Source organism: Pyrus communis, chromosome 15, assembly GCF_041283825.1.
Source record: "Pyrus communis isolate YQ-2024b chromosome 15, ASM4128382v1, whole genome shotgun sequence".
Taxonomy (NCBI): domain Eukaryota; kingdom Viridiplantae; phylum Streptophyta; class Magnoliopsida; order Rosales; family Rosaceae; genus Pyrus; species Pyrus communis.
The window spans coordinates 16,413,203-16,485,291 of NC_142579.1; the positions used below are offsets into that span (position 1 = coordinate 16,413,203).

Here is a 72,089-nt window from a genome sequence, read left to right on the forward strand (position 1 = left end):
TAAATCAAATTAGTTATAAGAATCTAAGCTCTAATCGCAACTTCTTGCTAATTAAGCATAATCACAACCCTATTTACTAAGCGCGACATTTGTATGTCAAGACCGACCACAATTAACATACGTGATGTACTTTTATAAAAGCTTTAATCTAGCGGCATGTTAATTAATTTGGAAGCCCCCTCCCCCTTAATATAGAGAATATCGTTTGTTAAAATAAAATAAAAAAAACAAAAAAAACAAGGCGGATTGGAATGGATTGGGGAACTATAACTGATAGGAGTATATTTATGAGATTTTGTTATCTTAATTTTTTGCATTTACTTAATTAATTTCCATTTATGATAGCAATTTAAGTTATTTTCATATTATTGTAGGTCCAGTTGGTACAGACGATAATAAATAGTCAAATGGAGCAATTTGGAGCAGTTTTGGACTTTGATTGGATAGCATGCGTGGACAGCATATGAGTTGGACGTTTTTGGTGTTTAAAAGGTGTTAAACATGTGCTAAAATATGGAGAAATTAAAGTTGAGGCTTAGAAGACAAAGACAAGAAAGAGGAATCCTAGTTGGAGAGAAACACTATCTTATCCTATCTTATCTCCAGCTGCAAGGAAGAATCCTAATCACATTCCAACACTCTCCACCTATTTCTTAGAGACCTAAAATAATTTAAAACGCCTAATCCCTTTCCTCCTTGGATTCAGCTGTGCCATATATATATATATATGAAGTGTCCTGCAACGTTTTAGAGGTGTGCCGCGCCTACCATTCATCCATTGAAGTTGCTGGAATTTTCAGAGTTCTTTCTCTCTTCGTTTTAAGTTTCAATGTTTATTTTAGATTGCTTTTTAGTTATGATGAACATGTGTAACTAAGTCTCTTTTTAGCTAGAGGTGAATTCGAAGCCATGATAATATGTTTTATATAAATTGATTATATCTAGTTATTGTTTCATAAAACATGAATGCGATTTACTTATCTGCTTTATAGAAACTTATTCTTGTATATTTATTAAGGATGCATACTTAGTTTGCATGTAGGGATTTGATACTAGAATATAAGGAAATTTCACCCAATCGTTATGAACTTATATTTGTAAGTAGTAAAAGTCACTAGTCATGATTGAGTTAGGTAATTCTTAGCAGGAGTATCATGCTGTTTATAGTTACGATTGCCTTGCCAATGCTTATGATTTTCACATAATTTAATGATCTTGGAGATGTATCTCGATCATGCTTTTCATAGTTAGGGAACTTGAGAAGAATAATTTGGTTGCATTGTTGAGTCCAATTCAATGAACTTAGGAAAATCTGAGAGTTAATTAGTGATGTACACAATCAATTTGGGGCATTGTCATTCTTGGTTTATAGGAAGAATAACTAGAAATCAATTTTATGCATATGATTCATGTGTGGAGAATAATCCTTTAGCTATCCTTTCATCCATATTTCATTCACAACTTAATTTATTTGTTGCCATTTACTTTTGTTTTAATTAAATTCGTCCAAAATCCCCCCAGTCATTGTTTTGTTGTTAGTTTAACTTAGTTTTCAGTTTGTTAAGTTTAATTTGTGTTGGTTAGTATCCCTTCTAATCCCCGAAATAGAATGATCCCTACTTACTTGTACTATTACATAATTTATAGGGTTTAATTTGTGTTCTACCACATTAAATTTTGGCGCTGTTGCCGGGGATTAGCAAAATTGCTAATCTTCCCCTTTGTTGCTGTTTATGTCTTTTCTTTTGTTTCTAATTTTGTTTTGTTTTCTTTTGTTTTAGGCACTAGTTTATGTCTCAAAGTTCTCAACATGTTTGTGAGAATATATTAGAATTTGACGACGATTTTGAACGAATTTTGAGAAAGAAGGGGAAGGAGCCAGAATTCAATTCACCTAGTTCTAGTTCCGAATCCGAATTTGAAGTTGAAACTGAAATGGAACTGGAAGAGGAACAAGACATGGCGGTTAAAAATCGAACAATCAAGTAACTTTTAGCCTTTGGATTGGAAAATGTTGTTCCCCTTTGCATTCAATACCCTAAGGCAATTCAAGGAAAAACTGATGAGTTTGTTGCATCACATTCCTAAATATTATGGGCTGTCCATGGAAGATTCGAACAAGCATCTCAAGGAATTTGAAGTAGAGTGCTCGAGCATGACACCAATTAATGTGGATGGGAATATTTTAAAGATGAAGGACTTTCCATTCTTTCTTTTGGAAAAGGCTAAAGATTGGCTCTTTGAATTAGCACCTAGAACCGTCACTTCTTGGGAAAGCATGAAGAAAGCATTCTTAGAGAAATTCTTCCCATCTTTTAGAGTCATTCTTTTGAGGAAGAGAATTAGTGGAATTCAACAAGGCCCAGGAGAATCCTTTCCATCGTATAATGAGCGTTTCAAGACTTTAGTTGCATCTTGTCCACAACATCAAATGAAAGAGGAGATTTTAATATATTTCTATGAAGGACTACTTCCACTTGAGAGACAAATGCTTGATGCTGCAGCTGGAGGTGCTTTAGTTGACAAAACCCCAGTTGCTATGAAAATTTTAGCGAATCGAGCCTTGAATGCACAACAATATGAAGGAGTTGGAGAAAGAGAACATGCACACCCAACTCAAGTCAATGAGGTAAGTGCTATTTCAGAACTTCAATCTCAAATGGCTAATCTCTCTACTTTTATATCATAGGTTGTAGAAGGGTCCAAAGTGCAAAGTGTAGCTACATGTGGCGTGTGCTCTATGCAAGGACATCTTACTAATCAATATCCTCAATTAATAGAGAATGGGGGATGGGAAAGTGGCAATGCCATGGGTCACCAAGGCCAAAATTAACCAAGAGGTGACCCGTTTTCCAACACCTACAATTGGGGCTGAAGAGATCATCCAAATATGAAGTGGAGTGAACCTCAACAAACTCAACAACAAGGTGGATATAGACAGCCACCTCCAGGGCTCTATCAAAAGGCATTTGCACCACCACAGCCTCCCCCATAACCTTCCCAACCAAATTGAGGTTCGTCAATGGATTATGATAAAATTCTTCAAACACTAACTTCTTTGGCTCAGGGTTTACAAAACCAATCTAAAGAGATGGGAAACGTGAATAATTAAATTGGACAGAAATCAGAATTCGTGGGACAATTTAGAGAACAAGGCAAACTTCCTAGTTCAACCATTGTCAATCCAAAAGGAGGTTTTGAAACTACTAAAACTATCACTTTGAGAAGTGGTTAGGAGGTTGGAACTAAACCAAAAACATCCAAACAAAGTCAAAAAGAGGATGAACAGCTGCTGCCCAAAGAAGAGGAGGAAGACGAGGCCACGACAAGGAAGGAACAAACTTTGTTGCAGCCTTCTAAAGCCCTTGTGCCACCCAATTTAGGTGAGGTTGGTCCAAATTCTATTCTTTCTAACCCCACTCCACCAAATGTACCTTTTCCTCACAGGTTTATGCAATTTAAGAAAGAAAAAAGTGAAAAAGACATCTTAGAAACCTTTAGAAAGGTACAAGTTAATATCCCGCTTCTTGATGCAATAAAGCAAGTTCCAAAGTATGCTAAATTTTTGAAAGAGCTTTGTCGAAAATGGATCTTGAAAAAGGAAGTGGTATAGGTAAATAAGAATGTCTCTGTAGTTTTGCAAAGAAAGCTCCCACCTAAATGCGAAGATCCAGGTAGTTTCATTATCCCTTGTGTTATTGGTAATACTAAGTTTGAATGTGCTATGTTAGATTTAGGTGCTTCTATTAATGTCATGCTCTATGCCATTTATGCATCTATGAATCTAGGAGAGCTTAAAAACGATGGTGTTATTATTCAATTAGCCGATCGATCTAATGCAAACTCAAAATGAGTTTTGGAAGATGTTTTGGTGCAAGTTATCCACTTGATATTTCCAGCAGATTTTTATGTGCTTGAGATGGAGGATTTAGCTCACTCTTCACCATTGCCAATATTACTTGGAAGACCTTTCATGAAAACAGCTGAAACCAAGATAGATGTGTTCAAGAGGACGTTAACAATGGAATTTGGTGGTGATGTCATTGACTTTAATATTTTTGAAGCTATGAGGTATTCTATTGATGATCATTCTTGTTTTTCTATTGATGTATTTGATTCTTTGGCACATGAATACCTTGAATTCTTAAATAGGGATGCACTTGAGACAACCATTGTCGAAGGAATTGGACTAAAAACCAATATGGCTGAGACTAGTCATGTAGAAATTTTTAATATTGTGGCTACCCTTGAGTCTTTGCCACAACATATTGGTAAGCCTCATCTTCCAATTCCAATTTCCGTCTCTACTAGCAAGTTGTTACCTTTAGTGATTTAGGCACCCCCTCTTGAGCCTAAACCATTACTGAATCATTTGAAGTATGTTTTTTTTTGGAGACAAAAAGACTTTGCCAGTCATAGTCTCTTAACACTCATGGCATTAGAGGAGGAGAAACTGGTTAAGGTGTTGAAAGAGTACAAAATAGCCATTGGATGGACTTTGGCCGACATTAGGGGAATAAGTCCTACAACCTACATGCATCGCATACTTCTAGAAGAGGGGGCTAAACCAACTCGAGAGGCTCAACGCCGACTCAACCCTCCAATGATGGAAGTTGTGAAAAATGAGATCATTAAGCTTCTTGATTGTGGAGTCATTTATCCAATTTTGGATAATCGTTGGGTTTCATCGGTTTAAGTAGTACCAAAGAAATATGGAGTCACTGTGGTAAAGAATGCAGAGAATAAACTTGCGCCCACTTGTATCCAAACAGGTTGGAGAGTTTGCATTGACTATAGGAAGTTCAATGCCACCACAAGGAAAGACCACTTTCCTCAACCATTCATTGATCAAATGCTTGAAAGGTTAGGTGGTCATTCTTTTTATTTCTTTCTTGATGGTTATTCGGGATATAATTAGATTGTTATAGCTCTAGATGATCTAGAAAATACTACTTTTGCTTGTCCATTCTCTACTTTTGCTTATTGTCGAATGACATTTGGTTTATATAATACACCAGCCACATTTCAAAGATGTATGGTAAGTATCTTTTTTGTCACGAATATTATTAAAGTTTTCATGGGTGATTTTAGTGTCTTTGGTGATTCTTCTGATGATTGTCTAACTAATTTCACTTTGATGTTGAAATGTTGCATCAAAACTAACCTTGTTTTAAACTGGAAAAAGTGTCACTTTATGGTAAAACAAGGCATCGTTTTAGGTCATATAGTTTCAGGAAAGGGAATCAAAGTTGACAAATCTAAAATAGATCTTGTACGCTACTTACCCTCTCCTACTTCAGTGAGAGAGGTTCGTTCTTTTCTTGGACATGCAGGATTCTATAGACGATTTATCAAAGATTTCTCAAAGATTTCAACACCCTTATGCCAACTTTTACAAAAGGATGTGCTGTTTGTGTTTGATGATGAATGTGAAATGGCATTCAATCACCTCAAAGAGACGTTAACTTCAACCCCTGTCATTTTCCCACCAGACTGGAGTCTTCCATTCGAGATTATGTGCGATGCTTCAGATTATGCTTTAGGGGCTGTTTTGGGACAAACAAAGGACAAGAAGCCTCATGTCATCTATTACGCTTCTTGGAACCTAAATGATGCTTAATTGAATTACTCCACTGCTGAAAAAGAACTTCTTGCTGGTGTGTTTGCTTTAGATAAGTTTTGTCCTTATTTACTTGGAACTAAAGTTATAATTTACTCTGACCATGCAACATTGAAGTACTTACTTATGAAGAAAGAAGCCAAGCCAAGACTTATTCACTGGATGCTTATTCTCCAAGAGTTTGACATGGAAATTCGAGACAAAAAAGGAAGCGAGAATGTAGTAGCTAACCATTTGAGTCGTTTGATACATGAAGAAGACCCATTACCTATCCAAAGGCATTTCCAGATGAACAGCTGCTGACCATTACGGTAAGTGAGCCATGGTATGTTGATATTGTAAATTATAGTGTCTAAACAAGTTCTAAACACGATAAATAGGCACCAACGTGATAAACTTAAAAAAGAAGCACGTTTTATGTGTGGGATGACCCTTATTTGTGGAAATATTACCCTGATCAAATTATTCGTAGGTGTGTGCATGATTCTGAATTCAATTCAATTTTAACTTTCTGTCACACGTATGCTTGTAAAGGTCATTTTGGTACTCAAAGAACAACACTTAAAGTTCTAGAATGTGGATTGTATTGGCTTACTATATTTAAGGATGCTAGAATTTTTGCATGACCTATGATCGTTGTCAAAGAACATGCAATATTTTCCTTCTTCTCATGGTTTCATTTATATTTTACGTGTTGTAGATTATGTTTCGAAATGGGTGGAAGCAAAAGCCACCCGTACTAATGATTTCAAAGTGGTTGCAGATTTTGTCAAAGCTAACATATTTGCAAGGTTTGGAATGACGCAAGTACTTATAAGTGATGGGGGTTGTCACTTTTGCAATCGGACCACAGAGGCGATGCTCAAAAAGTACAATGTCACACATAAGGTTTTGACACCTTATCATCCTCAAACAAGTAGACAAGCTGAAGTTTCTAACCGGGAAATCAAGCAAATCTTGGAGAAGATAGTTGGACCAACTCGAAAGGATTGTAGCTTGCGTTTGAATGATGCATTGTGGGCATATCATATTGCCTACAAAACACCAATTGGAATGTCTCATTTTCGGCTCATTTATGGGAAACCATGTCATCTTCCAGTTGAGTTGGAGCATCGTGCACATTGGGCAGTCAAGACTTTCAACATGGACATTGGTGTTGCTGGCCCTCATAGGAAGTTACAATTAAATGAACTTGAGGAAATTTAGAATGAGGCTTATGAGAACGCTCGGATTTACAAGGAGAAAACAAAAGCTTTCCATGACAAGATGATCCGTAATAAGACATTTTTTGTTGGACAAAAAATGTTACTCTTCAACTATCACCTTCGATTGTTTCTAGGTAAGTTGCATTCTAAATGGATTGGTCATTTTGTTGTCACTAATATTTTTCCTCATGGTGCAACCCAAATTCAAAGTTTAAAGACTGGAAACAAATTCAAAGTGAATGGACATTGATTGAAGCCTTAATATGAGTGTTTTGAGGAGCATGTCGTGGAGGATGTACCCCTCCATGCTACAGGCCATAGTGATGATTAAATGGAGGTATCGTTCGACTGGAAAAAGATAAAGCAAGCGCTTCTTGGGAGGCAACCCATGTGTTCAAATAAAGAGACAATGAAATTTCCGGCTCATACAACCAGATTTGCTCTCTTTTACCCTTCTCTTTATTGTTTTTACTTTGCCATGATTTTCTTGTTTGCTAGTTATTTTTATTGCTTTCCTGTTTAAGTTTATTTTTGAAACATTGAGGACAATGTTTGGTTTAAGTGTGTGCGTGTGTGTGTGTGGGGGGGGGGGGGGGGAGGGGAGGGGAAGGGAAGGGGTAAACAGATTGCTTTTCATGATTTCTCTTCAAATTTCACCACCTATCACTACTAATGTTGTTATTTATTGTTTTAAAGTGTTTTATTGAGTGTCATAAAAAGAATTTGAAAAAAAAAAATCGAAAAAGCTTGAGAAAAAACCAAAAAAGAGTCGTTTTTGTTGCTTGTTTGTGTCTTAGGGTACCTTCCAACACAATTATAAAGATTTGGTTTTTAATTGTATGACTGTTAAAAAAAGTTACAAACTTGGGTGGAAGTTTGAACTGCTCTTTGGTTAAATACTTATTTGTAGTTGTCATTTACGAATTCACATGCAATCACAAAGAAAAAAAAAAAAAATCAGTTTTTGTAATATGCTTGAAGGAAGAAACTCAAACTAACACTACAACCCTGTGAGACTTGAGCTTATTCTTTGTTTGGAGAGTTTTTAATCTGATATTCTTGTTTTCTGAAGTCATTGCATGATCTCATTATTTCTTTGCTTGGTTGCTAGTTAGAATGCTTTTTCATCATTTTAGTTCCAAATAGTAGAACTCATGCCAGTTTCGTCGAAAACATAAAATTGATTGCATAACACATAACAAGATGAAGGTGTTTAGTTACCACTAGAGCCAAAAAGCCTTATTCCTTGCATTTGTATTGTAGGTTTAACCCATTTGAGCCTTATTTAGCCTATTTTCCTTGTTAACATGCATTATCCCTACCTACCCTAGTATAGGAATATCCATACCCTTGTTCTTAAAGAATAGTGAAGCATGACTCATTGGGAATTCCTTTTGATCTACAATTTGCAGGAAAACAAGTGTGGGGGAAAGATTTGTTCTTTTGAATCCAGTGAAGTAGTGTTTATGTTTTATGTTTCAAAGAAAGAAGAAGAAAAACGTTGAAAAAAAATGGAAACAAAACAGAAAAGAAAAGGAAAAAAAAATGTGTTGAAAAAGAAAAAAAAAGGTTGAAAAGAAATGAGAATGAGTTCATAAGTTTTGGTTGTTGAATAAGGGTCCAAAATGTGTATCTGATGCTAAAGTTGTGTGAATCTCCTCTTTGTGTTTATAGTTGGGTGTTGCAATCAAAAGTTGAATTCTAAGTGTTGATTTCATTACTTTGCTTATTAGCACTTTAAGAACCCTTATTTATTCTTAACCTTTCTTGGTTAGCCAATACCTTAGCGTTGTTACAACCCTTAGACTTTTATCTTGATTGTCATGTGATTCAATATGTGGAATCTGAAATTGGTATGAGCATATGGAATCCCTGGTTCTCGCTTCTAAGTAGTGGCATTCTGTTTATGAGATGATATACATGTTTGTATTAATAATTCCCGAAAGTGCCTTCTTTGTTATAACATATGTGAATGCTAGCCTACATATTTACATCAATCTTTTCACATATACTTACTATAGGGAGTGTAGTCAAAAAATCTGTGTGAAAATGGAGAGTATATCCAGTGAGGAATTGAGTGAATTCTCTAAAGCATTTTACTACTTTCAAATGTTGTTTTAATTGATTAAATGCAAGCTAGTGAGTGGTTACTGCGGTTAAGTATAAGCGCAAGAGTAAGGATGGCTAAAATCTATGTAAGTAGATTTTTAACATGTCATGTTTCATTAGAAATCCCTGAGGCATTTGTTGGAAGGTTTATGTTTTGTTTGTTTTGTTTGTTTTGCTTGGGGACTAGCAAAAGCTAAGTGTGGGGGAATTTGATAGGAGTATATTTATGCGACTTTGTTATCTTATTTCTTTGCATTTACTTAGTTAATCTCCATTTATTATAGTAATTTAAGTTATTTTCATATTATTGTAGGTCTAGTTGGTAAAGATGACAATGAATAGTCAAATGGAGCAATTTGGAGAAGTTTTGGACTTGGATTGGATAACATATGAGCTAGACGTTTTTGGTGTTTAAAAGGTGTTAAACATGTGCTAAAATCTGGAGAAATTAGAGTTGAGGCTTGGAAGGCAAGGAATTACAAATGAAAGAGGAATCCTAGTTGGAGAGAAACACTATCTTATCCTATCTTATCTCCAGCTGCAAGGAAGAATCCTAATCACATTCCAACACTCCACTTATTTCTTAGAGTCCTAAAATTATTCAAATCGCCTAATCCCTTTCCTCCTTGGATTAAGCCGTGCCCTATATTTATATATGAAGTGTCCTACAACGTTTTAGAGGTGTGCCGCGCCTACCATTCATCCATTGAAGTTGCTGGAATTTTTAGAGTTCTTTCTCTATTTGTTTTAAGTTTCAATGTTTATTTTGGATTGCTTTTCAGTTATGATGAACAATTGTAACTAAGTTTCTTTTTAGCTAGAGGTGAATTCAAAGCCATGATCATATGTTTTATATAAATTGATTACATCCAGTTATTGTTTCATAAAACATGAATGCGATTTACTTATCTATTTTATAGAAAACTTATTCTTGTATGTTTATTAAGGATGCATACTTAGTCTACATGCAGGGATTTAATACTAGAATATAAGGAAATTTCACCTAATCGTTAAGAACTTATATTTGTAAGTAGTAAAAGTCACTAGTCATGACTGAGTTAAGTAAATTCTTGGCAAGAGTATCATGCTTTTCATAGTTAGGGAACTTGAGAAGAATAATTTGGTTGCATTGCTGAGTCCAATTCAATGAACTTAGGAAAATCTGAGAGTTAATTAGTGTTATACACAGTTAATTTGGGGCATTATCATTCTTGGTTTATAGAAAGAATAACTGGAAATCAATTTGTATGCATATGATGTGTGGAGAAGAATCCTTTAACCATTCTTTCATCCATATTTCATTCACAACTTAATTTACTTGCTTCCACTTACTTTTGTTTTAATTAAATTCGCCCAAAATCCCCCGAGTCATTGTTTTGTTGTTAGTTTAACTTAGTTTTCAGTTTGTTAAGTTTAATTTGTATTGGTTAGCATCCCTTCTAATCCCCAGAATAGAACGATCCCTACTTAGTCGTACTACGATTGCATAATTTATAGGGTTGAATTTGTGTGTTAGTTTATACCACTTCAATAACCTATCCAACGATACAAGTAGAAATTATGACGGAGAAAGATGAGCTCGAAAATGAAGTTTGTTAGAGATGTAAAGTTAAATTTGAGTATAAAGGCACAAAGCGCCGACAATATATAGCATAGAAGGGTAAAGTAGGAAAAGTGAGAAGTTAGAATTGCATATTCCTAAGGTAAGTTACTGATTAATCAAGTAAGTTATTTGCACTACTACAAAAAACACTTTGTGCAAGGAAACACACAACGTTGCGCAAAGTCTTTAGAAAAATAAATAAAATAAAAAAATTATTATTTTTTAAATCTTAGCGCGACGTAATCCAAATATTTCATCGCCTAAACCAATTTATTTTCGTTTTTTATTATAAATTTTAAAATATAGTTATTTTCATAAGTTTTTATTATGAAGTTTTGGTTTGGTGCTAGAAAATTGTCGACAGACCAACCGTGTCGCGTAAATGTTGGGAAAAAAAAAACAATAAAAACCTTGATTTGGCGACAGAAAATTGCGTTACGGACCAGCCATGTCGCGCAAATGGCCTTTGTGTGACATTTTTGTTCACCGTTGTGCAAAAACTATTTGAATGGTATATATATTGATTAAGTAGTGAAGATAGCGATAATTATTATTGTAGTTCGGATGAGGATAAATATAAAGTTGTGAAATTGAATGGTATATATATTTATTAAGTAGCTTTAAATTTATTTTTTTTGTACTTATAACACTTAAGAAATTGAATGGTATATATATATATATTTATTAAGTAACTTTAAATTTATTATTGTAGTTCGGATCGGGTTTTTGTTAAACAAATATATTATTGTAGTTCCGATTGGGTTTTTGTTAGAAAACTATATTTTAAATTGACGATCGAATTAGTTTATTGTATTCATATAGGATCAAGGAGTGTAGCTGTAAAAAATCATCAAAATCGAAGTTAAAATAACCGTTAAATCGTGTATTTTCATTTATAACCGTCGAAAAATTTTGTCCCGTTACTTGATCTTTGAATGTTTGTTTTTTTTGTCTTTTAGCGTATGCGATCTTGAATTATATAAAAATAAGTTTGACGGTTGGATAATTGAAACTAGGTTCGTAGAATGCGTAGCCCATCAAAACAATAAATTCACTAACACTTATAGTTTATTTATACTTTTATTAAGTATAACATAAGATTTTGTGGTATCCACTAGTGAAATATTTTAAATTGAAGATTGAATTCAGGCATTGTATTCATATATGGTCAAGAAGTGTAGCTGTAAAAAAGCACCAAAATTGGAGTTAAAATAACAGTTAAATCGTGATTTTTCGTTATAACTGTGGAGAAGTTTTGTCCCGTCACTTGATCTCTGAATGTTTGTTTTTTGTGATTTTTGGTGTATGCGATCTCGAAGTATATACAAACAAGTTTAACGGTTGGATCGTTGAAACTAGTTTTGTAGAATGCATATCCCATCAAAATCACATTTTCAGTAAACTTTATAATAATTTTTTTTTTTAAATATAACTTGTGCGACTCCACAATGGGGCCGTTGTCCAAAACCAATAGCACGACGTCATAATGTATACATGCATTGCGCAAACCAATTTATTTTTGTTTTTTATTTAATTTTATATTATAAATTTTAAAATATAGTTATTTTCATTAGTTATTATTATTTTTTAAAAACTTTGCGTGATGAATATCAATATTTGGTCGCGTAACCCTTATTTACTTATTTTGTATTTTATTTTTATATTTATATTGTTAAACTAAATTATTTCTTTATTTTTTATTGTTTTCTTTGCGCGACCAATACACATTTGGTCGCCTAAACCTTATTTATTTTAATTGATTTATATTTTAAATTGTAAAATAAAATTATTTTCTTTTTATTATTTATAAAAAAAGTTATAAATTTTGCATGACGAACCAATATTTTGTCACGCAAAATCCTTAAATTTGGATAGGAGCCAAAGATGGGACACGGGAGTCTTAAAAAAATTTCTTTTTAAGATTTTGCACGACCAATTTTTCATCACGCCTCGCGCAAATCTCTAAAAGTTTGGGCGGGCACCAAAAATGGGATGCAAGAAATTAAAATTTTTTTTTTTTAAGACTTTGCGTGACCAATATTTTGTCACACAAAATCCTTAAATTTGGACGGGAGCCAAAAATGGGATGTGGGAATTTTTAAATATTTTTTTAAGACTTTGTGCAACCAATATTTTGTCGTGCATAACTTTGCGTGACCAACACTTTGTCACGCAAAACTCTAAAATTTTGGGCGGGCACCAAAAATGGGACACGGGAATTTTTTTTTAAAATTTTTTTTGGGACTTTGCGCGACCAATATTTCATTGCACAAACTCGTATGCTTCGTCGCGCAAAGTGATACAGTTTTTAAAACCAAAATAACTCCTCCACCACTTTCTCAATGTCTTTCTCTACTCTTACCTCTCCTCTCTCTTTCCCTCTCCCCAAATCCGACCCTCTCTCTCACACTCACTGCTCTCACTTAATCTCTCTTCTCTCTCTTCACTATCTCTCACTCTCACTCACTCTCTCGTCTCTCTCTCACTATCTCCTCTAATTCTCTCACACACACTCCTCCCTCTCATTCTCTCACTCTCAATCTTGCCAAAAGGTATATTCTCCCCAAATTTTAATTTTTTTTCATTAATATGTGGTTTTGGAGTTAGTTTTGATTTTGGTGCGGGGTTTGAGGTCGAGTATAGGGTGAGGAGTGGAGTTTGGGGTCGGGTTTGGGGTATACCAATTTTAGGGGAGATTATGCCAATTTTTTGGTATTATTTTATGTTATTTTTTTTTGTTATTTGACCATATTTGTTTTTTTGTTTTTAGGGAATCGTTGAGACTCTGATGGCTAAAGTTGAGGATTAGGATGCTATCGAAACATATCCCCCGCCACTACCACCACAATAGACTTGTATTTGCAAAATCTTGTGTTACCAAATATTTCACTGTGCAAATAATTAATATAAGAGAAATAATAAAACAAAAAATCAAAAACCTTGCGCGACAAAATATTTCGTTGCGCAAAATATTAAATTAATTAATTTTAATGAAAAAATTAAAAAAAAAAATCTTTGCGTTTGCACGACCAAGATTAATTTTTGTCACGCAAACCCTATCTTCACGAGCTTTGCGCAATGAACCATGCACAACCAAAATTTTGTTGCACAAAGTGTTTTTTGTAGTAGTGTTGGCTGTCAAGCACATTGCTGTATTGCTATTTCATGTACATATTTACCAACCGGAAATGAAAAACAACCAGATTGTTGTAGGGGAAGTCATTTCCCCACACACCCTTTTGATCTTCTGCACTTCTCTATTCAGTTATGTCCGTTGATTCACTTATCATTCATTCGACCCAATTGCCGAACAAAAATAAGATAAAAAAAAAGGTGTGCAAGAGGCCAAAAGCGGATGCAGAAATCACTCTCCTAAATCCTAAACTATGGCGGTACTCACAATCACATTATGTCATGCATTTCAACTTTTGACCTAGAGTTGGCACGTGCTTTTGCCTCTTTAATAAAAGTGACCAGAACAGTTTCAGCCATGAGAGAGCAGCCAAGCTAAGCAGTGAGGTCCTTCTCCAAACTTTCGGACTTAAAACCCTAGTCAAATTTAGATATTCAAGACAAAAGCTGTGGTCTCAGCAGCAAAATTTCTCTACATAGCAAACCAATCCAAAAGATTTGGCTGAGCATCTTTTATAAAGCCTACTTTTATAGTTGTACACAAATTAGGTACAAGCCATTCTTTCCAAGTGTTTCGATCACATAAGATAAGTATGTTTATTAATATGAATCGTCCCATGTTCCACAAAGGTAAATCTATATACATAAAATGTAAGGTAGAATGCTTAGGTGGGGCGATACCAACGCGGATGGGATCGATACATCTCCATTTAGCAAGCCAAGCGTAGAAAAAGAAGGCGCACCATTATATGTATGACTCTGAATTCCTGCCTCAGCTTGTATTTAACAAGGGAAGCTTAGTATCAGGAATTCGGGAGATGCAAGGATCTAATGGCGTGTTCTATCTATTTGCCCGGCAATGCTCTATTTCCCGAGTAGATACCAACAAAATTAATATCGTAGACAAGAGTAGCATTTCCAGGTATATTGCAGTCACCTATAAAAGATATACATATATTAGTTTTTGATAGTTTCCAAGACTTAAAACGACTGACTGTATGTTTAAATTACTTTAGTTTTTCACCTTAAGCTCTAGGAATAAATTAGCAAGCCTCAGATTTCGAGAAACTGTAGCATACATCATCATTATACCATCGATATAAGTAACTGTCCTTGACATCCAGTTTTTACTTTTCTAAGAAATTATGGTAGCCGATATCGACAAGAGTTTTGTACCGCAAAGTTAACTGATCGTATATACCTAGTATTTCCACATGTACACAGATAGTGAGGATGATAATGATTCAATAATGTCTTTTGTAAGATCATAGAAAGTTTCAAGTTTCTGATGATGATTTTGGTTGACAACAAGAGTCTGTTAGAATATGAACTATTTGATGGTGTATTTGCAGTAATTTAGCACAGAGAGAAAGAAGATTTAGAGAGAGAGAGAGAGAGAGAGAGAGAGAGAGAGAGAGAGAGAGAGAGTGCTCAGAATTTCAGAGAGAGCTAGAATGCTCTTCTGCGTGTGCTCATTTCATTACATCAGCATTTACATAACCGTTAGAGAGGGAGAGAATCTAGGAGAGCCTATGGGCTCATCCAACCATTCATTACAAGACCCTGTGAGATCTTGACACTTGCTCCATTTGAGCCTACTACAAATTGATCTAATCTCAGCCCTTGATCACTAACAACTCTAATTACTCAAACTAATATCTTGCTACAAATAATGAAATGACAGTTTAAACCTTAATCAACCAACACTCCCTTCTAACGTCTTGATTGAAATTACTCCAAGCCTGTCCCTCAAAGCACATAATTTGTCTTTTGCCAAAGCTTTGGTGAAGATGTCTGCCAATTGCTCCTCACTCATGCATAATTGTAAATCAGTTATTCCTTATTGGATTGCATCCCTGATGAAATGGAATTTCCTCTTGATATGTTTAGACCTCTGATGAAATACAGGGTTCTTTGACATTGCAATTGCAGATGTGTTGTCACACATCAAGAGGGTTGGTTCAATCAGTTCTTCACCAAAATCATGCAACACAAATCTCAGCATATGGCTTGAGTAGTAGCTTCAGAGGCACTCATATAATCGGCTTTTGCAGTTGAGAGTGCAACACTTTGTTGCTTTATAGAGGCCCAAGAGAAAGCACCACTACCAAAGCTAAAAGCATAGCCTAATGTGGATTTCATGTCATTTTCATCCCCACTCCAGTCACTATCACAGAAACCTATAAGCAAGGATGCATTTCCTTTCTTATACTTGATTCCATAATCCATAATTCCTTGCACATATCTCAGGATCCTCTTGGCAGTGCCAAGATGCTTGGTGAAGGGACAATGCATGTATCTGGCAAGTACACAGGCTGAGTACATGATATCAGGCCTTGTTGTAGCCAAATACAGAAGGCTGCCAACAATTCTTCTATACAATTCCTCATCTGCAACCTCACTTCCATCATATTTCCTTAGCTTATCAGTGGGAGGTAGAGGGATTGAGACAGATTTGCAATTCTTCAATCCAAACTTGTCAATCAAACTCAATGCATATTTCTTTTGATGAATGAATATGCTCCCTTCTTGTTGAATAACTCCAATTCCCAAAAATGATGCAACAGTCCTAAGTTTGTCATCTCATACTTACTCATCATGTCACATTTGAAATCTTCAATCATCTGTGAACAACTTATCGTGTAGACAATGTCATCCACATATATTGAAACAATTAAAGTTCCATGTCCTTCCTTATGCTTCACATATAGAGTAGATTCACTCTCATCATGTCACATTTGAAATCTTCAATCATTTGTGAACAACTTCTCGTGTAGACAATGTCATCCACATATATTGAAACAATTAAAGTTCCATATCCTTCCTTATGCTTCACATATAGAGTAGATTCACTTGGACTTTTTGTAAACCCACACTGCACCAAGTAGGTGTCAATGTTGTTATACCAAGCTCTGGGAGCTTGCTTCAGTCCATACAAGGCTTTCTTTATCTTGTATACCTTGTGTTCTTCTCCCTTGACAAGACACCCATCTAGTTGATCTATATACACTTCTTCTTCAAGGATCCCATTCAGAAAAGTAGACTTCACATCTAACTGGAACAATTTCTATCCATTCTGTGCTGCCAAAGCAATGAGAGTCCTCGTAGTGTCTAATCTAGCCACAGGTGCAAAAGTCTCATTAAAATCAATCTTAAGCTTTTGAGTGTACCCTTTGGCAACTAATCTTGCCATGTGTTTTTGTATAGTGCCATCTAGATTCAGCTTGGTTTTGAAAATCCACTTTACTCAAACAATTGGTTTGTTACTTGGCTTATTAACCAATTTCCAAGTACCATTCTTCTCAATCATAGTGATCTCATCATTCATTGCTTTCTTCTAAGCTTCATCTTGAGAGGCTTCATTGTAGTTCTCACGGTCAATGACACTGAGTATACACTTAGCAAACACTTCACTCAAGTTTCTCCACTTCTTTGGTGTATTGTCATAAGTTTCTGGGAGTTGGATCTCACTCTCCACATTCACAGCATTAGAAACATTACTGTGTACACTAGTAATACACTCTTCACCTGTGGTTAAATCATTCGACTTAGAAGAATCAATATTAGATTCGTCATATACACCATTTTCAATCTCAGTTATGCTTACACCTTCATCAGCTTCTGAATAGGGCAGAGGGATATGCACTGTCTCCATATTCTCCCAATTGAGCACTGCATCTTCATAAAAAATGACACTTCTGGAAACAATGATCTTGTTGCTTTTTAGATCATACACTCTATAACCCGTCTCTTTTGTCCTATATCCAACAAATACACCTTTCTGTCCAGTTTCATCCAATTTTTGCCTTAACTGAGTTGGAACACGAGTGTAGCACACAAAACCAAAAATTCTCAAGTGCTTTACTCCTGGTTTTCTACCACAAAACTCTTCAAAGGGAGTCTTGTTTTCCAATGCTTTTGTAGGACACCTATTAAGTAGGTAGACAACAGTGTAAACTACTTCACCCCAGAACTGGAGTGGTAGCTTCTTTTTATAGAGCATGGTTCTTGCCATCTCTACAATGGTACGATTCTTCCTCTTAACAATGCCATTTTTCTGGGGAGATAAGCAACAATGAATTGCTTTTCAATACCAACATCTTCACAAAACTTGTCAAATTCCAGAGATGTATACTTTCTTCCCCTGTGACTTCTGAGCTTTTTTAACTTGTGACCAATTTGTAGTTCAACCATAGCCTTGAACATTTTAAAAATTCTGAATACCTCAGACTTATACTTCAAGAAATAGACCCAACACATCCTTGACTTGTCATTGATGAAGGTAAGGAAGTATCTGCTGCCACCAAGAATCTCACTCATGGGTCCACACACATCTGTGTGTACAAGTTCTAGTGGAAATGTTGCCCTCCGTCTCTGTTCTTTTTTGAAGGCCTCTTTATGAGCCTTTCCAGTGGCACACCCTTCATACACCTGATTGTGCTCTTGTAGGTGAGGCAGACCATACACCATGCACCTTTCTTGCATCATTCTCAAACTATCATAGTTCAGATGCTTAAATCTTCTCAGCCATTTCCATGTATATCTTTCAATAGTTGCTCTATTTGCTACAATGTGATTCATAGATTCAAACATTAGAGGAAAACATATATATTTCCCTTCATTTGCACAATAGCAACATGGTCTTGTAGTTCCCTATCACCAAATATGCAAGCCATGAAATCACCAAATATTAGCCATTACCTATGTTCTACCATTTGGCCTACACTGAGAAGGTTCTCATCTAAACCAGGTACAATCATGACTTCTGGTATGTACCTAGTTCCTCTCTTAGTCTCCACTACCAGTGTCCCTTTCCCAATTGAATCAACCAAGTCCCATGTGCCCATTTTCACATTACACCTTATACTCCTGTCAATGTTGATAAGCAATGATTCAGTACTAGTCATGTGGTTACTGCAAACACTGTCCAGATACCAAACACCACTATTTTCTTGCAGAGAGGCCTTATGGCAAGCATAGAACATCATTGCATTGTCCTGAACATGGTTCAAATAGTTTGCAGCATATGTTTTCTTAGGCTAATGACAATCCTTCACTACATGTCCAAATCTGTTGCGATTATGGTATTTAAGTTTTCCCTTAAACCAACACAATCCTTCACTATAGATTTTTCACTTTTGTTTAACGCCCTCAGTGATCTCACCTTGTCTCTCAGGCTGGTGAGTATTGTTTTCCCATTTCTTAGGCTTAGACTTCCAATTCTTCTTTCCCTTACTGTGATTTCCCTGTGTGAAAAAGCATGCTCTTAGCTTGCATCATCATCCCCATATCTACTCACCCTTGGAGTAGATCCCACGCACCCTTGGATGTCTCTTGGTTCACAATCCGAGGGAAGATCTCTTTAGAGACTACACTCTGAATGATTCCAATGCTTTAGCATCCTTCATTGGTTGATCCTCCATGAGTGCACTGAGCTCATCATCATCTCCTTCAACGTTGTCCAACTAGGATGAATCTTCCTTGCCATCCTCCTTCTTTGTTTTTTCCTTTTCTCCCTTCTTCTTCGATTCTGGAATAGTAATCCCCTTGTCTACCAATTTCCAAATCCCATACGATTTGAAAATGGTGACCATTCTCACCTTCCAGAACTCGAACTCCATTCCATAAAAAACGGGAGCTCGTAAATCGCTGCTTCCAGACCCAGCCATTTCAGCTTGAATCAGAAGGAAATTGAGAGTTTTCTCGTTGGATTCTTTCGCACAATTTCACAGAAATCAACGCCCAGTCCGAAATCGAACCTAGGCTCTTGATACCATGTTAGAATCTAAACTATTTGATGGTGTATTTGCAACAATTTAGCACAGAGAGAAAGAAGATTTAGAGAGAGAGAGTGAAAAGATAGAGAGAGAGAGAGTGCTCAAAATTTCAGAGAGAGCTAGAATGCTCTTCTGTGTGTGCTCATTTCATCACATCAGCATTTACATAACCGTTAGAGAGGGAGAGAATCTAGGAGAGCCTATGAGCTCATCCAACCATTCATTACAAGACCCTATGAGATCTTGACACTTGCTCACATTTGAGCCTACTACAAATTGATCTAATCTCAGCCCTTGATCACTAACAACTCTAATTACTCAAACTAACAGCTTGCTACAAATAATGAAATGACAGTTTAGACCATAATCAACCAACATAGTCGTATACGATAATCATGGAAGACTAAAGAATCATAATATTTTCAAATATAAAAGAAACTCACCTGAGAAGCATCCTGCAGGTTCTGGCCCATATGCTAAATGTGAAGGAATTTGAAGCTTCCGCTTTCCCCCTGTGTGATATTTGATGGGTTACAATTTGGTTTCTTCTTATTTTTTTCTTTCACAAATGGCAAGAAACATATAGAAACATAACCAGCTCTATCGTCTTACCTATTTGCATTGGAGGCACACCCTCACCCCCTAAAATACCTTGATCCAGTCCCCTAATAACCTGGACACCAGAATATAAAGATAAAGGTAAATGGGCATGAATAAATGAAGGTATGGAGGCGGACACTACTCCGAGAGAATCAAAAGAGAAGGAAAACTAAGCATATCTCAGGTCCACAATTTGATGTACTTCGTTTAGTTTCTTTATTCTACTCTGGTTTCTTAGAGCCTTTGGCTGCTTAGATTTTGACAAATGCAACACGAAAATTGTTTTTATTTAACGGGAGAAGCTTAGAATTAGTTTATTTTATTTAATTCTTAATTTTTGGACTTCGAATCAGGGGTTAATTCTCCATTTAGTATTATTGCTAATAATTTAGGATGAAAACCTTAAACAAGAAGCTAAGCAAGACTCTTCCTCTCCTATATATTCAAACCCACCATGATGAGCTTGAAAAACTAATGAATAATAAATACAATTAATATATGGATATTGCCATAGTAAAGTACAATGCTGATTAATACAAGAGGTGAAATATGTGATAAAATTTTGAAGTGTTTTGAAACCCGTTGCAACACATGCATGTGGAAATTGGAAAACACCAAGAAATCAACCACTTTACTGAGCTTTTCATGAAAACTCTCTCCAGTCTCTCCACTGTATGACTTTATCAATTTAGAGCACTGTTCTAAAAATCTCCGTCTGGCGCCACCTAGATGTTAGGCGTCTGGGCACGTTTCGATTCGTCCCTAGGTATTTGAAAATTAAGATAGTGCGCTTAGACCTGCTTAGGCATCCGCCTAGGCACCTGCTTAGGTCTCGACTCTCACTTAGACCAAAAAGCGATAACTTTTGTTTTGCATCTTAGTTTTTCAATAAAATGTGAGATGTGGAGCGAAAAATAATTGAGACAACTATGGAGGCGACACGTGGATTCTTTGGTAAAAATAACAAAATTACCCTCGAGGCACACCAGAACTCTTACACGCAAACAGTGGACAATCATAACTCAATCAATAAAATAGGTATTTATTCAAATCTTATTTCATCCATCCTCATCAAATCCTCCCTACAAGGTAATGTTCAATTATTCATTCAAAATAGGATTAATACCTAAATTAATTGATTAATTTCCTAATTAATTTTCTAATTAATTTCCTAATTGATTGCAAGATATTATTTTGACATAATACCTTGCAATTACACCAAAAAATCACCATAAGTGGCCAGACCCCTTTTCTCCAAATAGGGGCCGGCCACACCCCTATAAATAGCTCTCATTTCTCCCAAAAACGTAATTCGAACTCTCTTGCAAAATTCTCCCAATTTCTCTAAACACTTTTCCCTCAAATTCTAACTTTGGCATTGGAGGTTCTTTGGCCAAAACCCCTCCATTCATCGTGGGTGCGTGAAGCTCTTGGCCTTTTCCTAAGGTGTTAATTATTTTGCAGGTGCATTTTCATCCAAGAAGAACAATGCTGAAATTTGCATCCACATAAGAGACTTTTGAATACTTGGATTAACACTCATTATATGTTTATTCCCCATGTTTTCAAGATGTTCTAATACTTTATAATTTATACATCATTTTATTTTGCAATTTAGGTATCCCAATATAATTATGTGTGTTGTTTTTTAAGCATAAATGACACTTATTTATACAATATATAATAAATTTACTTGAATCCGCCTAGGCCCTACCTAGCCGCCTAGGGGATAGGCTTCAACCTGCCCCCCGACTAGCGCCTAGCGTCTTTTAGAACCTTGATTTAGAGATATCTGAAAAGAAAATGTTTCGTTTGATTCTGATACTGCTTTAAATTGGAGAAAATGAGTGAACATCCAAGCTAGCCAATTATTGTTTTTACTTTGATATTACAAAAGGTCATGCCGAGTTTTCTTCGACGAGGCTACAATATTGATGGAGGCATCAGGAAACCTTTATCAGCTATTGATAATATCATTCATGATCAGTTTGATTGTGGCCGGAAACATTGCAAACCTTAATAATTAGTTTATTCCAACAATGGGAGAATGATAACAAAGAAAAAAAATCGAATACACCTTTAGTTAAGACTTCAGAGAATGATTAAAATGCATCTAAGTACGTAAAAGAGGAACAGCCACAGAACAGAGAATCGGCAATTCATAGAAAGCACATGCAGAAATTAAGTGTAAGATGACTATCTGGAAAGAATTTTCACTAGTTCTTGTGGCTTTTATGCTGATTACGCAGTATGATTCTCGATTTAAAAGCTTCACGCATAATTAAAGTCATCATATAAGAAATAAAAGAGATAATGTTCTCATCTAATTGATACTACAAAATTTTCATACCTTGCCAACACCAATACGCAAAGTTAGAGGTCTGCCTCGTTTGTAGCTACTGTCAAAGACTGTTCCATCAGCGAATCTTGCGGTGTAGTGAATCTGTGTTCGTTAAAACAGACTATTGTATTATTAAGTTGTGTTTGATAGACATATCTCCTAATAACTTCACTTTTAGAAAAAGGAGAAATGACTCGGTACCAAGATAAGGTTGTTTATCAATTCATTCAATCATCGAAATCTTGGTATGCCAATTTTGGTCATCTATTTCCTAAATGTGTGCTGCCAAGTTCTGTTTAGTTCTTGCAGCCCTAGTGACCTACACACAAGGGAGAAAGTTGGCGAGCATTTGACGTTGTGCCTTATTGCAATCGTCAAATTTCTGTCTGAACAATTTTGAGTTTTTGGAATCAATCATTTAATTGACAGACCAAGAAAACGGTATCACAAAACTAGTTGAGTAGACCAAAACTGATGCTGCTTGTGTATTTGGTATTTTGGTGCAAATGAGTTGGAATACCTGTGTCTGCCAAGTAATGTGGAGAGAATTTCTCCCTGGAAGGTGAGAATAACTTCATTACAAATTTGGCTGGGGATAATAAGCTTCGTTTCAACTTCTTCACAAGTGGGAAGAAATGCGAGTATAATCTAATGCTTTGAAGTAAATTCTGTTCCAAACAGAGCGTACCTGATCTGTTTTGGGTAGATTCACACTAGACCATTAATTTGGTAAGCCATTGGCCCAAAACCAAAGGTACATCAATGGTCACTATATTGAAACAACCAACTTCACTTCTATCTTTCCCAATGTTTTAATCACATATATATGCATGTGTTTCGCAAGACGATATTCTACATTATCCTAAGCAGTGAGGAAAAGGGGATTCGAACTTGTGTGCAATTCGTAATCATATTGTATTTGACATCCATTAACAAGAAGCAAAACTTGTAATTCGAAAGTATGCAACAATAAAAAATAAACAGAAAAACCAAAAATTTTGTATGCTTTCTCTTTTGTTGAAATAAAAGACATAACATAGCGCTGAAGACAGCAGAAACTGGGAACTCACATTGATGAGCTCACCGCGAGGAGCTTCGACGCCGGGGCCAACTGAAACATCACAGAAACCAAGCCCAGAACGAACAAAGTTCAAGTCGCAGAGAGGCTCCCCCACGGTGGCGTAGTACTCAATTCTCGTGGCGTCAGCTTCCAAAGGAGACAATGCCATTATTGAAGATGCTAACAGCCCCATACCCACATCCATTACGGACTTCTTGCTCAAAATATTTGAAAATTTCCAGGAAGATTTGTTTGCATTGTTTGCAGTTGCTGAGAATGAAGAAGATGAACAAGAACAAGTGGAAGTGGGTTTGGAGGAGGAGAGTGAGGTTGTAGGAGGAGGATTAGGGCGTTGAATTTGGACTAGGGGCTTTGGAGTTGTAAGGATTAGAGTAGAAACCGCCATTTTTATTTATCTTAATTTGATTTTTGTAACTCTATCTGTTCTTGGTCTGGAGGTTTGAGAGCTGAATGACTGCTAACGACTCTTTTCATGAGAGGGAAAGAAGAGTGGATACGATGGGACCTGATTAGGGAACATATTGGCCGTAAATTTGGATAAGACCCCATCTTGCCTTTTTATTCAGCGAACAGAGTTCTTTGTTTCTTGTTTTTTTTTTTGAACAAAAGGTATTATTTACGTTAAGGGGAATGGGTGGGCTTAGACTCACAATGAATTAACAATAATGTGGTTCAAATTCGTCATTGGCAAGAACCGAACCTAAGACCTCTCACTTACAAGTGAAAGGAAAACACTACTAGACCGTAGCATTAAATCGCTTCAGTGAACAGAGTTAAGAGAACATTTCCAATGAGTGAGTTTTGCTTTCTGAGGGGCCTCTAGGTGCCGTCTCGTTAAAAGTACACGGCTGAATCATAAAAATAAATACATGGTACGAGCGGGTTCAAAGTGACTCGCATGGCTAGAACGATGTCAATATTGGTCATATATGATTGGCATATTTACAAAGTTTTTGATGTAGTTGTGGAGCAAAAAATAATCCAAAAAATTTAGAATAAGTCACCCTCATTAAATGGGCAGACCCACAAGTATTCTCACGCGCAGTTCAACATTTCTGGAGGATTGAGTAGCTAATTACAACATCTCCAAGCTTCCTTGCTCATGATTTGGAAAGTCAAAAGCATTTAAAATAGAATTAATTACCAAATTTTATCTTTAATATATTCATAATTGAAGATCAACTCAAACAAGTAAGGAATCCTTATCATAATCAATCTAGGATAATTATATGATAATTCTAAGATATTATCTCCCATTTAATACTTAGGGATAATTTTTTTCTCATTCATCCTACGGATGACAGACCTTGGTCAATGGGAAGCCGCCACATGTAGGATAAAAGCCTACTATGGTCGGCCACCTCCCTATAAATAGTCCATCTACACCATTTTCTGATAAGCATGTTGTTGCCCATACAAGCCCTAAACACTCACTCTTTTTAGAGATACTGAATTAGGCTTTGGAGATCCATTAGTCAACCCCCTTCCCAACCTCGTGGGCGCATGTGGCTTTGGTCCTTAGTCAAATGTGTTTATTGTTTTATAGGTACAAATTCATTAAGACTGAAGACGGTAGATTTTTTCTAACATAAATTGGTGTTTTCATTGAGACCCTGATTTAGTACACTCGAAGAAGACTCTCGAATTTGCTTTCAGATTTTTCTATTACATTTGATTTTTCACATGTATTATCATTGAATGTTTCCTATAACTACAACGAACAGAAGACCCTAGTTCGAAGGATGCGAACCAGAGGATAGAGATGAAGATGTGGCCCGTGCTAACGTTCTTCAAGGCTTAACGTGACGGCAAAAGGAACCCTGCCGCCACAGAGTACCACCACTGTTGTGGCCGCCACCTAGTAGCTAATGGCCAGGACCAATGCACCAGTAGCCTAGGTTGAGGCCCACTCCAAAAATGGCACAGCACTAAACCAAGGCCAAGAGGCCTAAGCACTAGTAGCCTAAGCTATTGTTCCAGCCCAGAAACCCCAAGCCCAGACAACTTATGCGTTAGCAGGCCTATAAACCAAAACGTCCAGGCCTTACAGGCCCAAAGTCATGCCAACCCAACATACACAGCAAAAGCCCAAGGACAAGCAGGCTGACCTGGCTCCGCACTTCAGCTCATGGCCGACCGGATCTTAGGTCCTAAATCAGTTGAACAGACTTGGCTCCAAGTCACCGAATTGTCTCTAGCTCAGGCTGACTGACCAAATTGATTTTTGGATCGGCGACTGAACTAAGTTCTTCAGCCAAAAGCGCCCCCCCCCCCCCCCCAAATTCATCGTAGGCGCGTGAGGCTCTTGGCCTTGATCAAAGGTGTTGATTGTTTTGTAGGTGCAATTTTGTCAAAGAAGGAAAAGGTGAAAATTTGCATCCACAAAATCCAACCAGTCTTACCAAGAATTGGTATCCAAGGCCAACACCTCTGGATATTCAATTTGAAGAAAGAAATTTCTAAAGTCAATTTTGATCAATGTCGGCAAATAAACTCTATGAATGGAATATAGATGGTTTATCCGAACAAGAAATTCAAAACAAATTACAACATGTATCTATGGTTGCTAATAGTTATGTTACCAATAATAATCTTGAAATTTTGATATGTATAGTACTATAGATAATGTTTCCTTTTTAATAGTACTATAATTACTTTAAGCTGAATTCCAGACTCTTGAATGGAAACGAACAATTTGTTCAGGAGAACCGAGATGAGTTGATTGTTTAAGAATACCTCTGTAACCAATTTCAGAGGGATCCAACAATTTTGAATGAATTGACTGTAGGAATACCAAGACAGGGTAATGTCATGAGACTTGATTTGTTTGACTATGGAAGTATGAGTAGGAGACCAAGATGGGGGATTAGTCTTGAGCCTGTCAAATAATGGTTTGCATTGTTCTCTCAATTTTGGGTAGAATTCTGCAACATAATTTAATGATCCTAGAACTCTCTGGAGTTGAGTTTTGTCAATGATTTCATCTAAGAATTTATCTGCAAACTAGATGACTCTGTTTATGAGTTGGATTGTTGACTAATAAAGCTATTCGAATCAACAAGTCAAGCCATGTGAACGCAGCCAGTTACCATGTGAAGAATTCAATCATCATTTCAAGACACCATATGAAGCATTCAGACATTATTCGCATAGTAAAAGCAAGGAATCAATAAGTCAACAGGAATCACTCAGCACGTTCTACAGTAAAAGCAACAATTATTCCGACAAGTTCACTATTCATCAACAGTAAAAACAAGTCATCTTCCATCTCGTGCTTCAACAGTATAGAACTCAATCATTCAAGTCTCCTTTTCTAAGTCTATAAGAAGAAGACTCCGAAGACAATATATAGTTTCCACTGATTAGTTTTGACGAATGCTTTTATACCATGCCACACTTTTACTTATGATTATAAGTATTTATTGAGGCTGTTGAGATTTATGGGACTATTATAGCATGGTTATACATATTTTTATATGGTCATCATTCATGCTTACACCGGTGATTATAGTACTTGTCCGAGCCAAGGCTAGCTTCACGTGTATGTTTATATTGCATCGTTACGCTCATTATGGATCATTGAAGGTGCTAGCCTATACTAGTTTGCAATAGGCAACTAGGACTCATATGTGATGTGCTTAGTGCCAACTTTATATGTATGTAATACTTAACCGTAGATTATTAAACCTAGCTTGATCCATGTAGCTACATTCTGCATCGCGTTGTGTGTCTGTATAATTGTGATGAGCATGCTATTTTATATAGTTGAGATGTTATGGTTTACTATACATTTAAAAATTGAAATTTTACAATAATTGATTTTCATACTATTACACAGTATGACATGAGCCGAGCATATTATTTTATATTACTGAGGTATTGTGGTTTACCGTATACTTGGAGTTAATTGTTTTATACGGTATTTGATTTTTATACTTATATGTATTATGATTTTGGAAACTATGTGGGTTTTACAGCGAAGAGATATTGTGTTAAGAAAAACAAGGTTTTATTAAACCCTTATTTTTGCCCACTCACACTTTCTGTTTTGCATCCCTCTAAGAGTTCGTAGCTGGATTTATATGGTCGGCAAGGGTTCATTGGTGGTTCTGACATCCAAGCCAATAACTGTAGGAAGTTTTAATTCTGGTAGTTGTGTAATATCCATCTTACCAAGATGAGAATATTCTTACTTTTACTCCACTATTGCTATGCTTTGATGATTACATAATTTGTCATATAGGTATATTTGCAATGTGCACTCCCAGATATTGGCCATCACACTTTGATTTTGGTGTCGACCTAGATATCCAAGTTGAGGTGTGTCAAATTTTCCTTTAATAAAAATGAAGTGTGAACATTGATAAGTCAAGTTATAGGTAACATGGATTCACTTTTCAAAAGAAGAAGCTTTCTACACACCCTTTTGTTTTTTTTCCCTTAATTTTCATTATTTGTTAAATATAATGGATAAAACAAAAACAAAAAAAATACTTTGCGGGAAGTGAACTAAAAGTAGTTCAGAAATCATTTCCTTTCAAAACAAGCTGTAAAGATTTACATATAGGTACAAATACAATACAGTTGAAAATTTTGGGACATTTCATCCCTAAGCTGGATTTTTACAATAAAAATGTATATTTGTTTCTTAATTATCTCCCCCTTTCCTTATAACCTCTTTGTTTGTGATATTTACCGGATCACCCAAATCAAATGTTCTAATGACTATGGCCGGACTCCTCTGGTTTCACCACAGCCCATAATGGAGGAAGGCAGTTTTCCCACCTTATCGATGCCTGATTCAAACACCACACCCATTCCCATGTAGAAATGAGACTCTATGTGGCAATGAAACGCCCACGCCCCTGGATTGTCTGCCTTGAACCTCAATGCTGTCCATCCGTAAAGATGAACCGGCACCGTGTTCTTCATGATTGGATTCACCAAATTGTACTTTTTTGGGTCATTGAACATGTCAAACTTTCCCTCTCCGTGTCCGAGCACCCAAAAATCGTGCCCGTGAAGATGCCATGGATGCGTCTCGCTGTTGTTTGGGTTCCTGGTGTTTGCATTTTGCAGTATTATGTCCACTGTTGTATTGAACTTGAGCCTGTAAATTCCATTGCTTGTGGTTCCATTTGTGTTGTTTTGTACTTTGTAAATGTCGTAATTTACAAAGTCATACCCATCGGGTGGAGGTGTTTGATCAAATGCGTCGGTTAAATTCTCTTTGAGGGCAATCAGATAAGGCGTGTGAGGGTGATTGAAGGACACATTGTTCACCGACCACCGGACAACGCCGTTTACGGTGTTTTGTGTGTTGAGAAGCACAATCACTCTGTCTGAAGTTGCAGGAGGCGTGTGGATGAAGCCTTGGCGTGCCTTAATGGCAAGACTTTGATCCAGTCGAGCGCGAACGTTATTCCAAGCAGGGCCTGCTGGTGGCACGGATGGAGGAGACCTCCGAGGATGGTTTGGATAGTAATTGAAAATGCCCAAACCTGGTGGCGTGGTGGCATTGCGGCTAACCACATTGGTTGTGATCCAATAGTTTCTTGAAGGGTCTTGGTCTGCTTTTACTAGCACAGAGTATGTCTCACCGGAATATAAGAAGAGGTTCTTTACGACAAATGGCTCAACGTTATGCCCGTCCGCTTCCACCACCGTCATGTTATGGCCCTGCATTATGGAGACGAGAATTAAAGTTAATTTAGGACATGCTAGTAATTAAGGCCACAATTAATTCACGTACTTATATGTATCAAGGTTGATTAAACTACCTCTATTTCGAAACTGAGGGCTGATAGAGCAGTCAAGCTAGCAATTCTGAGTCGGTAAGTTTTGCCGGGGACCATTGTCATTGCATAAGGAGAGCATTCGGGGTTGCTTGCGTTACAAACACTGGGATCCAAGCTTGGAGTGGTCAGGGAAGAGCAGTTGAATCTTCCTTTACCTTGTATCAGAAGCGACTGAAATTTTATACAGATCGAAAAGGAAAAATCATTAGCGTTTGTTACCAAAATAAAAGTGAATGTATATGGTTGTAGAGGAATGCAGTAACGTAATTACCTGAGGTTCCCCAACAAAGGCAAACTTAGAATTGGGCGCGGACAGCCCAACGGCATGTTCGTAAGTGCTTTTGTGGTACCAGTCGTTGAGTATGATGCTTCGATCATAATCGTAAGCAAAGGGCTCGGATTCTCCATCTCGAAGTGCTACGCGGATTGAACCGTATATTCCAGCTTCTCTTTGCATTCCGTAATGGGCATGGTACAGGTATGTCCCAGGCTGCAAATTAATTGAAATTTATTAGTTATATATGTGAATCAGTCATTATTATATTCAAGTATAATATTTAATCCAATTCAAGAACAAGAAGCAACAGTCTATGGATAATATATAATATAATTAACTTTTATTTACCCTATCAACCACAAACTGATATTTGAAGGTATCTCCAGGCAGTATTGGACACTGAGTCACCCCTTCGGATCCATCATACCACGGTGTTCCAATCTGCAACATAAAACACAAATATACACAAACCAGTCACGTTGTTTTCTATTTCTTTCAAACGACACCTCGACGTCACGAGAGAAACTTACGGAGAAGCAAAGGAATTAACACCTAGACACGAAAAATCAAACAAAACCGATGATTGTGTGTGTGCTAGCTAGGTACGTACCTGCCGGATTCCATGCCAGTGTATGGCGGTATTTTCTGTCCCGAGACTGTTAGTAACCTCAACGATGATTGTGTCGCCCTGCTGGGCACGTATGGTCGGTCCAGGACTTAATCCATTGACGGTTATAACCAGTTTCTTGAAGCAGTCAGGGGACTTGTACTCGTACTTGAGCTCCCATTTGTAATGCCTAATTCTACCCTCCACAACTGGAACCTCAATAATCAAGCACAGAACACATACCAACAGAGCCACCGCCGATTTAAAAACGACACCGTGATTTCTCTGTAAATGCTCAGCCATTTCTGTCTTGGAACTGCAGACTAAATTTTTGAAGTTGATGAAATGTTGGTTTTGTTTGATTGCTTTCCGCTTCAGCTTCGTTATATAGTTTCTGAGCTTTTTTTGGTCAAATGTGCTAAATAAGACATAATCAAACTCGGGTGAACAAATTAAATTACTGGGCATCTTCCTTTCTCTCTCTCTCTCTCTCTCTCTCTCTGTCCTTAAATAATTCATATATCGAGTTCTATCTACTAACAGTTTGACATGTTCTTCATATTGGAAACAGCGTGGAAGGTAGGAAATTTTGTAGTCCTTGATCTTCTCCTTGACTTTAATTTTTCAACTACTCTTTTCTTTTTGTTTTATGAGTGATTACACTATTGTTACATTGAAATCACCGTGAGTCATTTGTGTAGAAACTAAACTTATAAATTCAATATATTAAACTAAAAAATAAGAATCAAACTCATTTCTAATCCAGTGTAAAAGACGTGATAGAGTCCCTTCCGAGTCCCTTCCCCTCTATATGTATATAATTCTTCGTCTCAGTTTCTAAGAAAATTGTGTGTACAATGTATAGTAGTATATAATAGTTGTGCTAATCATTGAATGTTATAAGTTCAGTCTTCCTCTTCTTTAGAGAATGTTGAAAGAGTAAGCTAGGAAGACTAAATATCTAATTCAAATTTTAGACTAACGTACGTACAACATTGTATCATAGTTACATAGCCTCCAATTTCTAATTGGTCAAATCATTTAATATTCTCCACGTTGAACTTTTCCTTTTCGACAGAGTTTGTGTTGCATTTGTATACGATATTGTTTATAATTTTTAACTGGATGTATATGATAAGCAAAAACAAATGAAATTGCTTACAATACAAGAATGAGGTGACAATTTCTATATTGACCATAATGATGCAAACGCATTTGATCAGATTTGTCCTCAAAGAGGAAGTATCTTCTTTTTGACAAAATCCCGTATCTTTACATGGGGAAATACAACAACAAAAAATAAATAAATAAAAAAAAAAAAAAGACAAAATAAAAAAATTAGAATTCAAAAGAAAAAACCAAAGTTTGGAACGAATTGGGTAAATGTTGAAATAATAGTGGGAAATGAATGCCCACATAGAAACTGAAGACATTGGGTAGATTTTTAATGCCCATAAAATTAATCTTGATTTGGGAGATGAAGAAAGATTATATTGTCAAAGATGTGCGCTTGGAGTTGCTCTATAAATAGAGCACTCCGTATGCTTTCAATAGAGAGCAAAGAAAAAAAAGAGAGGAAGAGGAGAGGAGAGAATACATAGAGTTATCTTTGTACTCTTGTTATTCCAAATTATAATGAAAGCATCGCTGCTGCCCGATAACGTACTCCAATCACACTGACTGTAGAGGAACCTCGTAAATTTTGTGTCTTGTTTTATTTATTCCACTGCACACACACCGTTGATTTTACAACAGTAAAGAGATTTAAAGACGAAAAATAAATTATAAGAGCATCTTCAAATGAGATATCAAATTGTTCACAAAAGCTATAACAGTAAAAAAAGACAGCCACTAATTGTTTCCAACCGAAATGCCAAATTCTCTGTGCCATGACATGAAATGACAACAAAAAGACTTGCTGTCAAATTTGACAGCAGCTTCAAATTTTTTTTTTACTAATTATTAAACTTCTTTTATTAATACTTTAATGTCATTTATTAGGGGCTTCCTCTCAACTTTCAATAAAGCCTGTCATCGTCCCAGAGATATCTTCCTCCTCTGTTTTCTCCTTCTCACTAACCTCTGCTTCTCTATATCTGCTGGGTCCCTTTAAGTCTTTCTGTAGGACCATCAAACCCAGCTGGCTTCGCCATTATTATACCTTCACCAAGTAGCAAAACCCCACCTTCACCAAGCAGCAAAACCCCCATATCTCAAACCCATCAAACCCCACTATCTCAACTATTTTCTCCACTTCACTCTATCTCTCTGCTCTCTCTCTCTCTCTCTCTCTATGCTCTTCTCAACTATTTCAAGGATTACCCAGATGGCTGATACGTTAGACGACCATGCGTTTTGGCTCCCCACCCAGATTCTCAACGAAGAAGACCCACCCGCCATGGAGCTTAACTTAAACACCATGAAAGGTGGGGGGTTCGAATTACGGTTCGACGCTGATGCTTTGAAGGCTCAGAAATTAATATGACTTTTATTATGAATTATTTATATGTAAAATTTAAAGTATAAGACAGAAATTAAGAAAAAAAAAATGTAATAAAATAATAGTTTAATTTGACATATCGGGTGGAGAGAAAAATATGAAAATATGTCAAAATGCCACATAAGCTGTCAAATTTAAATTTTAGGTTCAAAATTTGAAATCTCCTTTGGAGATGGTCTAACCCCATCTTCAAATAAGATGTTAAATTATAAGAGTCAAATTACAATATATAGTTGATGTGGCAATCTAAAGTCTTATGTCAAATTTTGTACTTTTCCAACCGAACTGTCAAATGTTATTTTATTATTTAAATAGAACTTTAAATGGTTGTAATTATTAAAAAAATGTTGAAACAAAAGTTTTAGTGGTTGAAATGTTAGTAGATTAAGGAACCCACCATTAAAATGAATTAAAAATAAATTTTACATTGATGCCAAAATGTATACATCAACTATAATAGTAAAAAAAAGACCACACTAATATTCTCCAACTGAAGTATCAAAACCTATGTAGCAATGACATGGATTGGCAGCACAAAAGGTTGTTGTCAAATTTGATAGTAGCTTCAAATATTTTTTTTATTAATTATTAAATGTATTTTATTAATTTTTAATTAGTTTAACCATTTATTATAATTAATGTTGAGTTGACCGATGCAATTATCCTACTTTTTTCTTCTTTTCAATTAAGGAAGGTGAATAGATTACTGATTAAACTTTAATTGTCCTTTATTAAATTTTAATTAGTTTAATAATTTCTTTTATAAAATAATAAAATAATAATTTAATTTGACATATTGGTTAGAGAAGAAAACTTTAAAAGATGTCAAAGTGTCACATAAGCTGTCAAAATTTAAATTTTATGTTCAAAATTCGACATATCCATCTCCTTTGGAGATGGTCTAAGACCATCACCAAATGAGATGTCAAAAATGCCACATATACATATAACAGTAACAAATGACATATCACTTACTCTAACCGAGATGTCAAAGTTGACATGAAAAAGAAGACTAAGCTGACATGGACAAAGAGATGTCAAATTTGAAGCTGCCTTTAAATATGATTTTTGCTATTTCCAAATGCATTCTACTTACCTTACCTTAAATGTTAGCATATTTAAGAATATTTTATTATTTTTAAACCAATAACAACCCAACTTTTATTATTTTTGTTAAAAAAAATATATATAAATGAATCAATAAATTTTGGCTAAATTTTGCCAAGTTAGCCATTAAATTAAAATTTGATGTTTTGAATTTGACATTTCTTTTGGAGATGCTCTAAGCCTTCAAATCCAGTAAGTAAATAACACTTCGGTTGGAGAGAGTTTTGATCTCAAATATGCACAGTGGCATTCCGCCTAGGATTTTGACATTTCCTTTGGAGATGCTTTAAGGGAACCCAATTTCCCAGAACTTCAATGATTGACATTGATGTCCCCATCAGTATTAAGTGTTGGGCTTGAAGGGGAGGAGAATCGGGGAAATTTAGGGTGCTTGGGGAACGGAAGTGATGGGCAATAGAGTCAAGGGAGGGGGTGTGGTTGGGCTTAGAGTTGGTAGGTGCCGATGTGTAGTTGTTGAAGGAGACCTGGTTGAGTATGTCATTGATTTGTAATTTTTTTCAAATGGGTAATGTTAGGGAGACTAAATGTTGTGAACTAAATGACATGGAAGCTAATGATTTGATTATTATTTAAGTGTTGGTTAGCGTTCTTATTTTTTATTGGTGAAATTATACGAGGAATGCTAAGGAGACTAAATTTTGTAAACTAAATGATATGAAAATTGATAATTGAATTATTACTTAAGCGTTGATATACGTGTTTAGTTCCATCAGTGACACATAATTTAGTTTGCAAATTTAGTCTCCCTAGCATTACCTCATCAAATTAGTTCTCACCCGTCATTTTACTTTTTAATGAATTGACAAACTATTTGCACCATTATTTATACTATCTTTCTAATAGAGTTGGGACCCACATGTGTTGATAAATTCTACTCTTATTAGAGAGATAATACAAATAATAGGACAAACTAAATTCCTAAAGTGAAAGCTTTTAACACTAAGCGATGGAACATTGACTGAAGCATGTGCAAGAGAGCTTCTTAGACATTGGCTACATTTTTTCTTAGGGTTCATAAAGTAATTGAAACCAAACAATGAAAAACTTGCATGAATCAATTGCATGAATCAATTCACAAACGATTTAATCTACACTAAGGGGGAGTGGGTGGGATTAGGCTCACAATGGGCTAGCAATAATATGGTTCAAATTTGTCTTTGGTGAAAATCGAATCCAAGACTTCTCACTTACAAGTGAATAGAAATGCTACTAGATCGTAGTATTAAGTGGCTCATACCTTAATTGGAGGATCCAAAACTTCAAAATTAGCATCCATCCGTCAAGAAGAGCTTGTTTTTCTCTAAGAAAGCATCTTATGATTTTTGTTAGAATAGAACATAGAAGAAAGACTACATGATAGTTAGGTTTGATTATTGGGTATGGGCTTATGGATAAATACTTTTCATTGTTAATCATCTTGTTGGGTGTGGGTTTATTGATAAACATTTTTTATTGTTGGTTTCATCTTGTACTTGATGGTAATTGTACAAAAAGGTAATAAAGACATTGCAAATTAAAAATTTACGTTGGGTGTAGAACGAGATTACAAGGTTTCAAATAAAATTTTCATAGTATTTTTAATGGATTTCACACACATACTCCATATGGACTCCTTCAATCCAGTGCCGACCCTGGCCTAGGGCAAGCTGGGCGATCGTCCAAGGTCTTAAAAATTGGGAGCACACAAATTATTAAGGTGGTATATTCATATATATATATATATATATATATATTTTTACATAAGCATATATTTTTACAGAATTTGGTTAAATCATCAAGAAATTTAACTAGAAGCAATAGTTTTTGTTGTTTATGTTGTAGGCGTAATTTACTGAACAATTATGGAGGCTAGAGAGAGAGGGGGTGTGGAACAGTAGAGAGAAAGAGAGAGATGTGTAATTGTGGGGTGTGTGTTATATCACCCCATTGTGTCTTTATTTATAGTAGTAGGGAAGGTAAATTCCTTACCCTAGTAGGATTACAACTCTAATAGGATAATATCTAGTCTAAGAGATATGATAGAATCCCATAAGGATATCCTAGATATGTTATGATTTACACAATCACATCCTTAATCTAATAGGACTGCAACACTCCCCCTTGAGTGTGTAAATACTCAACTAAATAGCGCATCAGGTCTTCAATGACGAAGTAAGTACAGTTGATGAAGTCGTCAGCACAATGAGCGAATGCGAGTCTTAAATCAACTGAAGAATGCATAAAAGGTAAAACTCACAAAGCCTCGCTATGGTAAAACCCAAGGTGGGATAAAAACCCATAGACTAAGGAGAAAAGTGTGAAGTTGCATTAAGTCAAAACTATACATCTTCTGGACATAAGTAGAATAGCTCTCAAGGGTATGACAAGCCCTGGATGGGTGCCTTGTCAAAACCTAGTTTGGTAGCAAAAACCCAGTGGGAAAAATGCTCCTAAGTATAAGGGAAAAAGTACATTAAGATCAAGTGAGTATACTTCTGGATACTCCCCTTGAATTTGACAGAACTTCCAAATGAGAACTATAAGCATTACATATGAATAGTTAAGCATAACAATTTCTCGAACAAGCTTTTAGAAGGTTGACTTCAGCACTGACATCATGTAAAGGTTGGCAAGGTTGTTTGGGATCAGCTTGCATAACTTCAATCTCTTGATGCTTTGCTGATGTGATGTAGATGCAATATGTCTTGGCGTTGACTTCGTTGATGTATCATGTCTTGGTCAAATGGATACATGTGGCATAATGTTCATGGATTGTCGTCGGGACTCAATAATGGATGAAAATAGCAAGTACTTCGAATATGCTCAACAAGAGCTCTCAACCATGTCTCACATGTGGCGAAGTGAAGTGAGGTGAGTCTTGGAACGGTTCGAAGATTTCGTAACGAAGGTCACATCATGGACCTCCAAGATATTGCAATATCCCTCATAGTAAAGACATAACCATTTGATGATGTGTTTTGTGCTGGTTTGATAAGTAACTATCGTTAACATAATAAACAAGGTAATCATCATTCCCAAGATCAAGGGGTTCAGATCCGCTTGGGATGCATTGTAATTAGCCGAAATCCATAGTACCTTCGGAGTAGTCAGAAACGTTTTAATACCAATTCAATGGATGCGTGTAGGCATGATGCTGCATCTTTACTAATAGATCAACATCGAAGGAGATGTCCTATCTAATACAATGAGCTAAGTACAACAAAGCGCAGAGTCGAACTCAAATATGGAACTTCGGATTCCTTAACCTCTTCAAGCTCATTTGCATATAGCGTATGAAGATCATATGTATACTTAAAAGGTAACACCTTCGAGGTGTAGTTCGACTAGTAGATCAAAGTACCGTAAGAACAAAACTTGAAATTTAGGTCAAGGCATAAACAAGTTTTCCCAAGATCCTTCATCTCAAATTCCGTCTTCAGGTGCAAGGCAAGCTCTTCTAGAGTCTTTGTGAGATTTATATCATTTGACATAAACTATAACTCTAACAATTTAGAATAAGACTTCATAGTTTAACACACAAGGGCATAATTTATATCCCTAACTGATCAAATAATCACTCAGACGGGTATACCACATCCGTCGGATTGCTTCAATTCGTAAGTGAACACCTCAAACGAGTTGAGAAGGTGTTCTGTCGTTTGGAACTATTTGAACCAGTCCATGTAATTCTTCAAGAACTTACATGTAGATCTCTGTATCAATATCCTTATGGAGAAACACTAACCACACTTCATAATGCTGCAATTAATCATAAAACGCTTGAGAGAAACCTTGCGCCATAAGGCGTGCATTATATTGCAATATTTAATTCATCTCATTACGTAACACAACAGGGTTACCTTGGTTAGTATAGGAACTATGGGTCCAAACACACTTTGGCTTAACCTAGATTGTAATTTTGGTTATCCAATCAGTTCTACGTTGTCACTAATCAACGGTGATGATTTGATATCGTCACTTTTTATTTAAGTCGGTAGCTACCATACAAATGAGATGATAATCTCATTCCAATTCCATTATCTCATCCAAATTAGTATACTGAACTAAGAACTTTAAGTCTCGGGAGTAATCCGAATTAATCTCATGAGATGGAAATGATTTGAGACAAGGATCAAGTATGGATTCATTATGTGTCATAACCTTCCTCTTCTAGGAAAGTAAATCTTATGGACCGAGTGATTTGTCGTGCATATATAAATCTTCCAGCCGAAGGCCCTACATCACCCGCTCGAAGGCATATGTAAATCTTCCACCCATAGGCCCTACATCACCCGCACGAAGGCATATATAAATATTCTGCTTGTAGGCCCTACATCGCTTCCCTGAAGGCATATATAAGTATCATTCGTCCGAAGGCCCTACATCACCCGCCCGAAGGCATATATAAATTAATATCCACTAAGTAAGCATAAAATCATAAATTCAATAAAGCATGATATTTCAAGAAGCGTACATTTGATTTACTCATCAACATTTCATAAAACGTAGTCATAAAAATCATGTTTTTCATGTATGCATTTCTAGTAATTAAATCATGCATTTTGGAAGGGGTCCACTCACGGATACTCCGTCGTCGAAGAGCCAAGCAAACTAGAGAGGATGGGGTCGTCCCAACAAACAAACCTAAGCACATAAAGGGACCAATTAATAAAACTTTACTAAAACGATTGAATTTGGGAAAATAGACGCCATAATTCAGGATGTCAAAAAACCTAAGAGGTGGGTTCCCCCATACGCCACCACAGGGCGGCGGCCCGAGAGGCCACACGCCATAGCATGTGCCGCCAAGTGCTGAGATGTGTTGTTAGAAAAGTTGGTTGGAAAGTCGCTGGTACCACCGTGGACGGCTGCGGAGCATAGTACCTTCAACGGAGGCATGTGTGCTCCATGTGCTAGCCATGACAGCCCTCCACACGCGACCCACGCGTTGACCATCAAAATCTGGGAATCAGGTCCGGGTCGGGTAGGATCTGGGTTTTGGGTTGTTGGGTTGGGCCGGTTGCTAGGTTTTGGATTGCGGGTCGAGTCGACCTAGTTTTCAGGCTGTGGGTCGTCCAAAATCTAGGCAAAGGTTTTAGAGCTCTGTTCGAGCTCATTTCTTCACCATTTTCTATGTTTTAGCTATGAAAATGAAGCTTAGAATGAGAAGAAGAGGTTTGCACCAATTTGGAGATTTGTCGTGGCCATAATTGGTTGAAAAATGGTCTGCAAGTCATGGTATCCCTTGCCAGCATCTGGGTTCATTACCCCCGAGCTGGTTCTATGTCCAACAAAAACGAAAACTCAAAAAGGTCCCAAACTCACTCATAAACACGATCTACAAAGATCTAGATGGTTTTCAAGACTTACCAATGTGAAAAATGATGAGAACTCGCTGAAATCTGTCGGGGATGAAATGTGAATAGTGGCAGCCACTATCGAGTGCTATGGCCTTGGCCTGGGTTCAAGATCATGACTGGAAGGCCTTAAGGTGGTGGTGGTTGGCTAAGGTGCTTGCTAGAATGGTAAGTTGTGGTGGTTCTCGGAGAGGGAGGGAAGGTGAGTGAGAGAGAGAGTTAACAGAAGGAGAGATGAGAAAGACCTAAGGGAAGAAAGTCACAGGGAGTGAGAAGAAAAGAAGAGGGCTGGGAGACCAAAAATATGGGTGGGCCCTACTGGCACACCAATAAGATCCACCAAAGACAAAATTTAAAATAAATATCCTAACTAAAGTGAAATTACAAAATTACCTTCGACGTTCCGTGTTTCGTAAGAATCCAAGAAGGGTCTTTATAATCTACCCTTGTGAAGAAAATTTTGGCCCTAAAATTTGAAATAACTTGCTATACATAAATAGTCGAAGATAGGAAGAAGAATATATATAAAGAAGAAATCAAGTAAGAGCGGTTGCATAAAAAAGAATGTCACTCTGTCGCAATTGGATTGCAATGATTCCTCTTTTATGCCTCCAAGCTCATACTTTCTTCCCCCATCCGTATAATAGTAGTATCATAACTATATAAAAATATAAAGTCGAAAATATATAATAACGTAAGGTCAAAAATATGTATGCGTAATAAGATAATGTCAAAATAGATATGTATAAACATAGAAGCCGAAAAATTGTACTGATTTAAAAAACTGAAAATGGAAATGACTCACCTTAACATTCATAATGTCGAAGTATATATATATATATGTAATCATGATAAGGTAAGTTAAAATGCTTGCACTGAAAATTAAAACCGCAAATGAAAATGGATCTCCCCTAAACATTCGTAACATCACGTACTCCGAAAAATAGGTGTGTTTGTCTTTGGGTCAAGCCCAAACAATAATTAATTAGTAACTACTATCACAGATGAGTGTACTTGCCCACTTGCTTAACGAACCCATCGAATAAGCCATCGATATTACTGTCTGCAGCCCGCAATATTGACAACACATTTTTGCCTTGATAAACAAGTAATAACTTCCCAAGGGTGCAAAATTACCATTTTGTCTAACTCCAAGGCTACATCATCTGAAGCACACAATTTCCCGTAACGTAATTTTGATCCTTTGAATACCAGTTCGCAATACTCTTCTGTCTAACAAGTGTTGCCCATAGAATCTCTTATACCATGTCTCAAATAGTGCCATACCTAAATTGAAAATAATAAATGTTGTAAACAACTCCAATAGAAATCGGTGCAATTTCTAATCATGCTGAAACCACAAAACAGATGAACACAACACGTCCTCCAAGGTCTGAATAGTTCGTTCAAACTAGCCAACCGTTTGAGAATGAAATGTGGTACAGGACAACAACTTACTACCTATAGTCTTCAAGAAGGTTTCACAATACTTGGAAGTGAAACATGCATCATGATGATGTATAATAGTGATGGCACACCCTAGAACCGAACAATGTGATTCACAAAGCCTAAGCGAGCTAATTTATTGAAAAAATTCTCTTGAATTTAGTGAAAGGCTATGCCGAGAAGCCTAAAAGAACACTCAAGAATTTAAGGGTCAAAATAAGTCCATCAAATCTAGAGTACAAAATAACTGGATTAAATGTGTAACTTTGATGCAAGAACACATGTGAGTACCTAACTTGATTATGTGGTGGCAAGTCGAGATGGTTGAATGCGAAATCGACTTGATTGGTAGTCTAAAGTAATTTGACAGGCAGGAACTTAGACTTTTTCCCATTCCAATATTCACAACAACTTGTTACAACGATAACCTTAGGGAGATTCAATCACTTGTGGTAATGATTCACTCGATAAGGTGTTAATGGGTGATTGAATGACTAATGGTCTCAGCTAAAACTTTCGAACTTGAGTGGTTTTCCTAAATAGTCTATCTGCTTTAGAAATGATACGAAGTGTTGTAGGGTAAACACGAACCCAAAGTTAACTAGAATGCTGATGCGTGATTTATACGCACACAAACTAAACCCTATTTGTGACAATTGTAGTAATGATGTAAGTAGGGATCGTTCTAACCGGGGATTAACTAGGGATGCTAAATACTTGACTCAAATAAATAAAACTAACTTTTAAAACACTAAGACAAACTAAAAGACTCAAAACAAGTTTAAAAGACTCCAAATACTCAAAAACATAAAATAAGACAAATCAAATGAATAAGACTTAACAAAATAAGGGGGGTGATTGTGGTTGGACGAGATTAAATTAAACGGACAGATTATAATTTAAAACAGATAGTAAAGACGAATGTGATGAAAATATGGATGATGGAATAGCTAAGGGGTTCTTCTCCACACATGTTACACTTGCATACAAGATTGATTTTCGGTTGGTCTTTCGATAAATTATGAAACTCAATGCTCCAAGTTAATTAGGTCCGCTTAAATTAACTTTTAGATTTCCCTAGATTCGTTGGATTGAATGGAATACGCATTACAACCAAATTATTCTTAATCAAAGTCCCTAACTATGGAATACGCATGATAGAGACATTCAACAAAGATCATTAAGTTCAACGGAAATCATAAACATCGACGAGGCATTCGTTACTATGGAATACGCATGAAACTTATGCCAAGAATTCGTTTAACGCGATTGTTTATAAGCAACCTCCACTACTTGTGAATATAAGTTCATTACGATTAGGTGAAATTCACTTATATTCTAGCGTCATATTTATGCATGAAAATTAAGCGCGCATTCTTAATAAACATTCATAAATAAGTTATCAATCAAACGGTTAAACAAATTGAATCCACAACTTATGAAATTCCAACCAAAAGTAATCAATTCATAATGCAAGCATAAACATGTATTTTGAATCACCCCCTAGCTAAAGGGGGTTTAGTTCCTCATAACTTTGAAATCAAAGAAACACCTAAACATTCCAACAACTCAAACTTGAATTGTATGAACGTTTAGGCACTCTTCTCTTCTTCGTTATTATGGCACAAGGTCTAAGGGATGTTGTTGGTGTGTTGAATGGATTGGGGAATTATGGAAATGGATGAGGAAAGATAGAAAATGGAAAGAAACCCACGGCAAGGAAGGGAATTTCAGGATGTGAAGATGGTGTGTGTTTGTGTTGTGGTGTGAGAAATGGAGAGATGTGAATTGAATGGGGAGTGAATGAATGACAAATGAATGAAGTGTGTGTGGTTTATATAGGGAGAGAATGGGTGAGAATGTGGCTGCAATGCATGTGAAAAACAGCTAGGAAAGTGGGTGGAAAGCTGGATTTGCAAAAGGGGAATGCTGGAAAGGCAAGGGAACCCACGGCATTGAAGGTTTTGGTGCATGTGTTTGGTGAAATTGTTTGTTGGGAAAAGCTTTGTGAATTAGGTGGATTGTAGGTGGGTTATGATGATGAAAGCATGTGGAATTGCAAGGAGGAAAGGTGCAGAAAATGGAAGGGAAAGGCACGGCAACAAGGAAGTGTTTGGTGATGTATGCAATGATGAAGAGTGAATAAAAAAATGCATGTAGGGTTAGCTAGGTTGGCTTTGTTTGGGTGCATGTGTTTGGTGGGAACAAAAGGGGAAGCACGGCTTTGATGGTGTTTTGTAATTGCATGTGTGTGAATGTGATAGCTAAGGTGAATTATATGTGGAATAAAGATGGAGAAGGTGGTGTAATGATGCATGGTTGTAGTTTAAGGTGTTGAATATGGATTTGCATGGCCTTGGGGTTGGTTTAAGAGAGAATGGGCTAGGCCCTTTGTTTTATGTCCAAAGTGAAAATAAGGCCTTCAAATTCGTCCAAACTTTGGCTCCATGGATAAGCTATCCAATTCATGCCCAAAAATGCTCCAAATAGCCTCAAAATGCACTTTCTTGCTCCCTAAGCCCTTAGAACCTGAAAACACACAAAAGAAGCATAAAGAACTAAAATAACTAAAGAAACATAACGTAAATGTACGAGAACAAGCCATTTAAGTCGCATGAATATGCTCCTATCAAATGCCCTCTAGTACCAGGAGGTGAATATGGGATTACGGTCGAAACCGATGTTAATCGAGACGTCAGTCTAACGAAGTCTAAAATGAAGAATTATGCCAAGCGGTCTGAAGTATTAGTCCTCACGGACTGTTAGATAATATGCTGAGTGAGTTAATCAACAAATACCAAAACGTCATCATAGTCTCCACATGTACAAGGTGGTTTCTACAGGAAACCTATGGTGACATTCACCCATTTCCATTCACATCCCCAGTGGGTCATTGACAACCTAAAAAGGATAACCATGGAAATTTCTTCCCACCCCCAAACAGGAAAAGAATGAAATTGAGATAAGCTCGATGGCTTCTATCTCTCCGCTTCCATTTATTAGTAAATCAGACATTTCCTCACATATTCAGTGATATCCTATTCATACCATACTAGTAATAAAATGGACGAAAATAGTGGCACAATTTAGTACTGCCAGCATGCATGGCATACACTGAAATGTGAGCCTCATCAAGAATTTTCCTTTTTCACATCTTCATTACCCTTAGGCAAAAACAATTTATTTCCTATCAACGAAGTTCCAACTCCTCGGACTTTCAAATCCCGTCTCATGTCATCTGACACTTGCTCCTTCAAACTTGCACACCACTGATCAGACTTTTGGGCTTCCTACCTGAAATCTACCGATACAAGTTTGACCTAGAAGTGAGTTGACAATACCGTGGATCGGGCACCAAAGTAATTCCTCGAAGAGAAAACAATAGTGGGACATGGATTGCTGAGAGAGAGGTAAGCTGTCCATGAGATTTTAGACTAAAAGCATTAGTTACGACATTTTCCTGACCAAGACAATACTCAAAAGTACAATTAAAATCACCGATGAGTTCCATCCACCTCTTCTATCTCAGGCTCAACTCCTTCTGTAGGAAAACAATACAACTTCTTTGGTCAGAAAGGATGCAACACTTCTTGCTGTAGAGAAAACATCACCAGATTTTACAGCAAAGGAAATTATTACCAACTCTGGTCATCGATAGAATGGTTCACTTCATGCGGTTCTAACCGTTAAGAGGCACACGTGTTACTCGGTTATGCTACATCAGCATGCAAACAAACATTCAATAAAACATCACCGTAGAATTTGAAATTTATCGATGTCATCGAAAGGTGTAAGAACAACGATCAGGTGAAACAATACTTTAGTTGTTCATTTTCCACATCTCAAACAAAATTGACTTGTTTCTTAGCCAAAAAGGAAATAGGGCTATGCTCAAAGAATCGTTAAGAACTGCCAATAGAAATTGACAAAACCAAAGATATTTCATATTTCACAACACCTTGTGAGGATTTCAATTTTCAACAGTCTTAACCTTTTTTGTAAATTGATAAGAATAATGTCTACTACAAAAGAGTCTCCTAAGATAAGTATTTAATCTAAACAAAAACAACGTTTGAAGAATTTGGTGTAAAGCTAACTGTCGATGTTTAGTGAACTTGACCTTATTATTAGAGTAAGCAAGAATGTTGTCGATAAGATAATCACAGAGAAATCTCCTGAAGGTCCATAAGAATTCCCTCAGCGGCAACAACAAGTTTGAGAACATTGATTTGATCCTACCAAACTAACATTTGCTAAACTACGCTTACAACTTAGGCTTCCTCATTTTCTCCAACACGAACTTCAGATGTCTCAAGCAATCTCCATATAGATATGACTCTGCCCGCCATTCCTAGGGAATGCAAGTTGTAGAGTATCATTATCGATTTAGATATTGTGGTCTCATTAAAACTCTATCCCACTAAGATTTTTCTGTTTCACGTCACTTCAATGTAAATCCGACTACGCCCACTATTCCTAGGGAATGCATGTCGCAGAGTATCGGTCCGTTGTTGAATGTCATCCATTAATCAATTACATCGCCGATGAGGCACAATCTCGACATGAATTTTGTACTTCAGATAAGGATGTGGCAATTCAGACAGAACAAAGATCACACAACAGTGCCGAAAAAACACCAATAAACGAAAGCCGTGACATCTAAATGATATCACGGCCGATAAATTACTAGAGTAAGAGACGATCCTAAGTATGCTCTGAACAAACCATGCTCTAATACCAAATTGACACGCCAGACCTCAATATCCTCCAAACACTAGGGTAGGCACGTGCTAGCCAACACAGGAAGGTGATGAAGTCATATTAACATCTATGTAGGTTATGAAGAAAGAGCGAATGTAAATAAAAACACGTAAATTTAACTAATATGAATATGCAATTGTGGGAACGTGTTCAGAGCATACAACTAATCAAGAATAATGTGGAAGGAATATTATGAAAAGGCACGAACAAAGGAATTGGTCCTACACCGAGAGGACTCGAAGATACCAATGCGGGAGTGCCTTGATGCCAGGATTGTATGAGTCAATTCTAAGTCCTGAAGGGGGCGCAGAACAAAGCATGAGTAGACCAAGTTTATATATAAGTACTACTAAAACAATTATTCTTCAACGTACTAACCCCCAGTTTAGAAAACTCATTTAGCATAATAAGTAATAGGTTTTCCGAAAATCCTAGCATTCCATAAAACCTTCGTAAAACATATATCATATATAGTGTGCTTAGTAGTGGTATCATAATCGCCCGAAGGACTTACATCACCCACATAAAGGCATATATAAGTATCATTCACCTGAAGGCCCTACATCACCCGCCCGAAGGCATAAATAGATATTATTTGCTCAAAGGCCCTACATCACTCACCTGAAGGCATATATAAATCTTCTGCCCTAAGGCCCTACATCACCCATGCCAAAGGCATATATAAATCTTCCGCTCGTAGGCCCTACATCACTCGCCTGAAGGCATATATAAGTATCATGCACCCGAACGCCCTACATCACCCGCCCGAAGGCATATATAAATGAATATCCACTAAGTAAGCAAGCAAAACCATGAACATAATCTTTCCAAAATATATTTCCTCAGAGCTCAATAGCTTAAACATCATATCATAAATCATATTCATAAATATCTCAGTAAACATAAATTTGATAAAGCATGATATTTCATAAAGCGTAAATCTGATTTACTCATAAACATTTCATAAAATGTAGTCGTAAAAATCATGGTTTTCATGTATGCATTTCTAGTAATTAAATCATACATTTTGGAAGGGGTCCACTCACAGATACTCTGTCGTCAAAGAGCCATGCAAAATAGAGAAAACAGGGTCGTCACAACAAACTCACCTAAGCACATAAAGGGACCAATTAATAAGACTCTACTAAAATGATTGAATTTGGGAAAACAGACGTTGTAATCGGCTTTAGGACAGTGAAAACCCTAAGTGGGGACCTCAAATTCCCCCACACCCCACACGTCACGATGGGTCATTGAAAAAGTTGGTTGGAAAGTCATCCGGCAGAGGCGCGTGTACTCCACGCGTCAGCCATGACAGCCTTTCATGTGTGGTCTACATGCCAAATTTGGGTTGCTGAGTTGGGCTGGTTGCTGGGTTTTGGATCTGGTTTTGGGTTGCGAGTTGGGTCGACTTAGTTTCAAGCTGTGGGTCGGCCGAAATCCGGGCTGAGGTTATAGAGCTCCGTTTGAGCTAATTTCTTCACCATTTTCGATGTTATAACTATGAAACTGAAGCTTAGAATGAGAAGAAGAGGTTCGTACCAATTTGGAGATGTGTCATGGCTGGAGTTGGTCGAAAAATGGTTTGCAAGTCGCGTCATCCCTCGTCGGCAACTGGTTTCATTACCCCTGAGCTGTTTCTGTGTCCAACAGCCACTAAAACTACTCAAAAACATCCTAAACTCACTCATAAACACGATCTACAAAGATCTAGATGGTTTTCGAGACTTACCCAAGTGAAAAATGATGAGAACACATCGAAATCGATCGGGGAGGAAACGTGAACAGTGGTCGCCATTGTCAAGTGTTACGGTCTTGGCCTGAGTTCAAGTTCGTGACTGGAAGGCCTTAAGGTGGTGGTGGTTGGCAAAGGTGTTCACGAGAACGGTGAGTTATGTTGGTTCTTGGAGAGGGAGGGAAGGTGAGTAAGAGAGAGAGAAATAGAAAGTTAACAGAGGCAAAGAAGAGAGAGACCTGATGGAAGAGAGGCATGGGGAGAGAGAAGAAAAAAAAGGGCTGGGGGACTAAAACAAATGGGTGGGCCCCACTGGCACACCAAACACAATCCACCAAAGACAAAATTTAAAATAAATATCCTAACCAAAGTAAAATTACAAAATTGCCCTCGATATTCCGTGTTTCGTAAAAATCCGGGATGGTTCGTTACACTAAGTCCTGACCGAAAGCCTTGCTTTTATGGCTCGACCATGGCGTGATTGTACACTTCAGACGGTCTCTTTTGCCCCTAACGTCTCCATGGGTCGACGAGCCCTTTTCAATTTCTGCTTCAAGGATGCGATGTTCTTTAAGTGATCTTCCTATGCTTAGTAATCCTCCCTACAATTGTTTCAAGCTCATGCGGCTCAAACGAGACTATGTCTTCCATCCGGGGGAAAGGAGGGGGTTGAGCATAAGTGGGAATAGAAAGAAGAAGATTTTTGGGGGGAAGTGTGAGAGGACTAAGGGTGGGAACAGGAATATGAAGGTTTCATTGCTTAACTGTGGTATGGATTTCATTGCTAAAGGGATGAGAGAATGGGGTGTTTTGTGTTTCATACATACACCCAAAATCACTAAACTCACCAAAATCAAAGGACAACTAAATTAAAAAATTGAGGTGTCTCATACGTTTCCGAAAATTAAAAATGGGGCCCCAAATTTTGGCTATGGTTTGAATTTCCCACCTGTAAAAAATGTGAAAATATAGTATTTATAATTTTCGTGCACATTCTATGCACGTCCCATGCACAATACATATGAGTTTTCAATGCAAGTACCATGCACATAAAATGCACGTCCTAGGCACATAATATGTACATGGTATGCACATGATGTGCACAATACATGCATATTGTCCAGGTAGAATTTTGTATATTTTCTTAAGTTCTTTAGTTTTTGTCAAAAATTTCTTAACTTCGTTTAAGGATAACTGAAAGCATGGTACACTAAATGGAGAAAAACAAAAGTGGAAGTAGCCATTAATCCCATTTCACTACAACAAGCGGCAATGCATATTACATCAAAGTGATCAAAACTATTATCTTGATGCGCCATTGTCCTAATTTAAGAAGAAGGATAGTGGTGTAGCAAGTTGACGAGGTCTCTGTAAGTTTCAATTTTGGAAGACTACACAAAAAAGTGACCTTCGTAGTCTACAAAAAAGGATGACCAATACCATGCCTAGAAAAAATGCCTACGAAGGAGGCTGGGCTTGTTGGTCATGTCGACATCAAGCCAATCTTTGTTGGCCTTGGCACCGTTATGAAGATTGGCGTACACCCGGAGCAACTCAACTTCTCCCTCATAGGCCTTCTTCTTCTTTATCTCAAGTTCTTTAGAGACCTTGAACCGACTAACACTGTCCTCATACGAATACTGTTTCAGTTTGTGTTTCAGGCGTCTGACCTTGATGTGGTTCCTTCGAGCTTGGAGTCTGTGGCCATCCTCGATAGACTTCAATAGCTTAATTCTTGCCCTACATGCGAATTTTTCCTTTTGAATGTTGGCGATCCAAGTCTTGAAAAATGCGGCCTATTCCCTAGCCATGAGGTTTGCCGCATTGAAATCAAAGTTGTTAGTGACTTCGTTCTCGTGGTCAAATTTCCCAGTCGGTGTCATATAATCAGACATTATTGAACTATTTCAGGCGTGGAGGCTGATTTTGTGACGAAGTTTGCAATGTGTTAGTGTGTGTGTGTGTGTGTGTGCGCGCGGCACATGTGTGGAGTTAGTATTGTGAAATGTTGTGGTTAATAGGTGAACAAAGACATGATTGCCTATGAAAAAGGCAAAAAATGGCGCCAACAAATTGTTCTGGTTCCCTAAACAAAGGATGGATACATGGCGCCAAAAAATACCTTGGTGGGATACTTTCCCCAATTTTTTAACAGAAAATGTGTGTTAAGAGCAATGTAATGTACACTTTGGGATTCTCCTCAACAATTGGCGGCAAATAGGATGATACTTAGCCCATTATTTTAAGGTTTCTTTCATTAGAAAAGCCACCATCCTCATAGTTGTGTAAATCCCAAGCTAAAAAGTTGAAATTGGTTACAAAAAGTTGGGTTCCATGGTTTGTTTGCAAATGTATTGGTTGGCTTCATAACCTGATTGATAAGACATGGTAGATGAGTTGTACATGACCTCACCTCTATGTCTTGTCCTAACCTACTTGAGGTGTGCATTCCATGTAAATGTGTAAGATGTCCTTTCTTTTCATGTCAACTCATAAATGTTTAATAAGAAGACGTTATTAAAAAAAAAAAAAGTTTTAACTAGGGTTATATTTGGCCACTTAATTTGACCCAATGGGTTTTCACCCACATCATGGTAGACTTGTATAAATATCCTTTTTTCACATAGACCTCATCCATTCAATGTGGGTTATAAACATGACAACCGAATATCCTTTTTATTTGTAGAACAAATGCGCGACTAAATGGATGCATAATATACGCACCACTTATGCACAATGAGCTGTTTCTACCATTAAAAAAAAAAAACACTTTAATCCAAATATACGATGACATGCACATTACAGGGACACCCCATGCAAGGGAAACAGTCGTGTGGTGTTGGTGATATCAATAAGTTCCCTGTAAGTCCGTTGGTTATGGCCAAGCTTTTGGCAACGCTTGCATTTTCAAATATCTTCTCACCGAGACGAGATACGTTGCTTCTTGGGTCTCCTGGCCAGTACTTTCCCTATCGAAGGTAAGACTAACGTGCATTTGGCTGCACGTTTTGCGTTCCAATGCAGAGCAAGAAATACCAGGTATATAGAATCAAAATAGGCTGCCTCCCACGTTGTACAACTATAGTAGGTCGAAACCAACTCATAAAAGTTGCAGTTTACAAATAAGCAAGTTGTAATCGAGTGTTTGCAAGGCAACTTATCAAGATCAAATTTCTAACAAGTGCAAGTCTTGTTACGTATATTGACCACGGCATCACTATCCGCGTGGTAAGCATGAAACTTGGTGTCGCTTATTTTATGGACATGTATGTGCCTTACATCTTGTACCCTCTTTCTTTACCAAGGCGCTAGGGCACAATGTGGTTGTGGTTATATGCGCTATATTCCGCCTTTGACAAAACTAGTTTTGCAACACCGCCTTAATGAAATCAATCAAGTAAAGTATAGGCAGTAGCCTTGTAAAGCGCAACATTGCATTAATGCTCTCGACAATGTTAATGGTCATTACGTTGTACCTCTTCCCATTCATCTGAGCCTGCGACCACTTCTTTACACCTACATCATTTAGGTACTTTGCTACCAAGTCTCTCAACTTAACGAAGTGTGTGTCGAACTCGGCATGGGAATATAATTTAGCTGCCTTGTGGTAGTGGTAGAAAAAGTTGTCCTTCTTTTTTAGATGAAACTTAGCCTTAATATTCCCTTTCAAGTGATACATGCATAAACCATGTTGCACTTTTTTGAAAACCTTATTGACCATGTTTGCGATGCTTGCGTTGCAGTCCAAATTTATAACCAAATTGGTACATCCCCAATCACTCCATGGAGTTGCTTGAAAAACCATTCCTAGGAATCATCGTTCTCTGTGTCGCATATGCCGAAAGCTAAATGGTAGATGTTGCAGTTGCAGTTGCAGTTGAACGCTATTGCGATTAAGAGGAGAGCTCTGCACTTTAACTTCAAGTGAGATGCATCAACCGTAATAATTGGCCACATCCATGAAAAGAAACCCCTGATTGACGTACCAATTGCAAAGAAGAAGTACCGAAAATGATGATCTTCATCGGTTAGAATGACTGTCTTGCTACCCGGATTGAGCCTCTCAAATTCGGCACAATAGGTGGGAAGATTGGCATATAAGTCCTCAGGTAAACCGAATCTTGATGCCAATGCCAGTCCTCTAGCTCAAGATATTGACTTCTAGCTACCTGTGACCCCAAAGTGGTTTTAACGTCACCCATAACATCTTCGGGGCTATACACTGTTTTGGGATCATTGAACTATTCCCTCATCATGTGACCAATAAGCCGCGTGTTGACTTGCAGGTGTCTATCCTTCAACAAAGCCAAATCACACTGGTGGAAAACTTCATCTTTGGCAATCCTAAACGCCCCACCACCCTTCTGGTATGTGAAAATTCGAAGATGTATCAACCTTGTATTGAAAATTCCCTTTAATCGTTTTCAATTGAAGCTTTCCCGATAAATCTTGCTTATCAGCAAAAAGGTCACCCCTTTTCAAATACGGCTGCTAATCCGTGTTTCTCTCCATAGCTTAGGCTTTTTCAAAAATTGATGGTAAGATTCATTCATGTCTTCTGCAACTGTACTTTTCTTGCCCTTCCAATTTTCAACACGTACACCTCCATTTGTTTATACCTCCTTATTGTCAGCCATGGACATCACATTTTGAGTTGTAAAAATGGTCACGACAGTTAAATCAAATATGTACTGCCACGATTCAAAATCCACCATGGTAACCCAATCTATGTCATCGCCATCTTCAAAAGGCACCTCTGTAGTACCTAAAACCCTTTGTTTGCCAACTAAAGTACTTGTTACTTCAAACGTTTCATCCGACCATAGTGGGACTTTAGTGGGAGATTTGTTCATACTGCTTGAGATATGGAGCATGGATACATATATAGGTGTCACCCTCGTACCAATAACTACCAAGCTATACTCCAAAAAATACTGCATGTCACTATCGTCCCCAATGAACACAAGTTTGTTTTCATGGGAGCCCATTGGAATTGAGTAGCCAAGAGTAATCATGTTAGCACCACAACACGTGATCTTCGAAACATTCTCCAAAAGCTTTAGCAATTTTATAAATTTAGACACAACAACTCATTTCTCTTCACCGCCTACGTACTCCTTTTCCTTATCGGATGTAACCCGCATCCCACTATGACAAATCATTACAAGTACTTCCCCCATGTTTTGTTCCACAAACTTGAAATTACAATTAACATTGGTGCATCAAAACTAGTAAACAATCGCGATTGTGATATTAAAGTACAAACAAGCATGCCATATGCACAATATATGCCTAACCTATGCACATAATATGCTCAACATATACACACCATATGCACACCACGGAAAAAATGAAAAAAAAAAATCGTCAAATCTATGGAATACGACACTTCAAACAGAAATTGGAACATACCCACCATATCCATAAATTATTGATATAGAAACTTGGAAATAAACAACCTACCTTAGTACCCTAAAAAACTGAGCACAAATGTGCCTGCCGAACCTTCAGTCGTCGGAAGAGATAGAATTTCAGTTGGCAGAAGAATTTCTTGTGTTTGGCAATGGAAGAACTTCTTCTGCTAACACAAAAACAAGAGGGAGAAAAATGGGTAGAACAAGGAAACCTTGGAACAATGAGCTATGGGCCTAGGGATTATCTTAACCACCTCACCCTTATGTCTCGTCACCTTTATTGTCAACTCGGGTCTTTCCAAAACCGAAAAACCATGCACAAAGAGAGAAACCTGCAAAGGTCCCTCAATAATAATATAAAGGTAATGGGTTTTGTTTGGGTACTTAGTGATATGTTACCTTGTATATAAGGTAAAGAAGGGGAAGACTTTTTTCTTCCCACAAATTGGAAGCAACATTGAAGTTGGGACAAAAAAGCACTGCTACGAATTTCTACAGCATTTGATCCAAATCATGCTAAAAAGGCATTCCACTTCTCAGATAGCCAAAACAATTCACAACACATAATGTCCAAGTAGAGACATGAAATTGAGGTTTTTAACGCCGAGTTAAAACCGTGGTACAACCTCGTTTTGCTAACTATTATATGGTGATAACCGTATTGTGGAATGCATTTGCTAAATATTATACGATAATAAACAATAAGGACTACGTGTGTTTGTTATCTGAGCTGTGTTCCATGTCCTAAAGTACCTTAATGTGAAGAGTATGAAATATGTTAATATGCACTATATACATTGTACGTACGATGTAGATGACATAAACACTATATCATTGTGCACACGTCATGTAAAGGATATGCACATGGCATGTACATACAATGCACATGTCAAGCACATAAAATGTATATTATATGCACATGACAAGAACATAAAATATACACTATATGCACATATTATGCATAAATTGGAGATTTGGCAACGAGTTGCTTCTACCATTTATAAGACACTATTTGCGCCATGCTATTCGTATAGTGGATACAATTACAATATAATCCACAAGGATCACATATATCCAAAAGATTGCAATTTTCACGTTACACAACTCACAATGTCAAATTCATCAACCAAAATAATTATATCATGTGTAACGACAGTAATGTGTACTTTACAATTCACAAAGTCAAAGTGTATAAGTGTAAGCTAAAGCATTGACATATGGCTGCTGCAACAACCCCAATATGTCTGCCTCAACCACATAATAGAAAGACGATCATGGATGGTTAGATATATACAAACCCATATGAGCAAACAACAATAGCCACTTCGATAACTTTGTTAAAATCCACTCTCAGAAATGTAATATTATCAGTCCCAACAAGAAAACACTCAAATATTTGACTTCGAATCCTTAACAAGCCAGTTAATGACTATCAATTTTTGTAGAGTTCTTGGAGGATATCATGAACCAACAAACTTCCCTATCGGTGATGGATTTCAGATCCCTAGACAACAAAATATGTTGGTCAACACACAATTCGTATGTAAAAATAACACAATTTATATGTAAAACAAAACATTCATATGTAATAAATAACACAAACATCGATTTATTCAAAGTAAACCACCACAATGGGCAACCGTATTCCATATAAAGTATGAAAAGGTTCACTTACATTTCTTATGACAAACCCTCTTCAGACGGAGCATCATTTTTGTCAATCTCGTTACGTAGTACCAATAGTGGAATACCATTTAGCGATGCCTTACTTAAGAGGTCATCAAGTTCTCTTCTTTAGACTTGCAAGTTATCACAATCAACAGGAACCACAACATAACTGCAACGTGAAAAAAAGAACAAATTCAACTAAACATAAAGTTGGTTTCAGAAGATACAACATCTTATGGAAGACTGACAATCATATCACTGCATATGTAAACAAAAGACTAACAATTCTAGTGTCTCACTAGCAATAACTACAATGTTTACTGTCATAGTTGGGAAACAAAAAAAAAAAATTCAAATCATATGCCTAAAAACTATACAAGTAAGTAGAAACATACACAACAGAGGAAATTGCACTACAATATCTTTCCTGCATGATTTCAAACCTGGGTTAAATTACCAAGATCCCACAACTTCATTGTTGACATTCCCTTTTCTTACTTTCTTCATTGAACTTGTACACAAAAAGAGATTGGCTCAAGTAAGATAATTGTGTATTCCGTGTGCATGTAGTGTGCATTTCGTGTACAATTTCTTACATATTATACTAAGACTTCTAATTCAAAAACTTTTTCAAACAAACACCGATTCGAGATTGAATTCACAAACATTTCCAAGTTCATAACAAAATTAACAAATATTGACCATCAATTAAAATGTAAAACTCTAAGATTGAAAGCCAGAAATCTAAAATAACAAAACCCATAAAGAATTCCAGAACACATTTCGAGCCCTCTCTTCCCCATCCCTCTTTTGTTTGACTTCCTATCTCTGCAAGCCCAAAAAGCATAATTGAACCTGATGGTAGTGGAAACATGGCTACTGAAGCTTCACTAGCCAGAAATAATGGAACTTTCTGGCCAAAATGCAAAATTTGGTACAAAAATCATATCTTTAAGGATGGAACATTGATGCAAACAAGAAACCCTCACTTCGAAGCTTCACTCTTGATTAAGAAATTGTCTCATTTTGGGGTATTTCCCTAATTTATTCCTGGTGCTTTTCTTAATAATGTTCAACCATTAGAAAGAAGGGTGTCAATTGCTAGAACTGTTGGTCTATACAAAACATACCAGCCAAGTCTTATCCCACTAAATGGGGTTGACTGTATGAATCTTAGAATGCTATTGTGCTCGCTTTTGAGCCAAGTCTTCCATTAGCTCCATTCTAGGTTTTCCTTTACCTTTTTTACCCTAAACAGCCTCTGTCTCATAGCCACAACTTCTAACTGAAGCATTTGTAGGTCTTCGTTCATGTGTCTATACCGCCTTAACCAATTTTCTCTTATATTATCTTCAATTGCAGCCACTGCTGCTTTACCTTAGGTATCCTCGTCATTAATTCTTTCCTTTATTTCTTGCCCACACTTTCGTTGAAGCATTCTCTTCTCTGCTAGACTCATTGTTTGCATGTGTTGATTTTTGACTGCCCTACATTTTGTGCCATAAAACATTCTTGGCAGTATTGTCATCTTATAAAATTTTTCCTTGAGCTTTATTAGCTTATGACGACCACACAATACACCTGATGCACTCTTCCGCTTTATCCATTCGCTTGTATCTTATGGTTTAGATCTTCATCTAATTTTTTGTTCTTTTGCAAGATAGATCCAAGATAATGAAACCATTCACTCTTTACTACTTTCTGATCTCCAATACTCACTCCTATCTAATTTGGACCTCAATTCTCATTGAAGTTGTAGTTCATATACTTTGTCTTCGACCTACTTAGGCAAAGACCTTTAGATTCCAACACCTCCCACCAAAAGGTTAAGCTTTGCATTTATTTCCTCATGTGTTTCGTCTATCATCACTATATCATTTGCAAAAGTGTATACCAAGAGATCTCATAGTTCAATTGGACATGTAGGTTATATTCGTACAGGTTTATCATGTGGAACCATAGAAGGAATTCAATCACTACTAATTGGTATCTTTATTTATGCATTAATGACGATAGATGCATTCGCCATTGTTTTAGCATTACGGCAAACCCGTGTCAAATATATAGCGGATTTGGGCGCTCTAGCCAAAACGAATCCTATTTCGGCTATTACCTTCTCCATTACTATGTTCTCATACGCAGATATACCCCCGTTAGCCGGCTTTTGTAGCAAATTCTATTCTTGAATATGTCCCCTTAACTTGTCTGTTACCCAGGCAAAAAGGTAAGAACTTAAAGCTGAGTCTTGGTGTAACCTTATTCTTATAGGAAAGCTTTTGGTTTGTCCCTCATGAGTTCTTATTGCAGTCTTTACTCCATCATACATATCTTTTATTGCTTGGACATATGGCACTTGTACTCTTTTCTTCTCTAGAATCCTCCAAAAAATTTCTCTTGCGATCCTATCATATGTTGTTTCCAATTTTATAAAGGCCACAGGCAAATCCTTTTTCATATCGCATATTGTTTCATAGATCTTCGTAAGAGATAGATTGCCTCCATAATCGAGCACCGTAGCATGAACCGAATTGATTCTCTGAAGCATGTGTCTTTTGCCGCACCCTATGCTTAATTATCTCTCAAAGCTTCATTATATGACTTATTAACTTAATACAATTATAGTTCATCCAATTCTGTATATCGCCTTTATTCTTGTTGATATACACCAAAGTAGTTTTTTTTGCCACTCATTTGACCTTTTCTTTGTTTTCAAAAAATTGTGAACCATGATATACCCGTCTCTCTCAAGACCTTCCACACTTCAATTGGTATACCATCAAGACCCACTGATGGGGAAAATTGTGACAAATCTGATAAGAAAAAGCCAGCGACTTGTTTCTGAAAAGGCATATAAATATTACATAAGGGCCTACATGTTCAATGAGATACCGCCACATGAATGTATGGTGACTAGTGTGACTTCTCAGTCTTCAAAGAACACGATTAAAGTTCTCTTAATTAGGCTGCATTGGAACTATAATATGTTATCTTTAGTTATAGCTATCTTTCATATCATGCTAGTCAATTAGGGAAGTTAAGATTAATCTGAGAAGAGATCATTTTAAGCAAGCGTTTGGTTTGTTTAGTATTGAGTGAATCGATGATTAGGAATGCAGAGCACGCTCTGTTGCCTGATAGCTTGTCCTGCATTACAATGAACTATTAATATATAGGCCTGTACTACTGTAGATAATTAAAAAATATTTTACAGGATAAAAAAGATAGCCCGATACACTTTTTAGGCCTCCAGATATGCCAACCAATTGGATACTTCGGACCCAAATGTCTCGATTTTGAAAGAAACAGCTGCAATACTTATTTCTATTTAATAAAAGGGTTATTATATAAAATGGTCTCTGAGATTTGCATGATCAATAGAAATGGTCCCTGAGATTGAAAATCAATAGAAATAGTCCCTGAGATTGTCCACCATCCATGATTTTGGTCCTTCCATTAAAAACGATTTTGGGCAATTTTCAAAACTTTATAACTCAATCGTTTTTTAACCAAATTCGACCCATAATATATCAAAATGAAGATAGGAAAGTGTAGAATAAGATTATATCTATTTGGAGCCCAATGGTTGCCAGAGATGGCCGGCAAAATAGCCTGAAAGGTGACTGGTCCGGGGGAAAATTGGAAAACTTGCCGGAAACTGGGTAAACTTTAAACGTTCATAACTTCTTCAATACTCAACCAAATTAAGTGATTAAAAAAAAATAATAATACTTCTTGACGAGGTGAAGAGAATACTACCTTTTCGAAGGCTAACTCGCGGTGGTTTGGTCAGACAACGGCTCGAAAATGGTTAGGACAACAGCTCGAAAATGGCTAACCATTTTCAAGCAGTTTTCCGGCCAAACCACGATGATTTAGCAGTAAACAAAGATACAATTCTCTTCGTCTCGTCAAGAAATATGATTTTCGTTTTTAATCACTCGATTTGGTTTGAGTATTGAAGAAGTTATGAACGTTTAAAGTTTACCTAGTTTCCTGCGAGTTTTCCAGTTTTCCCGCGGACCAGTCACCTTTCATGCTATTTTCCGTCCATCTCTGGTAATCATTGGGCTTCCAAATAGGTATAATCTTGTTCTACACTTTCTTATCTTCATTTTGATGTATTATGGGTCGAATTTGGTTAATAATCAATTGAGTTACGAAGCTTTGAAAATTGGCCAAAGATTTTTTAACGGAAAGACCAAAATCATAGATGGTGGACAATCTCAGGGACCATTTCTCTTGATTATGCAAATCTTAAGGACCATTTTGGATAATAACCCTTAATAAAATCACCATCTAACAGCCATATATATGACTAGTTTGATATTACTGTGCTTTTTTACAAAAAATTTGTTTTTGGTGTGCTGTAAGAATAAACAGCTGTAAAATAAAGTTGTGTGTTTGTAAACTTTTTGTTTTCTTTTCTAAAAATGCTTTATAAAAAAAAAAAATAGTGGCTGAGTACTTGGTAAACTTTTATATAAAACCGTTATGGATATTGTCAAAGAGAATAATGCAGGGATAAATATTAAAATTTTGTAAAATATGTGAAGGTATACTTATCATTTGAAAATTTCATTAAATGATGTTCCAAACATACCAAACACAATTGGTGTTCTAAATTTTGTAATAAGCTGGTTCTATTAGAAGCACCACAACCCCAAACCAGCCCATAGTCTCCTAAGGAATAGAGGTGGTTAAAATGAACTTTTCCTAGAAAATGGATTTTCAAAGGTGGTCAGCTATATCAGATTATGAAATGGATTCGGAGACCTCCTAATTTGGAGAAGGAATTAATTTTCCTTATTCCGACTTTGCATATCTGTGGGACATGAATTAGAATATAAAATGATTAGGAAACCACCTGATATTTGTTGGAAATTTTGATTCGGTATTTCAAAATAGAAAATCCAACTTATCAGTCAAGAGTTTATTGATCATGTTAATATCATTCCTGATGATTTTTTTTAATTTTAATTTTAGTTTTGTTTGCAAACCAAAACTGATGCATTAAAGGGGTTTATAATGTTAGCATTTGATTGTGCAATAACGCTTATTGAATTCAGGCCAATGTTTTTTTAACCCTATATTTACTATTGCATAAATAAAAAGGGTGATTGTAGTTCCTGCCAAGTCCTCTCCTATTCTATAAGTTTTCAATCCTTCCCTTCTTATTTGATCACCCATTCTCTTAAGAGCAAGTCCAGCCATCCCATCCTTAGCTGGGCAACAATCCATTTTAACCTCCCCTCGCCCCCATCCCAAAAAAAACCCAGTCCACCCCACCATATCCAATGGGGTCCGGGGGAGGCCAGCAAGTTACCTAACTGAAAATTGACTGACCCAATACCCAGCCTATCTAACGTCAGCATGACATTAGCCATGTGAAGACTATTTTTTTGCACCAAGCATGTGGGAAACATGCATGCGTGGGCACGCGTTCCCAACAACGTGCAAAGGGGAGGGCTTGCACTGCAATCGCACTAAGGGGACGTGGGACTTGGGACTAAGGCTACATGGTGTGGCGATGGCTGTTGGATTTCCAACGGCTAGTTTTACTTTATAACAAATTAATTTAATAAAACGAAAAAAATTATTTTTTTCTTCTATAAATACCTAACCATCATCTTCCACCTTACACCACATTTCAATATTTTCAATACTTTCAACCAAAGTTTTCATATACTTTTGTTTGCAAAAAAATGGCTAATGAAGCACGTCCGAATTGGTCAATCGTCGAAGATGTTACGTTATGTGAATGCTGGTTCAAGCTACTCATGACCCGATTGTGGGTAATGAGATGCACTTGCAAGAAGTTTGGAAGATGGTTCGTACCTTGTTTTGCGAGAAGCTTGGCAACAAAAGAATAGAACAAGTCTTCAAGGTTGTTGGAAAAACATCAACCAATATCTTACTAGTTGGAAAAACGCCATTGCTAAAGCTATTTCTAGTCATAGTAGTGGCGAAAATTTAGCGGATCAGGTGACAATATTTTTATTTATTTATTTGTATTACACCCAAATTGACATTAATTAGTTTGATTATAATATAGTCTCCTCCTGCATTTTATAGCACTTTAAGCACAAGTTTGGTACAATGTAAAAAACAAAAACAAATCATTGAACAGCTGGGAATGTTGGAATGTTGTCAAAAATTGTCCTAAATATAGAATTGTGCCAGTTGGTCAAGAAGTTGTCATGCATGGCATCCCTCTACACTCTCCACTAGAAGTAAAACTCACACCAACGGGAGGGCGACACATTTGAAGTGCTCGAAGCGACCCCTGAAGGAGTGCCAGAATCGACTCGTCAATCCCTAAGGCCTCAAGGTAAAAGGGTTGCAAAGAAAAAGGGAGTTCTTCCAAGAGTGAGTATTCAAAATATCTAGAAGAACTTGCTCGCCAAATGGGATGCAGCTAGAGATGAGGCTAGAGATGAGGCTAAAGCTGCAACTATGCAAGCAATCTTAGCGACTACTAAGAGACATGATGCGATTAATGAGAGACAAAGAGAACTACTTAATCAAGAAAGGGAGATGCTTAGAGAAGAAAGGATGGCGCAACAAGATCATGACATTATGAACAAGTCTTTAGAAGTAATGTCTTCAAATTCTAAATATTTTTGGACATTGGAAAATTAGGACGTGGTGCGAAGGAGGCATGCAAGAAACAAGGGAACAAGTGGAGGGGATCCTAGCTACACAGATCCTAGCACCACATATCTAGCACCACAAATTGGTGTAGTGACTACATAATTTCTTATTTATTTTTAGTACTTTTGTAATTTCTTATTTACTCTTAGTACTTTATGTAATTTCGTATTTATTTTTAGTACTTTATGTAATTTTGTATTCATTAAATTTGGTACTTTATTTAAACTAAGAGCATGTTTATTCAAACAAAATAAAATTACAAAAACACACCAAGCAAACTAAAAAAAAAACACACCAAATAAACTTAAAAAATACACCAAATAAAATTACAAAACCACACCAAATAAACTTTAAAAAAAGAAAAAAAAAACACACCAAATAAATTAAGAACTTTATTCTTCCACCACAAGCTTGTTTTAAGTTTCTTCACCTTTTTTCAATCCCCACAAGTGCTCAATCAAGTCACTATGATGGCTTAAGTACATGTATGAAGCTTGCATTGAAGTATACCGTTCAATGACCCTTTGATTGTAATGTCCATCCCGTTCCAATGGCTCGTGTAGCATGGGATCTTCGGTGCCGTCATGAGCAGAATATATGTGTTCTGGAATTATTGAGTGTGTCTGGTTCAAAATCATCGATGACATTATAATCATACTCATCTTCCACAATCATGTTTTGGAAAATGTGATGAGCACAAATTGTATACTTATTTTATCCCGAAAATTACATTTACTTGTGATATATTGAATTTAAATGTAAAGAATTACATGTCATTTGTATTTTTATGGCTAAAATAACATGATGGAGAAATATATCATAACTCTTTGATCTTTAAAGCTAGTCAAGTGAATCAGGTACTTATTTTAAAATGAAAACTAATGAAAATGACTTGAAAACTTTGAGTTTTAACGATAAGGACAAAATAAAGGGTAAACTGAATAGCACCATGATTGACGTTTTAGTGTAAAAATGTGGCTTTTCATTAAAATAAACAGCTTTGGGAGCTTTTCATTAAAGTTCCCTATTTTAAATGGCCATTCATCTAGTGCTCTAATTATTTAATCATTTGTGTATTTGAAATATTAAAAGCCAAGACCACCATGTGCTAATTGATTTCAATGTGAATTGGATGCAAGATGAGAAATATAGAAGAACATGTGGCTACAATGCTTACGAAGGGTTGCTCTTATCGTTTCCTCTGCATAGAAGAGGAAACAAAAAAAAAAAAAAAAAATTGTTGCTATCTTATTAATTTCTAAGGGGCAATCAACAACAAGTAAACCCAAAAGGCACAAGAATATGTATTTCTTCATTGAGAAATAAATGAAGGTGTGTAAATGCACAAAGTGGTTATCAAGGAAGGCTTTTTATATTCACACCCCACATTAAAATTTAGTATTAAATAACTTATTTACCCTACTATGCAATGATAATTTTGACCTTATTAGGTTAAAAAAAATTATATACACCCCAAATCACTTTTAACATATTATTTATCTTCTTCAACTATCAAAACCCTTCAACCCTCCATTGTTGAATAAAACCTTAACCAATGAAACTATGAACATGTTGATTGAGAAAAATTATTTTTGACGAATGAAACAGGAAATCAATGTTTCAAAAGCTTCACACGAGGTAAGACTTCATATTTTTTATTGTTTTAGTGATTTTGACGACATTGATAATTCTTTAATCTTGCTTTTGATGCGTTATTCAAGCTTCTATGTTCATATTCATCTTTTAGGGATCTTAGGGATTACATGACGAATTAAACACCTAAAATTACCACCAAATATTCAAAACTGACGACATGGGTTTTAATGGTGGAATTGAAGACAACCACATATGCTTTAAATCCCAGGCAGCATCTTTTGTCAAAATTCCAGTCAGCATTTTTTGTCCAAATTAAAAGCTTTATAAGATTTGAGAAATGTGGGGTGTATAGAAAATATGGGGTGCATGTAGAAAATGTAAGATGTATATTAAGAATGTGGGGTGTGAGGGGATTATGGGGAAGTAAGTGGGGTGTATTAAGATAATTTTTAATTGAAAAAGCAAATGTGGGGTGTATTAAGTATGTGGGGTTTATTCAACAATTTGTGGGATGTTAATATAATAAGCCATCAAGGAATTCAATTGTCATCTCTTCCCTCTTTTTTTTTTGGACAAACAAAGTAAATTTCGTTTAAAGAGAAAGCAAATACAAAATAAGGACAACTCCAAAAGAAAGTCCAAAATAACCAAGCAAAAGCCCAACTCCATAACTGAAATCTACAATGAGAAGGGCCCAAAGTGAGCAACCCCTAGTAGCAACCAAACCGAAAGACCTAGACAGCCACCTCCACCAAAACAACCGCACCACCGCTGCAAATTCGTCACCACCACCCGGATGAAAGGCCAAAGAACCAAATGGATGAACGGAAAATGGGGGTAGGCAACCTACTTGCACTGGGAGTGCTCTCATAATCCTACCAAATAATGAAAAATGCACTTTAAAAGGGTAGCTGGTAAAAGATTCACTGTGAGGAGCGATGTTTGTTGAGGAACAAGGCAAAGAAAACAAATCTGAGATAAACTCAGGGAGGACTGAGACCAAGCTCAAAGCAACCTGAGACACAAAATGGTTAGACAGAAAACAAATGAAAACTAAATGCAAATATAGATAATCTAAATCTCCAACCATGGTGGCTTGGAGAGGGAAAAGCTGTGGTGGAGTTGTAGGAAAAGAGAGAGATGGGGAAATCGGGAGGAAAGAGAAGGAAAGAAGGGGAGAAAGTAAGGGAATAAGGGTGGAAAAAGGAGAAGAGGAAGAAGGGCGAAAAACAGGGAGAGATGGGGGATAGTGATGAAATAAAGGGTGGACGAATGAGTAAAAGAGAGGAGGGCAAGGAGGGAAGGGCTAGGCTGCTGCCGACCTCAAGCCGGAGCAAGAGGCCGACGAAAGAAAAGGTTTCAGAGGTTTAGGCGCTTTACTTTGGGGGAGGAAGATGGCACAGATTCATAGGGAAAAAGACTGTCATCTCTTCCTTTACTTTCAGCAATCAATCAACGTTAAGTATTTGTCGGTTATGGAAAAGGAAAGAAAAGTAAAAGAAGGGGAAAGACAAAGAACAAAAAGAAACGGCTGGTTTTGGTTTAATATATCAATAATGAGGTTAATCATTAATGATGATTCAAGAGGGAAAAAGGGGAGAAGCAATCAGATCATTAAGGAGAATAAGAAATAGAAGTGGTGCGGCAGCAGAAAAGCAAGGAGTTTTAGAGGGGTTTTTTTTTTTTTTTTTTTTTTTTTTTTGTTTTGAAAACTTAGTTTTTTTTTATTACGGGTTTAATAATATTTTCGGTTATGTTTCGGAACTAATTTCTTTGCACTAGAGCTACAATGTAGCATACTATGAATTCTTAATTTCTCAGTTTAATTATTTATGAATTTTCATTCACTTTGAGTATCATTTTGATGTGCTTACGAGCTTGATTTTAATCTTGGTGATTGTCCACCACTTTAGGTTGAGTTGAGTGCATGTGATGTGAGTTAACGCAAATGTCATGTTGCTAATTCGATTTTAGCATCTTGCAAATGGTACCATGAATTCCTTGATGTAGATGCCATCCACTAGGTTTCATGCTGTCTCTTAGTTAGCTCCCAAATCGTTAATGAATTCGTATGTATTTAGTAATCTAGATGCCATAAATTGTTGGCACATATGAGTATACGTAGTAATCTAAATGTTATAGATACTATATGAATTAGAGAAACTAGACCGTCAATTTGGATGATTACTCATTAATAATTAACTATTGGAATTGAGTTGGATTGGTTATGGTGAATCGGATGCTCTAGTGTCTTTTGCAATTGATTGATAATTTGATTTCTTTGTTGTTCTCGTCACTTATTTAATCTCATTTGATTTTTGTTTACATTCACAATTTCAAAGTTCTTTCTCAAATTGTCGATCTTACAATTTCAATTCAAGTGAAATTTAAATTTAAGTTAGATAATTAGAATTATTTCAATCCTAGTTCGAACGATCTTGTGCTTGCCTACTATACTACTTTATGATTTGTACACTTGCGAGCATTAAAATTTGAACTTAATTGGGTTGATTTCGGTTAATCTAATTTTGGCAATAGAATGATACACATCTTACAATCAAACAATTTGGCAGCACCTCTTACAATCGCTAAACAAGCTTAGAGGATACCGAAACAATGTTCCACACACTTCCTACACCCCTCTTGACATCTTGCAAAGTGTTTTTTTGTGGATGTGGCTCTGTTTTGACAAACGATGTCCACCTTGGGTAAATGTCATCTTCCAGGTAGTATGCTCCCTCCTACTTAGTTCCATTGATCCAATATGCAACTTTCAATGCTTTTCCTTGCAACACCTCGTTGAACATTGGAGATTGGGTAAGGACATTGAGGTCAAATGATGCCACCACTTCCAAAAAGATATTTTTAGCTCTTTTTCTGTCACCATAACCTCCTTGCCACGCACTTGGGCAGTTTTTTTAGGTTCAGTTTATACAGTTGATGCTTCCAATCATGCCAAGAATGCCTCGTATCTCACCCTTCTTTAGAAGCTTTCGCAGGTCTATTGGCGTGGGTTTCCAAAGGTACTTATTGGTGTATATAGCTTCGATTGTGGAGCAAACCCTCATCAGGGGCTCTAGAACAGTTAATTTTCCCATTCTTATAATCTCATCCACTTGGTCTACAGATGCTCCATATGCAAGCATACACAAAGGCAGCAGTAATTTTTTGCTCAAGAATGAGACCTATAACATGAAAAACATCCTTTTTTTTTTCTTTTTTTTTTTTTTGCACAAAGTATAGATTATAGTTGCATAAAGCAATCACAATTTTTTTTTTTTGAACAAACTTCGTTGTATTATAAAACGACGTCTAAAAACATCATCAGAGAATACACTATTGGGGATAAAATAATATTCCAAGAGATCCTTACCTCGTTTTTCCATCTTTCTATCCAAGTTTGCTGAACGCCTGGGTTTGGAGATCTCATCCACAACTTGCATGACACGACGGGAATGTGAGGCTTTCTCCCTTCTAAGTTCATCATCCTCTTCCTCTTCTATTATGAACACCTCATCTGCACCATCCTCGAGATTGAACAATTCTTCATCTTCCTCAAACAATTTTTTCTCTAACTCATTGATTTCTAATAATCTCCTTGAAGAAGGCATTGTAAGAACTCAAGATTTATAAAATATGGAGAATGATTATGAGCTAGTTTGAGTTTGGTTTATGACTTATGATGGGTGTAGGGTTTATATGGACAAAAAAGATAGGATGATGTTATAGATAATGTCATGTGGCACGACAAGATTGGTTAAAAATGTTGTCAATATCTATTGTAAAGGATTCTAAACAGATAGTGACACCTGGTGTGACGGGATTGATTCAAAATCTTATCAGAAATCTATCTATAAAATTCTTATAGAATCATGACATGTGGCACTACGAAATTGGTTAAAATTCTACTTAAAATCTATCCACAAAAATTGTACTTTCGGATAATGACACGTGTTGTGACAAAATTGGTTAAAAAATCCTATCCAAAATTAAAAATAAAATTATTTTTTTATTTAACAAAAAAAAATTTAATAATATTTTAATACGAATTGACTATGCTATTCCATTTAGAGGTGGAGATACACTTGGACAATTACTATTCATTTAGGTGGATTGAATTGACTATTGCCCAGGGGTGGACTTGCTCTAAGTGCTATTAGTGTTCATTTCTATAGCAAAGGAAAGAATCGAGTTGTTCACCTAACTCAAGTATTGCGAGTCTATGCTGAAGAAGGTCATATGTTGTGAGTGTGTACACACTTCAACCTAAAATCTTGTTCTAATCAATACATAAGATAAATATTTTGTTGTTATTTTATTGCTTTATATGATTTACCAAGTCAACGTAAACTATAGTTTACAATATTCATCTTGTGAATTTTTGTAAGAGAAGCAGTATCTATATCACCAAAATTTTCAACAATTCATATATATGGCATGAGCAGAAGCCAATGAGCAACAACAGTCAACACTCGCTTTCCACTAAATTGTAACTCCACAGATACTAAACTTGAAGCCCATTAGTATGTTTATGGTTAATTTGTTTCTTTGACTTTTTTCTTGCTGTTGATTGTGTACTTCCTCTAATTTTGTTCACTAAACTTTTGCTTTCTATTTTCATGCAGGACAAAAGATCATTCTGCAAATACCTGTTCGAAAATACTCAGATATTCGCTTCCCACTTCGCAATTTTATTCGCAATTTCTCAACCCCCTTTCGGTTTTTAGATTCTTCGGGCATTCATGTAATGTGTTCGATTCCAACTCTAACAATATAAAGTATTTATGCGGATTATGGTCACAGTATTGAATAAAGTTTCTGTTAAATTTTAGGTAGATAGATCATGGGCCCACTCTAATAATACTGATACTGTCCCCACTTGGCCACCTGCTCAATTTTTCAAGTGTAGGGTTTTAATACAAAAGGTTTCGGCATTGGTTAGAATGGGGTAATTCTATTTAAAGGGCTTGTTCTCAAGTGTTATGGCCAATGTGGGACAGAGGAATTCTAACACTTCCCCGCACGTGAGACCCCATTTTATGGATCACATGTGAAGTTCCACACATCGGCAACCACATGGAGCCAAGCCGGGGATCACCTGTTTGTGCGGGGCCAATGAGGACCCACCCATTTACGTGGTATCTCTTGGCCTACGTAAAACCAAGTCGGGGCTCACCTATTTGCGTGGGGTCAAAGGGGACCCACCCATTCACGTAGTAGTACGGGTCCATCCCTTGACTTTGATACCATGTTAAATTTCAGGTAGACGGGTCATGGGCCCACTCTAACAACATCAATATTGTCCCCACTTAACCACTACTCAATCTATTTAAAGGGCTTGTTCTCAAGCTTTTTGCCCGATGTGGGACAGAGGAATTCTAATAGTTTCGACTTACATAAAACATTTTTAAGAACGTGTAGCATCCCTAATGACCAAAATAAAAAAGTTAAACATAAAAAAACAGAGAAAAAAAAAGTTAAAAACATAAAAATTGTATATGACCAAAATAAATTTGAATTTAAAAAAAGTAACAAATTTTAATTTCAAAAGCACATTGTGTGACTAATTACAATACTTACATATACATTTAATAAAATAAAATCACTATTTGGCGGTTATATATAATTCATATGAATATATATTAATTAGAGTCAATTTCTATCTATTGAGATGATAAATAGATTAGGGTGGTGGTATATGTTGAAAAATACAGGATCTAATTGCTATATTAAATCACAGAGAAAATTAAGAAATAATTCATGCAATTATATATCAAAACAATGCATGCACATGAGCAGTGTTTAAAATATCGGAATCATTGAGAATATCGATGGATATAATGAATATTGATGTCGATATTTAGGTGGAAATTTGCTCAAAAACATGGAAACTTAAAATTATTTTTTAGGGAATGTCATATAAAGTTACAAACACACGTATGAATCAAGAATTCATGATTAGATATTGTGTAAACAATAAATATGTGATATGTGAGAAGAAAAACTTCTTTCTAATGACATGTAATAAAATAAAGCATTACACTAGAATGAATAAATTATACATAACTTAATTGAAATTTTCATCATGAAAGAAGCACAAGTTTTATTGAAGTAAATTAATACCATAATGAATGAAATTAAACAATAAAGAATGCACTTCTTGCAAATTTTCTGCAAATTGTCTACAAACATTGGATAAGATATGTGTAAAGTTGAATTTTTGGATATTTCCATAGAAATATCGAGCATATCCATGATATTTCAAATACTACACATGAGTAACCAATGTTAAATGAACATGACATAATGGATTAGAAAAACCTTGAAAATACGGTCGAGGCAAGTGTTGGACACTCTATCCTTAAGACAAGTTTACACCCCACTACGGTACTCATGGTTGATCAGCGCTTGCCTCCCAAGATACAATGACCACATCCTTGCAATCGTAGCACCCCAAATCACAAGGCTCCATGAACCACGATTGCGTTGAAAACTCTCTCATATGTACTCAATGAGATTATCTAATATTTGGTCCACTATATGTATACATATATGCATGATTAAAAGTTGTTTTATGTTTATAGTGACTTCCCTATTTATAGATTTTGAGATACTTCTTTGGAAAGCATGTGCCTATTCATGAAGAGTCAGAAGTTGCAACTCTTAATTTGAATAGACACATCTTTTTACCAAAAGGCTTGACTTTCAATTTCTATTCAATTAATAAATTTAATAATTTAATAATAATATTATTAATTTTCTAACAGTATTCATACACTTATTTTTACTTTTTAAATACTCTATTAATTTTCGATTATCGAATCAAATGAATTAAACAATATCGATAAAAATGGGTGACTCATGGCATCCCATCTACCAATTTGCACTGATACAATCGCAACTTGCAAAGCCGCACACGTAACACATTTTTACCTTAAAACCCAACCTAACTTGCATATTCAACACTCAACGCTCAATTCCGTCAGTCTTCCCACCAACCCCCGCTCCATCTGTCTCTTTCGCTATTCCTTTCCATATTCAAAAAAAAAAAAAATGCAATTTTCCAATTCACCAAACCCAATTGGAGGAGGAATCCAATTCCAACAACAGCACCAACTCCCCCAGCCCCAATGGCCGCCTTTTCCCTCCAAACCTCCTCCTCCTCCTCCTCCTCCGGCATTGCCCGTCTCAGTTTCGAAACCCGCATCCCCGGATCCAATTTGGGTGCAGACCCGAAATCCGTTTATTTTCCTTGTCAGCCTCGTGTGCTTCCTCTTAAGCATCGCTGCAACAGTAAGAGTAAATCAAGAGGAGGAGTGGTGATGGCAGTGGCAGTGAGTGGGAATGACCAGACCCAAGTGGAAGTTGACGTTTCTCTGAGCCCACGAGTCAACTCCGTCAAGCCTTCCAAGACTGTTGCCATTACTGACCAGGCCACGGCTCTCGTGCAAGCCGGAGTGCCCGTCATTCGATTGGCTGCCGGTGAACCTGATTTCGATACCCCTTCCGTCATAGCTGAGGTACCTTCTTCTTCCACCTTTTCATTCCATATCTTTCTTTGTGTCAATTCCCAGTTGTGAATTATGGGTTGTTTTCAATATATTTACTTATATTTTTTTTTTTTCAAAGGCCGGTATTAATGCGATTCGTGAAGGATTCACGAGGTACACACCAAATGCAGGAACTTTGGAGCTGCGCCAAGCAATTTGTCATAAGCTCAAAGGTTCGGCTTTTTCGGTTTTTCTTTCTTGTGCTCGTTCTTGAATCTTGAGATATATGTTATATGTTATATGGTTTGAGAACTGGAGTTGTAAGTGACGATTTATATTTTCTTAGAGGAGAATGGGATCACTTACACACCGGATCAGATCGTAGTTAGCAATGGAGCCAAGCAGAGCATTGTTCAAGCTGTGCTTGCAGTTTGTTCCCCAGGAGACGAGGTTACTTTCTCTATATCTATTACTCATGAAGTCAACATTAGGCTAGGTATCTTAATATGAATTCATTATATCATTTTTCATGATGTCCTTGAATTTCGATTTGGAAGTATGTTAGTGCAGAGAAACCAAGTTGGCCCGATGATTAAGGAATGGTCTTTATCTTCATTTTTCTGTTTTGGTGTATATGCTAGTGGTTATAGTTGCTTTCCATTGAATACTTGTGAAGGTGACACACATTTACGGATAACTCACAGGTTATAATTCCAGCTCCATTTTGGGTGAGTTACCCTGAAATGGCAAGGATGGCCGATGCAACTCCTGTGATTCTTCCAACGAGCATCTCCAATGATTTTCTCTTGGATCCAAAACTTCTCGAATCCAAACTCACGGAGAAGTCAAGACTGTTGATTCTTTGTTCTCCATCCAACCCCACAGGGTCTGTTTACCCCAAGAGTTTGCTTCAAGAGATTGCTAAGATTGTAGCAAAGCATCCCAGGCTTTTGGTACCCTCACTCTACCTGAACTGAATGACCTGTACTTTATTGCCTGCACCTTAACGTTTGAAACCTGAAGTTTCCACTACTGTTTCATTCAGGTTATTTCTGATGAAATATATGAACACATAATTTACGCACCGGCAACTCACACAAGCTTTGCATCCTTGCCAGGCATGTGGGAGAGGACTCTGACAATCAATGGGTTTTCCAAGGTAACCATATTGTTAACACTGCGTTGATTTTATGCTCCTTTCTGCAAAGGTGGTGTTTCCATGTTAATCTAGATTCTAGATAACTGGTGAAAAACAAAACCCTGAGTGGTAGGTTTGATGCTGAAGGTTGACATTCATAAGGTGGTACTTTTGTAGGCTTTTGCAATGACTGGTTGGCGACTTGGATATATTGCTGGGCCTAAACACTTTGTTACGGCATGTGGAAAGCTCCAGAGTCAGGTATTTTGTACCATACATCTTCCAAATATATCTTCACGTCATTTAACATGTGATGATGGCACGTTTCTTACTAGCTGTGTTATTCAAAATTTCTTCTTTTCTTGTTAGATTTTCACATTCGTTATCAGTCATGGGGTTGGATAAATCGTAAAACACTTTGAATACACACTGAAAGGGGGAAAAAAAAATCTATGATCCTTTCCGCACACAGAAAAATTGATAATATCTGAGCTATACATTCATAAAATATATTGAGGGTAATGGTAATTTTTCGAACTGATTTCATGTTTGATGTGGTTAACATTGTCAATTAAAGTTCATTCCTTGATTGGAGTTTTAAATATGGATTTAGTGGTGGAAATCTTTTGTTGAATTTTGAAATTATGATACAAGTACAACCGGTGGGATGTGTTGTAATGAGCTTAATGGGCAGACCACTTGTTTAACATTTACCATTACATGAACTTAAACTGACAGCTGAACATGTTTTTAATATTGTTGATAGTCAACCACATCAAAGTAACTAAACACCACTATAGTTGAGAGACAGTTCTTAAGAAGAAGAGAACAACGTGGATATGTGGGTCGCTGCTATGGTAATAATTCTTGTCATCGGGACTTTCTTTTCAACTTCCAGCCCAACAATTTGTTTTTCTCTGTTTCAGGGGTGGTATAGTCAATAAAAGTTCCTTTATCTGAAAAAACCACTGATCGTTGTGGACATTGTGGTGAAAAATGTCCAAAGTCTTTACAATTCGAATGTTGCCGCTCGGTTCTAGTTTCAGAACGAGAGCCACCACTAGCTCGTGCACTCT

The 72,089-nt window shown here is 36.6% G+C and overlaps 3 protein-coding genes across 3 annotated transcripts in view; 1 reads left to right on the plus strand and 2 right to left on the minus strand.

Moving 5' to 3' along the window:
* Positions 1 to 14,146: 14,146 nt before the first annotated feature.
* Positions 14,147 to 23,997, minus strand: PNSL4 (FK506-binding protein 16-2). Its single transcript, XM_068452373.2, has 5 exons — positions 23,458 to 23,997; positions 22,397 to 22,489; positions 20,059 to 20,119; positions 19,890 to 19,958; positions 14,147 to 14,606 (listed from the first exon to the last, which is right to left on the minus strand). Exons 1-5 carry the CDS (start codon positions 23,851 to 23,853, stop codon positions 14,515 to 14,517), a joined length of 711 nt encoding a protein of 236 aa, XP_068308474.2. The 5' UTR covers positions 23,854 to 23,997; the 3' UTR covers positions 14,147 to 14,514.
* Positions 23,998 to 27,968: 3,971 nt separating this feature from the next.
* On the minus strand, positions 27,969 to 30,669 carry LOC137711997 (L-ascorbate oxidase-like). Its single transcript, XM_068451153.2, has 5 exons — positions 30,154 to 30,669; positions 29,892 to 29,984; positions 29,538 to 29,756; positions 29,249 to 29,437; positions 27,969 to 29,147 (listed from the first exon to the last, which is right to left on the minus strand). The coding sequence occupies exons 1-5, from the start codon at positions 30,667 to 30,669 to the stop codon at positions 28,194 to 28,196; spliced, it is 1,971 nt and encodes a 656-aa protein (XP_068307254.2). The 3' UTR covers positions 27,969 to 28,193.
* Positions 30,670 to 69,354: 38,685 nt separating this feature from the next.
* The window catches only part of LOC137734297 (bifunctional aspartate aminotransferase and glutamate/aspartate-prephenate aminotransferase), a 4,620-nt gene continuing 1,885 nt past the window's right edge, over positions 69,355 to 72,089 (plus strand). Inside the window, exons 1-6 of the mRNA XM_068473589.2 lie at positions 69,355 to 69,905; positions 70,015 to 70,108; positions 70,222 to 70,325; positions 70,580 to 70,828; positions 70,921 to 71,034; positions 71,191 to 71,274. Coding sequence (XP_068329690.2) covers positions 69,516 to 69,905; positions 70,015 to 70,108; positions 70,222 to 70,325; positions 70,580 to 70,828; positions 70,921 to 71,034; positions 71,191 to 71,274 — 1,035 coding nt within the window. The 5' untranslated portion in view covers positions 69,355 to 69,515. The remainder of the gene's footprint in view (positions 69,906 to 70,014; positions 70,109 to 70,221; positions 70,326 to 70,579; positions 70,829 to 70,920; positions 71,035 to 71,190; positions 71,275 to 72,089) is intronic.

Coding starts and splice junctions, on each gene's coding strand:
- PNSL4 (XM_068452373.2), bottom strand. CDS start 23,853: ATGGCGGTTTCTACTCTAATCCTTACAACTCCAAAGCCCCTAGTCCAA. Junction 20,120..22,396: donor TGCGTATTGGTGTTGGCAAG/GTATGAAAATTT, acceptor TCTGGTGTCCAG/GTTATTAGGGGACTGGATCA. Junction 19,959..20,058: donor TGTGCCTCCAATGCAAATAG/GTAAGACGATAG, acceptor AATATCACACAG/GGGGAAAGCGGAAGCTTCAA.
- LOC137711997 (XM_068451153.2), bottom strand. CDS start 30,669: ATGAATTATTTAAGGACAGAGAGAGAGAGAGAGAGAGAGAGAGAAAGG. Junction 29,757..29,891: donor ATCAGTTTGTGGTTGATAGG/GTAAATAAAAGT, acceptor ATTAATTTGCAG/CCTGGGACATACCTGTACCA. Junction 29,148..29,248: donor CCCTCAGTTTCGAAATAGAG/GTAGTTTAATCA, acceptor TCCATAATGCAG/GGCCATAACATGACGGTGGT.